This window comes from Ranitomeya variabilis, chromosome 6, assembly GCF_051348905.1.
Source record: "Ranitomeya variabilis isolate aRanVar5 chromosome 6, aRanVar5.hap1, whole genome shotgun sequence".
NCBI classification, from domain to species: Eukaryota; Metazoa; Chordata; class Amphibia; order Anura; family Dendrobatidae; genus Ranitomeya; species Ranitomeya variabilis.
This window is the reverse complement of record NC_135237.1, coordinates 337,939,738-338,011,826: the sequence shown is the minus strand read 5'-3', so window position 1 is coordinate 338,011,826 and position 72,089 is coordinate 337,939,738. Positions and strand designations below refer to the sequence as shown.

The following is a 72,089-nucleotide window of genomic DNA, read 5'->3' as shown; positions in this document are numbered from 1 at the left end:
GGTTGCTCTAGTGGACTGAGGTTCTCCCCATGTGCCATGAGTTGGCACATGGGTTCTTGTAATCTCAGGATGGTTTTTTTTTTATTAGGGTTTTTTGCTGACCGCTCAGTCCCCTTTTGTGTCATTCTGCTTTCTAGTTTTCAGCGGGCCTCTATTTGCTAAAGCTATATACATCATCTCTATGTGTGTGCCTTCCTCTCATTTCACCGTCAATACATGTGGGGGGCATATATACCTTTGGGGTTAATTCCTCTGGAGGCAAGTGAGGTCTTTGTTTTCTCTGCAGTACTAGTTAGCTCTTAGGCTGGTGCGTGGCGTCTAGAACCAACGTAGGCACGCTCCCTGGCTATCTCTAGTTGCGTTTGTCAGGCGTAGGGCAGCGGTCAGCCCAGGTTCCATCACCCTAGAGCTCGTCCGATATTTATTATTACTTTGCTTATCCTGTGCTATCCCTAGCCATTGGGGATTCATGACAGTATAGCCGGCCCACAAAGTGTTAATTGTTTGGGCTGAAGCAGGAGAAAAAGAAGTGTTCAAGGAAAATTTTTTTTTTTTTTCCTTCAGAGTTTTGCTGCCTAGCCCTTAATTGCTGTCTAGCTGCTTCTTACCTCCTCTTAACCCTTGAATGGCTCTGATCTTAGCTGTTTATCATGGATGTCCAGAGTTTGGCTTCCAGCCTGAGTAATCTCGCGGCAAAGGTTCAAAACATACAGGATTTCGTTGTTCACACTCCCATGTCTGAACCTAGAATTCCTATTCCAGAGTTTTTTTCTGGAGATAGATCTACCTTCCTGAATTTCAGGAACAATTGTAAATTGTTTCTCTCTTTGAAATCTCGCTCCTCTGGAGACCCTGCTCAACAGGTCAAGATTGTTATATCGTTCCTACGGGGCGACCCTCAGAATTGGGCATTTGCATTGGCACCAGGGGATCCTGCATTGCTCAGTGTGGATGCGTTTTTTCTGGCATTGGGATTGCTCTATGAGGAACCTAACCTAGAGATTCAGGCTGAAAAGGCTTTATTAGCCCTCTCTCAGGGGCATGATGAAGCGGAAATATATTGTCAGAAATTTCGGAAATGGTCGGTGCTTACTCAGTGGAATGAGTGCGCCCTGGCTGCAAACTTCAGAAATGGTCTTTCTGAGGCCATTAAGGATATTATGGTGGGGTTCCCTGCGCCTACAGGTCTGAATGAGTCTATGGCTATGGCCATTCAGATTGATCGGCGTTTACGGGAGCGCAAACCCGTGCACCAGTTGGCGGTGTCTTCTGAACAGGCACCTGAGACTATGCAATGTGATAGAATTCAGTCCAGAAGTGAACGGCAAAATTATAGGCGGAAAAGTGGTTTGTGTTTTTATTGTGGTGATTCAGCTCATGTTATATCAGCATGCTCTAAACGCACAAAAAGGGTTGATAAATCTTTTGCCATTGATACTCTGCAGTCTAAGTTCATTTTGTCTGTGACTCTGATTTTTTCACTGTCTTCCATTTCCATCGATGCCTATGTGGATTCAGGCGCTGCCATGAGTCTTATGGATTGGTCATTTGCTAAACGCTGCGGTTTTAGTCTAGAGCCTCTGGAAGTTCCTATTCCTCTGAAGGGAATTGATTCTACACCATTGGCTATGAATAAACCGCAGTATTGGACACAAGTGACCATGCGCATGACTCCCGTTCATCAGGAGGTGATTCGCTTCCTTGTACTGTATAATTTACATGATGTACTAGTGCTTGGTCTGCCATGGTTACAAACTCATAATCCTGTCCTGGACTGGAAAACAATGTCTGTGCTAAGCTGGGGATGTCAGGGGGTTCATGATGATGCACCTCCGATTTCTATCGCTTCATCTACTCCTTCGGAGATCCCTGCGTTTTTGTCAGATTATAGGGATGTTTTTGAGGAGCCTAAGCTCAATTCGCTCCCTCCTCATAGAGAGTGTGACTGTGCTATAGAATTGATTCCTGGCAGTAAGTTCCCAAAGGGTCGTTTATTTAATCTGTCACTGCCAGAGCATACTGCTATGCGGAATTATATTAAGGAGTCCTTGGAAAAGGGACATATTCGTCCATCTTCGTCCCCTCTGGGAGCAGGTTTTTTTTTCGTGGCAAAAAAAGATGGTTCCCTGAGGCCTTGTATAGATTATCGCCTTCTGAATAAGATTACAGTCAAATACCAGTATCCATTGCCATTATTTACTGATTTGTTTGCTCGCATTAAGGGGGCTAGGTGGTTCACTAAAATAGATCTTCGTGGTGCGTATAATCTGGTGCGGATAAAACAGGGTGATGAGTGGAAAACCGCATTTAATACGCCTGAGGGCCATTTTGAGTATTTGGTAATGCCTTTTGGACTCTCCAATGCTCCGTCAGTCTTTCAGTCCTTTATGCACAATATTTTCCGTGAATATCTGGATAAGTTTATGATTGTGTATTTGGATGATATTTTGGTGTTTTCTGATGACTGGGAGTCTCATGTTCTACAGGTCAGGAAGGTGTTTCAGGTTTTGCGGGCCAATTCTCTGTTTGTGAAGGGCTCAAAGTGTCTCTTCGGAGTCCAGAAGATTTCTTTTTTGGGGTACATTTTTTCTCCTTCTACTATTGAGATGGATCCCGTTAAGGTTCAGGCTATTTGTGACTGGACACAACCTACATCTGTTAAGAGCCTTCAGAAGTTCTTGGTTTTTGCTAATTTTTATCGTCGGTTCATTGCTAATTTTTCCAGTATTGTTAAACCTTTGACTGATTTGACTAAAAAGGGTGCTGATGTTGCTGATTGGTCTCCTGCGGCCGTGGAGGCCTTTCGGGAACTTAAGCGCTGGTTTTCTTCTGCTCCTGTGTTGTGTCAACCAGATGTTTCACTTCCTTTTCAGGTGGAGGTTGATGCTTCCGAGATTGGAGCGGGGGCGGTTTTGTCACAGAGAAGTTCTAATGGCTCGGTGATGAAGCCATGTGCTTTCTTCTCTAGAAAATTCTCGCCCGCCGAGCGCAATTATGATGTGGGTAATCGGGAGCTTTTGGCCATGAAGTGGGCATTTGAGGAGTGGCGTCATTGGCTTGAGGGTGCTAAACATCGCGTGGTGGTCTTGACTGATCACAAGAATCTCATTTACCTTGAGTCTGCCAGGCGTTTGAATCCTAGACAGGCTCGTTGGTCGTTATTTTTTTCTCGTTTCAATTTCGTGGTTTCATACCTGCCAGGTTCAAAGAATGTGAAGGCAGATGCTCTTTCCAGGAGTTTTGTGCCTGACTCTCCTGGAGACACTGGGCCTGCTGGTATCCTTAGGGATGGGGTAATATTGTCCGCCGTATCCCCAGACTTGCGACGCGCATTGCAGGAGTTTCAGGTGGATAAACCGGATCGATGTCCACCAGAAAGACTATTTGTTCCGGATGATTGGACCAGTAGAGTCATCTCCGAGGTCCATTCTTCTGTGTTGGATGGTCATCCTGGAATATTTGGTACAAGAGACTTGGTGGCCAGGTCTTTTTGGTGGCCTTCCTTGTCTAGGGATGTGCGTACCTTTGTGCAGTCTTGTGAAGTGTGTGCTCGAGCTAAGCCTTGCTGTTCACGGGCTAGTGGGTTGTTGTTATCCTTGCCCATCCCGAAGAGGCCTTGGACGCACATTTCCATGGATTTTATTTCTAATCTCCCGGTTTCACAGAAAATGTCCGTTATCTGGGTTGTGTGTGACCGCTTTTCTAAGATGGTTCATTTGGTGCCCTTGCCTAAGTTGCCCTCCTCCTCTGAGTTGGTTCCTTTGTTTTTTCAGAACGTGGTTCGTTTGCATGGGATTCCGGAGAATATCGTTTCTGACAGGGGATCCCAGTTTGTGTCTAGATTTTGGCGGACGTTTTGTGCCAAGATGGGCATTGATTTGTCTTTCTCGTCTGCATTCCATCCTCAGACGAATGGCCAGACGGAGCGAACTAATCAGACCTTGGAAACTTATTTGAGGTGTTTTGTTTCTGCTGATCAGGATGACTGGGTTGCTTTTTTGCCACTGGCCGAATTTGCTCTTAATAATCGGGCTAGTTCAGCCACGTTGGTCTCTCCTTTTTTTTGTAATTCGGGGTTTCATCCTCGTTTTTCCTCTGGTCAGGTGGAGTCTTCGGATTGTCCTGGAGTGGACGTGGTGGTGGACAGGCTACATCACATTTGGAATCAGGTGGTGGACAATTTGAAGTTATCTCAGGAGAAGACTCAGCAGTTTGCTAATCGCCATCGCCGCGTGGGTCCCCGACTTCTTGTTGGGGACTTGGTGTGGTTGTCTTCTCGTTTTGTCCCTATGAAGGTCTCTTCTCCTAAGTTCAAGCCTCGGTTCATCGGTCCTTATAGGATCTCGGAGATTCTTAACCCTGTATCTTTCCGTTTGGATCTCCCAGCATCGTTCGCTATTCATAATGTGTTCCATCGGTCGTTGTTGCGGAGGTATGAGGTGCCTGTTGTTCCTTCGGTCGAGCCTCCTGCTCCGGTGCTGGTGGAGGGAGAATTGGAGTATGTTGTTGAAAAGATCTTGGATTCTCGTGTTTCCAGACGCAAACTCCAGTATTTGGTTAAGTGGAAGGGTTATGGTCAGGAGGACAATTCCTGGGTGGTCGCCTCCGATGTTCATGCGACTGATTTGGTCCGCGCCTTCCATAGAGCTCACCCTGATCGCCCTGGGGGTTCTCGTGAGGGTTCGGTGACCCCTCCTCAAGGGGGGGTACTGTTGTGGATTCTGTTTGCGGGCTCCCTCTGGTGGTTACTGCTGGTACTGGGTGACTTTGGTGGGTTGCGGCCTTTGGTTTCCATCTGTCCATCAGAGGCTGGGTGTTTCTTATTTTACCTGGCCTTTCTGTCATTTCCCTTGCCGGCTATCAATGTGTTCAGATGTGCTCTGTTTGGTTCCTGCCTACCTGCTCCCAGATCTTTCAGGATAAGCTAAGTGCTGATTTTCAGTTGTTTGGTTTTTTGTCCAGCTTGCTTAGAATGTCTCTTTGTTAGCTGGTTGCTCTAGTGGACTGAGGTTCTCCCCATGTGCCATGAGTTGGCACATGGGTTCTTGTAATCTCAGGATGTTTTTTTTTTTATTAGGGTTTTTTGCTGACCGCTCAGTCCCCTTTTGTGTCATTCTGCTTTCTAGTTTTCAGCGGGCCTCTATTTGCTAAAGCTATATACATCATCTCTATGTGTGTGCCTTCCTCTCATTTCACCGTCAATACATGTGGGGGGCATCTATACCTTTGGGGTTAATTCCTCTGGAGGCAAGTGAGGTCTTTGTTTTCTCTGCAGTACTAGTTAGCTCTTAGGCTGGTGCGTGGCGTCTAGAACCAACGTAGGCACGCTCCCTGGCTATCTCTAGTTGCGTTTGTCAGGCGTAGGGCAGCGGTCAGCCCAGGTTCCATCACCCTAGAGCTCGTCCGATATTTATTATTACTTTGCTTATCCTGTGCTATCCCTAGCCATTGGGGATTCATGACATATCACCCATTCATTTGCTTTAGTACAATTGAGTGCAGCCATTTATCTATTTACTATGTAAGTTGTTTTTGGTTATGCACCTGTTCAGACTAGTTCTCTGTTCCATCAGTTTATCATTACTTGCTATCTACTATTTCTTCTGACTTGAACACCCCGCCCTTCACCATTTTGCGATTTTAATTACATCCAAACACATTTGGTTCCGACCTTCCTATAAATACAGGCTTCACCATGACATTAGCCAGAGGTAAGTGTTCACACTAGGCAGTTAGGTCAGGGACTTGTGATGAGCAAGTGTACTCGTTGCTCTGGTTTTCCCCAGCATGCTCGGGTGAACTCCGAGTATTTGTTAGTGTTCAGAGATTAAGTTTTCATCGCCTCAGCTGAATTATTTGCAGCTACTAGACAGCTTGATTACATGTGAGGATTCCCTAGCAACCAGGCAACCCCCACATGTATATAGAAAAATAAGGCTAAAAGCCACCGCCAGCTCACCGACAGACCGAAGGAGCACAGAGATCTCGTCCTGACCAAGACGTGCAGCAATGGAAGATGAGGAAAAAGGTGTGTACTCCAGCTTCTAAAATCTTGAAATTCTTTATTATTGCATATAAATATAGCGTGATTAAAATCCTTGCTCAAAAGTGGATGCAGTCATGAGGATAGACAATGTGTTTTGATCTATGCGATCTTAATCATCTCTTACAGCATATGAACATTGCCACTATTCATAGTACTAAGAAACCAATCACTGTGAATACCCCCACATGTACTCAGCCTGGCTAATAGCTGTAAATCATTCAGCTCAGACGATGAAAACTTAATCTCCGAACACTAACAAATACTCGGAGATCAACCGAGCGTGCTCGGGAAAACCCGAGCAATGAGTACACTCGCTCATCACTATCAGGGACACATCCAATTCATGAGATTACCTTGATGTTGGTGAATGGGCTCACATTTTTTGGCCAAATTTTGTGCTAAGCATCTCATGTGTTTTTTCATAGATTTCACAAGCCATTACGCTATTCACATTTCATGTATCACACATTCATTTGCTTTAGTATAACTGAGTGAAGCCATTTATCTATTTGCTATGTAAGTTGTTTTTGGTTATGCACCAGTTCAGACTAGTTCTCTTACCATAGAAGAGAAGCAGGACAAAGGCACAGCTGTATGACCTCGGGTTGATGAAGCTGCACATACACCAGGGAACTTCAGACTAGTTCTATGTTCAGTCAGTTTATCATTATATTGTACTTCATGTTAGTGGAAAATTTCTTCGATATGGATTGCGTTTATTTATGAAAAAAATGGAAATTTGGCAAAAATTTAGAAAATTTATAAATTTTCAAACTTTTAATTTTTGTGCCCTTAAATCAGAGAGTCATAATGCACAAAAAAGTTAATACATAACATTTCCCACATGTCTACTTTGCATCAGCATAATTTTGGAAATATATATATATTTTTTTTAGGACGTTATAAGGGTTAAAAGTTGACCAGCGATTTCTCATTTTTACAACATTTACAAAATTATTTTTTTAGGGACCACCTCACATTTGAAGTGAGCTTGGGAGGTCAATATAACAGAAAATACCCCAATGTGACACCATTCTAAAAACTGCACCCCACAAGGTGCGTAAAACCACTTTCAAGAAGTTTATTAACCCTTCAGGTGCTTCACGAGAACTAAAGCAATGTGTAAGGAAAAAATGAACATTTTACTTTTTTCACAAAAAATTTACTTTGGAACAAAACTTTTTTATTTTCACAAGGGTATATGTAGAAAATGGACAACACAATTTATTGTGCAATTTGTGCTGAGTACACGAACACCCCATATGTGGGGAAAGCTACTGTTTGAGCTCATGGCAGGGCTCAGAAGAGAGGGAACACTGTTTGACTTTTTGAACGCAAAATTGGCTGGAATCAATGACTGGCACCATGTCGCGTTTGGAGACCCCCTGATGTAACTAACCCGTAGAAACCCCACAATTCTAACATGGCCCTAATTCTAATCCCAACAGTAACCATAGCCCTAACCACAACCCTGACCTCAAAACCACAACCACAACCCTAACCCCAACTCAAACCAAACCCCAACTCTAGCCCCAACCCTAACCCTAGCCCAACCCTAACCGTAGCTCTTACCCCAACCCTAACCCTAGCCTCAACCCTAACCCTAGCCACAAACCTAACCCTAACCCAACCCTAGCCCAACCCTAACCCTAGCTCTAACCTTAGCCCAAATCCTAACCCTAGCCCAACCCTAACCCTAGTTCTGTCCTCAACCCTAACCCTAAGGGAAAAATGGAAATACATTTTTTTTATTTCATTATTTTTTACCTAACTAAGGGGGTGATAAAGGGGCATGTGCCTGCCATTTTCTTCCCAGAAGTGGATGCCGAGGGCCAAGGGACAGAGCCGGAGGGACCAGGGATGCTGCAGGTAGCCATGGGGCTTGTGGACCCCATTTCTCTCTCCTCTGATGTGCTATATCATAATAATGGTGATCACAACACTGGGGATGGTAAAAACCAACCCAAATCATCTTCCCTGGGGTCTCCGGGGTAGCCAAGACCCCGGAGATTTTTCGATGCAGGGGGGCGCTATAATCTTATTTCTCAGCATGGGTAAAAAGAGGCGCTAAGGAATAAGTACCCTTAACTGCCGCCGTTAAAAGGCATATCGGCAGTCGTTAAGGGGTTAATAACATATACAGTATATCAATATCTAAGACATATCCCATAAAAACATATAATCATAGTTACTGTACATAGTTAAAAGAGTTTAAAAAAAGACAAATGTCCGTCAAGTTCAACCAAAAAGAACAAAAGGAAGAAGCACAACCACAATGATGATCCAATATATCAAAAAATAGATAATCTTGTGGTAATTAGAAGTTGAAATAAAGGAAACATGTTCTTCAACATTCTCTCTGTTTTTCTGTATGGAGCAATAGAGTCGTATATAAGCATTTCACCTATTGTTGTTTTGTTTCACAATAAAATCAGGGTACCCCGTATCTCCAAATGTTTTCACAATCATATAAAGTCATTTCTTCCAATTTTTCCTACTTAGTGAATACCCTTCTTGCACTTATGAATTGGCTGAAGGGAAGTGACTAGTGATGAGCGAATTTGTTTGAAAAACGATCGGCAAAAATAAATTTGGCATGGATATGGCGTATTCGGATTCGTGATCAGAAACACAAACAAAATTTTATAAAATCGGGAAAAATCTGTAACATTCAGTAAAAAGTGCAGAAAATTTTATTTATTTAGTATTTTCAGCACTTTTTCAGTGATAAAGGTGGTGCATCATGAGTATTTGGCACGTGTTTGATGAGGGGAGGGGGTTTTCAGAGCTCAGAGGAGCGGCGTTCTTGTAAACAGTTTTTTAGTTTTTTTTTTTACTAACTTTATGTGTGCACAATGCGGCTAGCCAATCAAGGAAACATCCACAATGTCCTGACACAACAGCTTGTGGCATTCCCTGCTTAAATCACGTGTCCCTCTCCAATTAAAGAGTGGACATCTTGTTTTAGCGCCATTTTGATACTGTAATAGCGCATATAGGCTGCTCCTGAATGCGGACAGTGTTAAAAGCTATATTTTAGCTAGTAGGTTCCCGGTTGTTTCTTACTCAAACAGTTTAGCTAGGTAGTATCCTGTGTGGCTGTGAAATCAACTTTCCAGCAATTTTTTTTTTTGCCATTACTGAGGTTCAAAGACAAAGTCAGCAGTGCACATGTCATACAAGTGTGTTGTGCACTGCTTCTAATGTGCTCCATGCTCGAGTATAGCGTTCTAAATCTCATTTTTTCAGAAGCTAAATGTGAAACAGCATGACATATTCCACTTTCTCATTTAGTGCTGTGGTGACATAGTTCTGTGATTTGAGCTGTTGCGCATGAAGAAATATATTTTGGCGGCAGTTGCTAGTGTGATTCACTATGCCATATCTCCCTCCGTTATTTAGTGGCGGTGAAATTACACAGTGTGCCTAGGTCATGCACATAAAAAAAATCCATTCATTTTTTATGTTGCTAAATGTGATACAGCTCATCATATTTCATGTTGTCATTTTGTGGTGGTGATATCAAACTGTCTGCAGACTAAACACACATTAAAAAAATTATAATTTTTCTGTTGCCAAGCGTGTTACAGCCCATCGTATCCCATGTTGTCATCTTGTTGGGTTGAAATTAAGCTGTCTGCAGACCTCATGCATATAACAAAAAAAATTCTGTTGCTAAACATGATACAGGCTGCCATATCCCATATTGTAATTTTGTGGCAGTTAAATTGCTGTGTGTGCATAGCTGTTGTAAAAAACAACATTTTGAGTGCTTTACAAATGTGATACAGCAGACTAAATCCGAATTTGAAATTGTTTGGAGCATATCTTGTATTTTATACTGTGCAGGTGTCACCAACGCAAAAAAAAATTCTTCTGTTACTAACACCGTACAGTAGGGGACATCTCACTTTGAAATTGTTTGTAGCATCTAGTCTTTTATAGAAGCCTAATCCACAGGCACCAAAAAAATTCTTCTGCTACTAACGTCATACAGTAGGGGACATCTGGATTTCAAATTGTTTGTACCGTCTAGTCCGTTATAGAGGCCTGATCCACAGGCCCCCCAAAATTCTTCTGTTACTAACATCATTCAGTAGCAGACATCTCACTTTCAAATTGTTTGTAGCATCTATTATGTTAAAGAATATTAATCCACAGGCACCAAAACAATTATTCTGTTACTAATGTCGTACAGTAGGGAACATCTCACTTTCAAATTGTTTGCAGCATATAGTCTGTTATAGAGGCCTCATCCACAGGCCCAAAACAATTCTTCTGTTACTAACGTAATACAGTAGGGGACATCTGACTTTTAAATTGTACTAGAGTCTGAAGAGCTGTTCGCACATTCTATGCCATGGTCATCAGAAGTGCACTCAAAAGCTTCACAAAGTCAAGAGGAAGAAATCTGAACCGATGCCCAAAATATTTTTAGCTTGGATCCGGAGCAGGACGAAGTAGGGTCCTAGCAGCATCCTGACCCTTATCACCAGACATTACCCCCCAGGGGAAGGTGATCCTGATGAGTCTTAGATATCTGAGGCTCACACAGACTGTACTGTGTAGTCAGGGCAGGAAGAGGAAGAGGGCGACTCCAAGGGTGAGGAATGTGATGCGCACAGCTGAGTAGGACATCTGTTGAGGAAGACGAGGAGGTTAGGTTGTGCCATATGTTGCAGACACATAGTAATCCAGCCACAACAAGCAATATATCCTCAGCCACAACTGTGGCTGTGACCAGCAGCGTCCGTGGATCTGCAACTCGCAGGAGTGACGGTTGAGCCAAGTCACGTAATCTGCCAACCTTGCAAAAAGAGCTGAGTAGATTTAAAAAGTGCAATAATTTGACTACTACATGTATGAACCTTCACAAGTGCAATCAGCATTTATTACTCTGGGAATCCCACTGCACTAAAATGTGGACCAGCGGACCTCAACAACCATTAGCCACCCCATCAATCGCATCTGCTGTTTCTTCCTCCTCCTTCTGTTACCGTTCCAACTATTGAGATGCAGGTCTTCCACCGCAGGACCTCAGAATATGCTGGCCATGGAAATGCTGCCTTTCTGCCTAGTAGATACAGATGGTTTCTGAAAGTTTATGGCCATCGCAGTCCCCCAGTACCTATTGCCCAGTCGCCATTACTTTTCTAAGAAAGCTGTGCCTGCGCTACATGTTGCAGTCAACATCACCCGTTCCTTGACAAAATCTCTGTCTGCCAGGGTGCATTTCACCACAGACACTTGGACGACTAAGCATGACCAAGGGCATTACATCTTGCTGACTGGGCACTGGGTGACTCTGGTGGCTGTGGGGACAGGCACTGCTCCACAAGTCTTGGAATTCCCAAGGCTTGCAGGACAAACCTCTACATTTTACATTTCCTCCACTGCTTCTGCCTCCCCCTCCATCTCCTCTAGGGCCTCCACCTGCACCCTCAACCTCTGCCTTAATGAGTCATATGTTCCAACAGTGCAGAGTGAATCCCCACCACCTCCATTCTGCACAGCCAGGGCTCACCACAATTAGGCAGTATTAAAATTGATATGCCTTGGAGATTCAATACAAAACTCACAAAAATTAATACATATGCGTGGCCGAGAGACAAGGATTGTTATATCTCTCCCAATATTTCTGTCCGAAACAATAGGACAGTCTAGGAAACTCCCCAATAAATACAAAACAACAGAACGGAGTATACAAGTCCCAATACGCATTTTATTTAAAAATTGTATAATTTTATTTATATTATCAAAATATATAATTCAAACTGAGTAATCAAATATAAATACAATACATATAAATAACAGGATTAGTGGAGGAGGAAACACTATAATAGTGGCGGAGCGGATGACAACACCTATCACATCATATCACAAGGACTGCTATTGTGGGAGCCATAGTATGAAAACAGTCTGTGGCAATAGCCCTAATCATCATAGCTATATTGCTCAAAAAGAAAAGAAAAAAAAAAAAAGTTGCAACAGTGCAGGTTATATCACTAGCTAAAGTGCCATAGTGCCTACAGGACTCATCACCTCATATCATATAAAGCAGCTTACCCATTAGGTCTGAGATGTCTCACCACGCTCCACACACCACCCCCTTGACGCACGTTTCGCGGTCGCTTTCTCAAAAAGGGGTTTTTTTACCCTGGTTACCAGCGTAAAAGTAAAAAAAACAAACAGTACATAATCACCTGCGCGTCCCCCGGCGTCCGCTTCCTGACAATGACTGAGCTCCGGCCCTAACAGCACAGCGGTGACGTCACCGCTGTGCTTTCACTTTCACTTTCACTTTAGGGCCGGCGCTCAGTCAGTGTCAGCAAGCAGACGCTGGGGGACGCGCAGGTGAGTATGTACTGTTTGTTTTTTTTACTTTTACGCTGGTAACCAGGGTAAACATCGAGTTACTAAGCGCGGCCCTGCGCTTGGTAACCCGATGTTTACCCTGGTTACCAGTGTAAAACATCGCTGGTATCGTTGCTTTTGCTGTCAAACACAACGATACACAGCGATCGGATGACCAAATAAAGTTCTGGACTTTATTCAGCGACCAGCGACATCACAGCAGGATCCTGATCGCTGCTGCGTGTCAAACTAAACGATATCGCTAGCCAGGATGCTGCAACGTCACGGATCGCTAGCGATATCGTTACAAAGTCGTTTCGTGTGAAGGTACCTTTAGTTCCAGACTGTGGTTACATAGGCGGGTGGCAAGGGAGGGTGGATTACTGCAATCGAAGGGGCTGGTGATAACATACAAACTGTTATCAAAGGTGCAAGATCCAAGGAACAAATGGAGGAGGAAGAGGTGATCAGCGGTCAGATGAAGAGGAAAATCCTCCCCTCTCTTTTGTTCATGGTTGGCGGGAGGGGATGGGGGAAACAAGTCTCATTGTTACCCAGCCACCAACACAGCATGGGCTAGGACCTCATGGTAGAGCCCAACATATGTGTGCCTTCTTCCTGCACTATCTGCAACTATCTGCAGTTATGATTAGGAATGACTTCTGGGTTGCCACTCTGTTAGATCCACGTTATTAAACCACATAATGCCAGATGTGTTGTGAATTAGACTTTTTGGCTCCCTCTTGTGGTTACTAGTGATATGACTCTGGGATTGTCTTTCCTCAGTTTGGCACCCACCTGGGTCGTTAGTCCAGGGGAGTTGCTATATAAGCTTCCTGGATCCTTAGTCCAGTGCCTGGCATCGTTGTAATCAGATCCTTTCTGTTTGCTCCTGTCTGCTGGTCCGGGTTCGTGCAAAATTAAGCTAAGTCCTGCTTCTTTGTTTTTTGGTTATTTGCTTGCTCTCATTTTTGTCCAGCTTGTACTAAATGTGATTCCTTACCTTGCTGGAAGCTCTAGGGGGCTGGTGTTCTCCCCCCGGGCCGTTAGACAGTTCGGGGGTTCTTGAATATCCAGCGTGGATATTTTGATAGGGTTTTTGCTGACCATATAAGTCATCTTACTATATTCTGCTATTAGCTAGTGGGCCTCTCTTTGCTAAATACCTAGCTCATTCTTACGTTTGTCTTTTCCTCTTACCTCACCGTTATTATTTGTTGGGGGCTTGTATCCAACTTTTGGGGTCTTTTCTCTGGAGGCAAGAAAGGTCTTTCTTTTCCCTTCTAGGGTTAGTTAGTTCTCTGGCTGGCGCGAGACGTCTAGAACCAACGTAGGCACGTTCCCCGGCTGCTGCTATTTGTGGTGCTAGGATTAGATATATGGTCAGCTCAGTTACCACTGCCCTATGAGCTGGTTTTTTGTGTTTGCAGACTTAGTAATTATTTCTGAGACCCTCTGCCATTGGGGTCATAACACAGATGCTTCCCACCCTGAAAAGAGACCCACAAATGCTGCAGTATTGAAACAGGGAAGATATATATCTTGTTACACAACCTTAAGAGAGCTTTTTCAAAAGACAACAGTGAAGTACACAGTTCGCATCGCAGCTCTAAACTTCCAACCTCCGGCAAGTCATTAGCAGCAGTGGTGTAAGTGAAAGAAGTAATTTCTGTGAGTCATTTGACACTTTTTAGACCAGCTCATGCACCAGCACAATAAAGTCCAAGTCTTGCACATGGTGAACAAATGGAGAGGGTGGTGCAGGAGTATCTAGAACTGAATATCAATACCATCAGGGAGGGTTTGGACCCTTTTACATTTTGGTCTTCCAAAAGGATGAGTGGCCTGAGCTTGCCTCACACGCCTTGGAGATTTTTTCGTGCCCAGCAGCCAGCGTTCTCTCAGAACGTGTCTTCAGCGCTGGTGCTGGTGTCCTGATGGATAAGCACAGCCGAACTTCCCCTGAAAGTGTAGACCGCCTAACTTTCATCAAGATGAACAAGTCATCGATCTCCAAGGACTTTTTCACCCCAATCGCAGACTGTACAAACTAGGTGATATTGCATTTTTCAGTGTGATGCATTAATGTCACGTAACTGCACTCTGTGATATCTTTAGTGTGGCATCTGTGCCTGATGTGGCTGCTGCTGATGTTAATACAAATTTGTGGAAATGTGAACAGATATGGTTGGTCTACAGCTGCTGGGTTAGCTGTAGTGGAAGATGTGTCGGTCCCAATCATACTATTTCTATTCTCGTGACAGTTATTCCACTTCGGTGATGTCAGGCCCTCATTTTTTTAAATGTGCAAACTACACGCTGGGTGTCCATCTGCTGGATTGGGCATAGTGCAACAACTGTCAGTCCCTATTATGCTATTTCTACTGTGGTGAAATTGATGCCACTTTTGTGGTGTCTGCCAGTAATTTTTGGAAACGTTTGGAAACACTCCTGGTTGGGTGTCTATCTGCTGGATTTAGTGTAGTGGAAGATCTGTCAGTCCCTATTATACTATCTATACTGTGGTGAAATTGATGCCACTTCTGTGGTGTAAAGGTACCTTCACACTAAACGATATCGCTAGCGATCCGTGACGTTGCAGCGTCCTGGCTAGCGATATCGATTAGTTTGACACGCAGCAGCGATCAGGATCCTGCTGTGATATCGCTGGTCGTTGAACAAAGTTCAGAACTTTATTTGGTCGTCAGACCAGCGTGTATCGTCGTGTTTGACACCAAAAGCAACGATACCAGCGATGTTTTACACTGGTAACCAGGGTAAACATCGGGTTACTAAGCGCAGGGCCGCGCTTAGTAACCCGATGTTTACCCTGGTTACCAGCGTAAAATGTAAAAAAAACAAACAGTACATACTCACCTTCGCGTCCCCCGGCGTCCGCTTCCCACACTGACTGAGCGCCGTAAAGTGAAAGTGAAAGTACAGCACAGCGGTGATGTCACCGCTCTGCTGTTAGGACCGGCGCTCAGTTAGTGCAGGAAGCGGATGCCGGGGGACACGAATGTAAGTATGTACTGTTTGTTTTTTTTACATTTTACGCTGGTAACCAGGGTAAACATCGGGTTACTAAGCGCGGCCCTGCGCTTAGTAACCCGATGTTTACCCTGGTTACCCAGGGACCTCGGCATCGTTGGTCGCTGGAGAGTTGTCTGTGTGACAGCTCTCCAGCGATCAAACAGCGACGCTGCAGCGATCGGCATCGTTGTCGCTATCGCTGCAGCGTCGCTTAATGTGAAGGTACCTTAAGGCCCTTATTTGTTTAAATGTGAACACTCCTGGTTGGGTGTCCATCTGCTGAATTGGGTGTAGTGGAAGACATGCAGGTCCCTATTATACTATCTATACTGTGGTGAAATTGAGGCCACTTTGGTATTGTCTGCCATTCATTTTTGGAAATATGAACACTCCTGGATGGGTCTTCTTTATGCGTGTTGCCAGTAGCAGAAGGCCTCTGAAACTGTCAGGCCTCCACTCCCTTGGACTCAACTACCTGTGTTACTATCCTTAATTATAACCTAAAGATGGCTACTGAGTATCGATAAACCACTATCACAAAAAAAAATCAAGTAAGTTTATTGAAAAATATATTTTAAAAAACATATATCATAAACATTAAATGACATATGCCTGAAGTTGAATATAATGAGGATGTGCCAAGCAAAAGAAGCAGTGGTGATTAGGGTTGAGCGAAACGGATCTGTCATTTTCAGAAATCGCCGACTTTTAGGCAAAGTCGGGTTTCATGAAACCCGAACCGATCCTAGTGTGGGATCGGCCATGCGGTACACGATCAGAGCGCCAAAGTCGCGTTTCGTATGACGCTGTTACCGCCGTTTTTCATCCAATGAAGGAGGACGCAGAGTGTGGGCAGCGTGATGACATAGGTCTCTGTCCCCACCATCTTAGACAAGGGCATGGCAATGATTGGCTTGCTGTCTGCGGCGTCACAGGGGCTATAAAGGGGCATGCACTCCAACCGCCATCTTACTTCTGCCGATCTGAGCATAGGGAGAGGTTGCTGCAGTAGGCTGGTTTCACACTTGCGTTTTTGTCTGCAGCGTTTTTTGCACAAAAAACGCATGCGTTTTTTTCCCCTATATTTAACATTGAAAACGCATGCGTTTTTTTGCACATGCGTTTGGTCGCGTTTTCAAACGTATGCGTTTTTTGTCTGCATGCGTTCATTTTCAAAAATGCTACCTGCAGTATTTTCTTGCGCGTTTTTTTGCCGCGAAAAAACGCATGCGTTTTTTCGCGGCAAAAAAATGCATTGCTGTCTATGTAAACGCATGCGTTTTTAAGCACATGCGTTTGTTTGCGCTAAAAACGCATGCGTTTTACCGCGTTTACATGCGTTTTTCACACATGCGTTTTTTTTAAAAACGCATGCAGATAAAAACGCAAGTGTGAAACCAGCCTTAGTCAGAAGCAGGGACAGAGTTAGGGAGGAAATATAAACCCCCAAACCGCTTGTGCTGGAGCGATTTTCACTGTCCCACACCACCTTTTTGTGCAGGGACAGTGGAGGTCGTATTTTAGTGCAGCAGCTGCATAGCTGTGTGCACGGTGCTGTGCAAACCAACTGCTTTTTTCAAAGCAAAAATCCTGTTGCTCCTTTCTGCACAGTTAGGCCGCTTTCACATTTGCGGTTGTGTCCGCAGCGTTTCTTCCGCAAATATCTGCATGCGTTGTGTATTCCTATCTTTAACATTAACGACGCATGCGTTTTTCTATGTTCGCGTTTTGCCGCGTTTGACGACGCATGCGTCGTCTAGCCGTCTGCGTCTTGGCGCGGAAATGCAACATGTAGTAATTTTTAGAGGCGTCAATTTGCCGCCTGGAAACGTATGCGGCTGATTGCGCAAGGTTTGCGCCCAAAAAACGCATTGTAGTCTATGTAAACGCATGCGTTTTTCAGTACATGCGTTTGCTTGCGTTTACCGACGCATGCGTCTCAATTGAGAAAAACATGTCTAGACACTGATAAGCCACCCCCCACATACAAGGTGATAAAGGGAGGTAGTGGACATTTGCAGGTCACTAGTCAGCAGACTGCCTTGCAGACGAGACGCCCCACAGCCCCTTGGATCAGCAAACAAGCCTCAGAACTATGTGAGTATATCCTATCCAATGCATTTCTTTTCTATAATCTGTGTCTATGTGCCCTAATTTCTGTCATTCCTTTCTTTCTGCACACATCAGAATGTCTTCTTCTTCTTATGAGGAAACGCCTGGGCCTGCACAAGGGGAACATGTCAGCGAAGTGAGTATTCACCTCCTCAGATTGTATTCACTGTCACATCTACACATATGACAATGTATATTTTCCCTTTTTCAGACCACTTCTTCTACAGCGGAAGAGACTGGGCAGGAGACTGGGCAGGAGCAGCGTAGTCATGGCCGGGCAAGACGGCGGCATCGTGTAAGTATAGCTGGCTGAATGTGTATTGTATCCTCACTTTATAATTCTTGAATCTTCATTTCTTTCTACTTCTCTCTTTCTTTCCCTTTTGCTTCAGCACCAGTGTTTTTTTTTACTTCAATATTCATGCCATTCCTCTGATTCTGTTTTCTGTCTTCCGTATGTGAACGCCTCCTATATTAATGTACTTTTTGTTGTTAGGTTCCAGAGGAGGATGAGGACCTAATTGAGAATGAACACCTCATCTCCCTGGTTCACGAGCGAGTCGCATTGTGGGACACCCGGGATCCACTGCACGCCAACAATGTGACGATCCGGAGGCTTTGGAATGAGGTGGCCGCAGCGTTGTGGGATGGCTGGGCCAATGCCCCGGCTCGGGTCCGTTCTGCATTTGGTAAGTATCGCAATGCAGTGTGATGTAGTCAATACCTTGGCCATGCTCACACAACTGTGTATGATGTGAGAAAGTCATTACTTTTTCACAGCACATACAGTTGTGTGACCATGGTCAAAAGACCATTGTCCTAACTATTATGTTTTGTTTTGCCAACAGTGTCAAAAGTGAAAACACGTTGGAGATCGATGAAGGACCGCTTCAACAAGGACCTGCGCCAAGAGAGCCGGCTTCCAAGTGGTTCTGCAGCAAGGATACGCAAATACAAGTACCACCGCATCCTTGCGTTTTTGAGACCAGTCCTTGCACGAAGAACGTAAGTATATTGGTTAAAAAAGAAAAAAAAAATGGTGTATAATGCAATTTGTTGCTGGTCATTATTTCCCATCAGTATTTGTAATCCGAAACCTTGATTGATTGATAGATGCAGCAGTGGGGTACGTGTTCTTTGAATACTTTCCCTCACATAGTTCCTCTCCAGGTTTTGGCATACCAATACTGATTTGAAATACTGATCAAATACTGAGAGTGTGACGGCAGCCTGCACAACAGATCTATACTCAGCAAGTTAGGTGTCAGAAATAATGAATTCAGGATGCCAATGGCTCCTCAATTCATTTTTCCTGACACTTGTCCTGGTGAGTATACAGGAGGCTTGTATGTCCTCTGTCGTCAATTCGTATTTCCCATCAGTATTTGTAATCCGAAACCTTGATTGATTGATAGATGCAGCAGTGGGGTACGTGTTCTTTGAATACTTTCCCTCACATAGTTCCTCTCCAGGTTTTGGCATACCAATACCTTGTATAGAGATATGGCTTGTATTGTCTCCATCATCTCTTCATAGTTTACATCAGTTTTTTTAATCCCCAAGGACTGGTCGATGCATGCAGAAGTATAGCATGTTGTTTTATGAAACTTTTATTCCTACTGTTGAACTCCTGGCTTGCAAATTCTGATGTAAAATTCACTACGAATAGTAGTGTGACCTTTCCCTATCTGAATGTGTATCTAACTGTTCAGTTATCTTTTTGTAAATGTTTTGTAATATTTTTTTTTTTTTCCGCAGCACTTGGAGCTCCACTGTTGGCCCAGGTTCTGGAGCGGTCCTTCATCAGTCAGCCACGGACCCGTCCCAGCCATCCTCCAGCGCTGCAGCAAGTGGGCCTGCCACACAACCTGGAGACCAGGAAGCTGGTCCATTAGGTGTTCCCCTTCCCCAGTCCTCTGCCTCTAGCCAATTTTTTATGGGCTCCTCCCGGCAGCGGCAGAGGGCCGCGGACAGGTCACTCATGCCCGAGTTTTTGCACTTGAGCTCGGTCTTCCATGAGGGACTCAAGGCGATGGGTGACCGACTGGATACTGCCATTAGTCATATGAGCACACGTATCCAGGAGGTAACCACAGCCCTTGCCCAAGTGAAAGCCGACCTCCAGAGGCCAGCACATCATTTTTTTAATCAGATAGAACAGGGCATGTCGGAACACCTTAGTCCTGAGCTCCAGATTACTGTTATGCAGGCCTGCAATGCTGCTTACGTGCAGGCTATGCAGCAGAGTCGGTATTTTCAGCAGACAGTGGGGACATTTCCAACAGTGCCCACACTGTCACGCTTTACATCAATGCCGACATCTGCTGCATACCACTGCACGGCCACCTCCATTCCAAACACTTCCGGACCGTATTATAGCACCACCACCATGCCCAGTGCAGTGGGTCAGCCCACCGCCACCACCATGACAACTGCTGCTCCTGCTTGGGCCTCCTCCACTGCCACCAGCATGCTGCCGCCGCCGGACCCTGCCCTGGTGTTTCCTGGCACCACCACTACCAGACTGCCGCCGCCGGACCCTGCCCTGGCGTTCTCTGGCACCACCACTACCAGACTGCCGTTGCCGGACCCTGCCCTGGCGTTCTCTGGCACCACCACTACCAGACTGCCGTTGCCGGACCCTGCCCTGGCGTTCTCTGGCACCACCACTACCAGACTGCCGTTGCCGGACCCTGCCCTGGCGTTCTCTGGCACCACCACTACCAGACTGCCGTTGCCGGACCCTGCCCTGGCGTTCTCTGGCACCACCACTACCAGACTGCCGTTGCCGGATCCTGCCCTGGCGTTCTCTGGCACCACCACTACCAGACTGCCGTTGCCGGACCCTGCCCTGGCGTTCTCTGGCACCACCACTACCAGACTGCCGTTGCCGGACCCTGCCCTGGCGTTCTCTGGCACCACCACTACCAGACTGCCGTTGCAGGACCCTGCCCTGGCGTTCCCTGCCACCACGACAACGTGCCCGCGCAAAACAAGGAAGGGGAAAGGCAAAAAAAAAAAAAAAACCATAGCTATCTGTCATGATTCTCAATGGCGAGAGAACATAGCCCAGCATATATGAGAACTAGCTCTTGGAAGATGGAAACTATACTGACCATGAACTAAACCTGCCGCACAACTAGAAGTGGCCGGGTAGCATGCCTACGTTTTTTTATCCCTAGATGCCCAGCGCCAGCCGGAGAACTACCTAATCCTAGCAGAGGAAAAGACAGTCCTGGCTCACCTCTAGAGAAATTTTCCCAAAAGGCAGACAGAGGCCCCCACATATATTGGCGGTGATTTAAGATGAAATGACAAACGTAGTATGAAAATAGGTTTAGCAAAATCGAGGTCCGCTTACTAGATAGCATGAAGACAGAAAGGGCACTTTCATGGTCAGCAGAAAACCCTATCAAAACACCATCCAGAAATTACTTTAAGACTCTAGCATTAACTCATAACACCAGAGTGGCAATTTCCGCTCACAAGAGCTTTCCAGACACAGTAACGAAACAGCAGCTGTGAACAGGAACAAAATGCAAAAACACACAAGGACAAAAGTCCAACTTAGCTGGGAGTTGTCTAGTAGCAGGAACATGCACAGAAAGGCTACTGATTACATTGTTGACCGGCATGAAACTGACAGAGGAGCAAGGTTATATAGCGACTCCCACATCCTGATAGGAGCAGGTGAACAGAGGGGATGATGCACACAAGTTAAATTCCACAAGAGGCCACCGGGGGAGCCCAGAATCCAATTTCACAACAGTACCCCCCCCTCAAGGAGGGGGCACCGAACCCTCACCAGAACCACCAGGGCGATCAGGATGAGCCCTATGAAAGGCACGGACAAGATCGGAGGCATGAACATCAGAGGCAGTGACCCAAGAATTATCCTCCTGACCGTATCCCTTCCATTTGACCAGATACTGGAGTTTCCGTCTGGAAACACGAGAGTCCAAGATCTTTTCCACAACGTACTCCAACTCACCCTCAACCAACACCGGAGCAGGAGGCTCAACGGAAGGCACAGCTGGTACCTCATACCTGCGCAACAATGACCGATGAAAAACATTATGAATCGAAAAGGATGCAGGGAGGTCCAAACAGAAAGACACAGGGTTAAGAATCTCCAATATCTTGTACGGGCCGATGAACCGAGGCTTAAACTTAGGAGAAGAAACCCTCATAGGGACAAAACGAGAAGACAACCACACCAAGTCCCCAACACAAAGCCGAGGACCAACACGACGACGGCGGTTGGCAAAAAGCTGAGTCTTCTCCTGGGACAACTTCAAATTGTCCACCACCTGCCCCCAAATCTGATGCAACCTCTCCACCACAGCATCCACTCCAGGACAATCCGAAGATTCCACTTGACCGGAGGAAAATCGAGGATGAAACCCCGAATTACAGAAAAACGGGGACACCAAGGTGGCAGAGCTGGCCCGATTATTGAGGGCGAACTCCGCCAAAGGCAAAAAAGCAACCCAATCATCCTGATCCGCAGACACAAAACACCTCAAATATGTCTCCAAGGTCTGATTAGTCCGCTCGGTCTGGCCATTAGTCTGAGGATGGAAAGCAGACGAAAAAGACAAATCTATGCCCATCCTAGCACAGAATGCCCGCCAAAATCTAGACACGAATTGGGTCCCTCTGTCAGAAACGATATTCTCCGGAATACCATGCAAACGAACAACATTTTGAAAAAACAGAGGAACCAACTCGGAAGAAGAAGGCAACTTAGGCAAGGGAACCAGATGGACCATCTTAGAGAAACGGTCACACACCACCCAGATGACAGACATCTTCTGAGAAACAGGCAGATCCGAAATAAAATCCATCAAGATGTGCGTCCAAGGCCTCTTCGGGATAGGCAAGGGTAACAACAATCCACTAGCCCGAGAACAACAAGGCTTGGCCCGAGCACAAACGTCACAAGACTGCACAAAGCCTCGCACATCTCGTGACAGGGAAGGCCACCAGAAGGACCTTGCCACCAAATCCCTGGTACCAAAGATTCCAGGATGACCTGCCAACGCAGAAGAATGAACCTCAGAGATGACTCTACTGGTCCAATCATCAGGAACAAACAGTCTACCAGGTGGGCAACGATCAGGTCTATCCGCCTGAAACTCCTGCAAGGCCCGCCGCAGGTCTGGAGAAACGGCAGACAATATCACTCCATCTTTAAGGATACCTGTGGGCTCAGAATTACCAGGGGAGTCAGGCTCAAAACTCCTAGAAAGGGCATCCGCCTTAACATTCTTAGAACCCGGTAGGTAAGACACCACAAAATTAAACCGAGAGAAAAACAACGACCAGCGCGCTTGTCTAGGATTCAGGCGCCTGGCAGACTCAAGGTAAATTAAATTTTTGTGGTCAGTCAATACCACCACCTGATGTCTGGCCCCCTCAAGCCAGTGACGCCACTCCTCAAAAGCCCACTTCATGGCCAAAAGCTCCCGATTCCCAATATCATAATTCCGCTCGGCGGGCGAAAATTTACGGGAAAAAAAAGCACAAGGTCTCATCACGGAGCAGTCGGAACTTCTCTGCGACAACACCGCCCCAGCTCCGATTTCAGAAGCGTCGACCTCAACCTGAAAAGGAAGAGCAACATCAGGCTGACGCAACACTGGGGCGGAAGAAAAGCGGCGCTTGAGCTCCCGAAAGGCCTCCACAGCATCAGGGGACCAATCAGCAACATCAGCACCCTTCTTAGTCAAATCAGTCAATGGTTTTACAACATCAGAAAAACCAGCAATAAATCGACGATAAAAGTTAGCAAAGCCCAAAAATTTCTGAAGACTCTTAAGAGAAGAGGGTTGCGTCCAATCACCAATAGCCTGAACCTTGACAGGATCCATCTCGATGGAAGAGGGGGAAAAAATGTATCCCAAGAAGGAAATCTTCTGAACCCCAAAAACACACTTAGAACCCTTCACACACAAGGAATTAGACCGCAAAACCTGAAAAACCCTCCTGACCAGCTGGACATGAGAGTCCCAGTCATCCGAAAAAATCAGAATATCATCCAGATACACAATCATAAATTTATCCAAATAATCGCGGAAAATGTCATGCATAAAGGACTGGAAGACTGAAGGGGCATTTGAAAGACCAAAAGGCATCACCAAATACTCAAAATGGCCCTCGGGCGTATTAAATGCGGTTTTCCACTCATCCCCCTGCTTGATTCGCACCAAATTATACGCCCCACGGAGATCAATCTTAGAGAACCACTTGGCCCCCTTTATACGAGCAAACAAATCAGTAAGCAGTGGTAACGGATATTGATATTTAACCGTGATTTTATTCAAAAGTCGATAATCAATACACGGCCTCAAAGAGCCGTCTTTCTTAGACACAAAGAAAAAACCGGCTCCTAAGGGAGATGACGAAGGACGAATATGTCCCTTTTCCAAGGACTCCTTTATATATTCTCGCATAGCAGCGTGTTCAGGCACAGACAGATTAAATAAACGACCCTTAGGGTATTTACTACCCGGGATCAAGTCTATGGCACAATCGCACTCCCGGTGCGGAGGTAGTGAACCAACCTTGGGTTCTTCAAAAACGTCACGAAAGTCAGACAAGAATTCAGGAATCTCAGAGGGAATAGATGATGAAATGGAAACCAAAGGTACGTCCCCATGAGTTCCTTTACATCCCCAGCTTAACACAGACATAGCTCTCCAGTCGAGGACTGGGTTATGAGATTGCAGCCATGGCAATCCCAGCACCAAAACATCATGTAGATTATACAGCACCAGAAAGCGAATAACCTCCTGGTGATCCGGATTAACACGCATAGTCACTTGTGTCCAGTATTGTGGTTTATTACTAGCCAATGGGGTGGAGTCAATCCCTTTCAGAGGTATCGGAGCCTCCAATGGCTCCAAATCATACCCACAGCGTTTGGCAAAGGACCAATCCATAAGACTCAAAGCAGCGCCAGAGTCGACATAGGCGTCCGCGGTAATAGATGACAAAGAACAAATCAGGGTCACAGATAGAATAAACTTAGACTGTAAAGTGCTAATTGAAACAGACTTGTCAGGCTTCTTAGTACGCTTAAAGCATGCTGATATAACATGAGTTGAATCACCACAATAGAAGCACAACCCATTTTTTCGTCTAAAATTCTGCCGCTCGCTTCTGGACAGAATTCTATCACATTGCATATTTTCTTGCATTTTCTCAGTAGACACCGCCAAATGGTGCACAGGTTTGCGCTCCCGCAGACGCCTATCGATCTGAATAGCCATCGTCATGGACTCATTCAGACTCGCAGGCACAGGGAACCCCACCATAACATCCTTAATGGCATCAGAGAGACCTTCTCTGAAAATCGCCGCCAGGGCGCACTCATTCCACTGAGTAAGCACAGACCATTTGCGGAATTTTTGGCAGTATATTTCAGCTTCATCTTGCCCCTGAGACAAGGACATCAAGGCCTTTTCCGCCTGAAGCTCTAAATGAGGTTCCTCATAAAGCAACCCCAAGGCCAGAAAAAACGCATCCACATTGAGCAACGCAGGATCCCCTGGTGCCAATGCAAAAGCCCAGTCTTGAGGGTCGCCCCGGAGCAAGGAAATTACAATCCTGACCTGCTGTGCAGGGTCTCCGGCAGAGCGAGACTTCAGGGACAAAAACAATTTGCAATTATTTTTAAAATTTTGAAAGTGAGATCTATTCCCCGAGAAGAATTCAGGCAAAGGAATTCTAGGCTCAGACATAGGTGCATGAACAACAAAATCTTGCAAATTTTGTACCTTTGTGGCGAGATTATTCAAACCTGTAGCTACACTCTGAAGATCCATTTGAAACAGGTGAACACAGAGCCATTCAAGGATTAGAAGGAGAGGAAGAGAGGAAGGCTGCAGTATAGGCAGACTAGCAAGTGATTCAATTAAGAGCACACTCAGAACTAGAGGGAAAAAAAAAAAAAAAAAAAAATTGTAGCAGACTTCTTTTTTCTCTCCTTTCTCAGCCAGTAATTTAACCCTTTTTTGGGCCGGTCAAACAGTCATGATTCTCAATGGCGAGAGAACATAGCCCAGCATATATGAGAACTAGCTCTTGGAAGATGGAAACTATACTGACCATGAACTAAACCTGCCGCACAACTAGAAGTGGCCGGGTAGCATGCCTACGTTTTTTTATCCCTAGATGCCCAGCGCCAGCCGGAGAACTACCTAATCCTAGCAGAGGAAAAGACAGTCCTGGCTCACCTCTAGAGAAATTTTCCCAAAAGGCAGACAGAGGCCCCCACATATATTGGCGGTGATTTAAGATGAAATGACAAACGTAGTATGAAAATAGGTTTAGCAAAATCGAGGTCCGCTTACTAGATAGCATGAAGACAGAAAGGGCACTTTCATGGTCAGCAGAAAACCCTATCAAAACACCATCCAGAAATTACTTTAAGACTCTAGCATTAACTCATAACACCAGAGTGGCAATTTCCGCTCACAAGAGCTTTCCAGACACAGTAACGAAACAGCAGCTGTGAACAGGAACAAAATGCAAAAACACACAAGGACAAAAGTCCAACTTAGCTGGGAGTTGTCTAGTAGCAGGAACATGCACAGAAAGGCTACTGATTACATTGTTGACCGGCATGAAACTGACAGAGGAGCAAGGTTATATAGCGACTCCCACATCCTGATAGGAGCAGGTGAACAGAGGGGATGATGCACACAAGTTAAATTCCACAAGAGGCCACCGGGGGAGCCCAGAATCCAATTTCACAACAGCTATCCCTCCCCCCTCACCTCCCAATGTGTCTGTAATGTCTGGTTTGTCTCACCCTTCCAGTGTGTCTCAACCCTCTCATGTGTCTAGCCCTATCCCTGAATATCCTGACCCCAGTAGTTTCATAGCGCCTTCTCCTGCCACCCCTATGTCGGCTACAGTAAGCCAGACCTCACTACTCAACACCCCACAATATCGGCACTCAACCCCAAGCAGGCGCAGTTAATTTTTTGGTTTGTGTGTGTTTAATAAACCTGTGTTTTTTGCCCCAATAAGGTTTGGTTAATTGTGTATTTCGCCACCGTCACCACACAGCATGCGCCAATAACAAATTATGCGTCAAACACATTTTTGGGGGCCACCTCCAACCTCCAGTACCTACTTAGCAGAACACTGAAGCTTGGTGTGTTTGGTTGAGAGATATGAGGTTGCCCCCAAAAATAACACTTGTATTTTCTCCAAAAACAGTTCTTTCTGTTTACTCCGTGACTTTTGGTCGCACACAGAAGACAAAATGGTGGTAATACACAGCACAACTATACTCAACAGGTCCTTTCTTATCCGAAACATTATTTATGACCCCTGACCTGCTGATTTTAGAAATGCATTGTATTACCTCCATTTTATCTTATTGGTACATATACATATATTTCACACAAAGTGAAGGAACAATGTACATGGCATATCTATACTCACCCGGACAAGTGTCAGGAAAAATGAATTCAAGAGCAAATAGCATCATGAATTCATTAGTTCAGACACCTGACTTGATGACTATAGATCTCTGGTGTAGGCTGCCATCACACTGTCAGTATTCGCTCTGTATTTTACAGCACTATTTGTAAGCCTAAACCTGGAGTGGAACTATGTGAGGAAAAGTACATTAAACAGATATGCACCACTAAAAGAATTTAACTACCGCTCCTGGTTTAGGCTTACAAATACTGATGTTAAGTACTGGACAAATACTGCGACAATAACGGACATCGTCTATACAGTCTGCGGCAAAAAGCTAATGGTGAACCAAGACAGGACTCACGTCAACAACCTAAGCCCAAAAACCCAAAGTGGTTTGTTAAGGAAATAGATAGGAGACATGGTGAAGAAAGTAAATCACAATTATTTTATTTGAAAAAACATTAACATTCCAAACATAAATTTGCAGACCCGAAACCAGCAGTACATTTTACACCATATTGTCCTGCCATGGCACACGTCCAATGTCAGAATCAAAAAACGCTGCAAATTGGTCCCGCATGTGGCCTACTTCAACTGTTGACCGCAGCGGGTGATGACGGTAATCAGGCAAAGGGTTGGCAACAGGTTCATCAAGTTCTATGGTGGGTCGCTCCTTAGCCAGAATGAAATTGTGGAGAACCACACAGGCTTTAACTACCTCATCCACTGTCTCCATTTTTAGATTTATTGCAGTTGCTAGAATGCGCCATTTGGACACCATAATCCCAAAGGCACACTCTACTGTTCTGCGTGCCCTGGTTAGTCTGTAGTTGTAGATCCATTTTGTGCGGTTCAAGTCCCGACTTGAATAGGGCTTCAGGAGATTTTCACTCATCTGAAAGGCCTCATCCCCAACCATTACAAATGGCAGCGGTGGGCCTTGAGTGTAGGGGAGTGGTCGTGGCTGTGGGAAATTAAAATTTTTGCCATAAACACGTCGGTCCATATCAGAGGTTTTAAAAGTCTGTGAATCGTTGCCACGGCCAAAAGCACCAATGTCCACAGCAATGAAGCGACAGTCCGCATCGGCTATTGCCATAAGAACTACTGAAAAATATTTTTTGTAGTTGAAGAACTGTGATCCCGTTCTGGCTGGTTTGGTAATCCGGATGTGCTTCCCATCCACCGCACCCAAACAGTTGGGAAAATCACAAACAGTCCAAAATTTGTCAGCAATTTCTTTCCACATGTCCTCCGTGGGTATGGGTATAAATTCCTCACGGAGAATGGTCCATAAAGCCCGGCAGGTTTCAAAAACAATTCCGGACAGCGTGGAAATCCCAAGGCGGTACTGGAAATGAAGGGATGACAAGCTCTCTCCAGTTGCAAGAAATCTGTAGTAAGAATAAATAATTTACAAAATAGGCAAAAAAACATCAGACCTGCAAAAAATTTTGGTTAGCTTTTGTTTAGAATTATTACGTACCTTAAGGTAACCAGGAGACGTTCCGCTGGTGGAATGGCTCTACGGAGCTGTGTGTCCTGTCTCCGGATGGCTCCTTGGACACGATCAAGCAAATCCCGGAAAGAGTCTTGTGACATCCTGGTATATTCTGGGAATTTTTCTGGGTTCTCATTGAGCTCGCCATACAGGGTGTGATATGTACCACGGCTCTCCCGCAGTTCTACAATGGGGTGTTGCCAAAACCGCCTACGCCTTGTCCTTCTCTGTCTTTCCCGGTTTCGGTGTTGCTCCCAAGCAAACGCACATGCCAGAAAAATCTTGATGCTCAGATCTAGTTTAAAGTAATAGCTATCCATGTGAAGATCCATCTTCTCACAGGACACAGGAGCAAAATCTGAAGATTTCAGCTGTCCTAGGGTCTATATATAGATTTCACATAATACACGCCCTCTGTAGTCCCATTGGCTGGTTCTTGCATCTAGAATTTTTCTCTGGTAAAATTTTGCGACATGCGCACAAAAAACTCAAACGCATAGAAAACGCAAGCAAAAGCATGTAAACGCTGCGTTTTAATGACGCATGCGGTAACCGTAAGCGTTTTAAAAACGCTGCGTTTACACGCGTTTTCATGCGTTTTTCGTGTCCTTGCGTTTGCGGATTAAACGCTGCAGATTCAAACGCTAATGTGAAAGTAGCCTTACCTGTCTTGTTTATTTGTCCACACTTTTTTGTTCTGAAGTCCTTTTTATTGCTGCCATATTTGTCCTGAGATCATTGTAGGGACTAGGGAGCGTGTTATTGCAGTAATTTTTTTTTTTTATAATAATTACAGCCACTTTCGGCCACGTTCATAGTGTTGTGTTATACCACTGTGCCAGAGTTGTGGTTCAGATTCTCCCCCCAAAAGTGAGATAGTAATTCTCACACAGTTTATATTCTGCTGTACTGCTAGTGTGTCGTATATCAGGCAGCCACTTTCTGCCAGGTTCATAGTGTTGTGTTATACCACTGGGCCAGAGCTGTGGTTCAGTGTATTCCCCCAAAAGTGAGATAGTAATTCTCACACAGTTTATATTCTGCTGTACTGCTAGTGTGTCATATATCAGGCAGCCACTTTCTGCCACGTTCATAGTGTTGTGTTATACCACTGGGCCAGAGTTGTGGTTCAGTGTCTCCCCCCAAAAGTGAGATAGTATTTCTCACACAGTTTATATTCTGCAGTACTGCTAGTGTGTCATATATCAGGCAGCCACTTTCTGCCACGTTCATAGTGTTGTGTTATACCACTGGGCCAGAGTTGTGGTTCAGTGTCTCCCCCCAAAAGTGAGATAGTAATTCTCACACAGTTTATATTCTGCTGTACTGCTAGTGTGTCATATATCAGGCAGCCACTTTCTGCCACGTTCATAGTGTTGTGTTATACCACTGGGACAGAGTTGTGGTTCAGTGTCTCCCCCCAAAAAATGAGGAAGTCTGGTGGAAGAGGCCGTGGGCGGGGGTTGCCAGCTAGTACTGATGGTGGTGGTGCTGCTGCATCTGGTGGTAGTGGCAAAAGCACAGTAGCACCTAAGGCTGGAGGTGTTGAGCCTGCGTCATCGTCTGGCTACACAAGGCCTCGAAGGCTCCCTTACCTGGGAGTAGGAAAACAGCTTTTAAATCCGGAGCAGCAGGAAAAAGTTTTGTCTTTCCTTGCTGACTCAGCCTCTAGCTCTTTCGCCTCCTCTTCCCAAAGTTCAAAATCTAAGAGCAGCCAGTCGTCAGTGGATGCTTCCGGTCCGGAAAAGGACGTTTCCTTGTGTCCTTCTCCCAAACCAAAAGTGAAGGATGCGTCAGGCGACACTACAGGTTACTCCATGGAGCTCTTTACACATACCATGCCAGGGTTAGAAAGGGAAATTGTACACTGCCCATTACAAGAAGAATCGGACATGGAGTGCACTGATGCACAACCACAGCTAGATTATGATGCTGTTCCATTGACTCAGATCACTACATTGACCTCGCAGTTTCCTGAGCCAGAATCTGACCCTGATGAGACTATGGTGCCCTGTCCCGAACGCTATAGCACCGGCTTACACGGTGACACTGAGGAAGGTGCACATGACATTGTGGAGGAGGAGGTGATAGATGACCCAGTTCTTGACCCAGATTGGCAGCCATTGGGGGTAGAGGGTGCCGCTGGCACTAGCTCACAAGCGGAGGAGGGTTATCCGCAGCAACACCAATCTACATCGCAACAGCTGTCTTCAGCCAGGCCCGTATCAGGACCAAAACGTGTGACAAAAACATTTTTAGGACAGCGTGGCCAACCACTGAAAGTTGCACAGCGTGCAATGCCTGAAAAGGAATTCCATAGTAGGAAGAGTGCAGTGTGGCATTTTTTTTACCAAGATCCCAATGATCAGTCTAAAGCGATCTGTAAGAAATGCTCAAAGACCTTTAGCAGAGGGAAGATTCTTCAAAATTTAATTACAACGTGCATGCGTAGACATTTAACCAGCATGCACTTGCAAGCCTGGACTAATTACCAAATGTCCTGTACTGTTGGTGCACCTGGTCAGAATGAAGGTAGTCAGCAACACTACATTGCTTCCCTCACTGTAAGCCCACCGGTTTGGACACCACCAGCAGCAAATGTGGAGGGATTGTCGCAAGGCCAAAGCAGGCAGGGAATCAGAAGGTTATTGGTAGGAAGCACTGTATGTAGGCCAACATCACCAACTGTCTCTCAATCCGCCATGTCCACCACCACCGCTAGTTCCACCATCTGCAGGTCTCTTGTCCAGCTCACCCTAGAAGAGACTCTCGTGAGGAAAAGAAAGTACTCATCCTCTCATCCGCGTACACAGGGTTTGAACGCCCACATTGCCAGATTAATCTCGTTAGAGATGATGCCCTACCGTTTGGTCGAAAGCAAAGCTTTCAAAGACCTGATGGCCTACGCAGTACCACGCTATGACCTACCCAGTTGCCACTTCTTTGCGAGTAAAGCCATCCCAGCCCTCCACCAGCATGTCAAAGACCGCATTGTCCGTGCACTGAGGCAGTCTGTCAGTGGAAAGGTGCACCTCACCACAGATGTATGGACCAGTAGGCATGGCCAGGGACGTTACGTGTCCATCACGGCGCACTGGGTTAATGTGGTGGATGCAGGGTCCACAGGGGACAGCCATAGTGGGACAGTTCTGCCTAGCCCACGGTCTAGGAAACAGTTGGCAGTAGGCGTTCGACAACCCTCCTCCTCCTCCTCCAGAAGCGACAGCTTGTCCACAGAGCGCAGTCGCCTGGCAACTCCATCCGCAGCTACCAGTGTTGCACACGAGGTGTCTCATTATGGAACAGCTAGTGGTAAGCGTCAGCAGGCTGTGTTGGAAATTAAGTGTTTGGGCAACAACAGACACACCGCGGAAGTACTGGCCTAGTTCTTGCAGCAAGAAAGTGAGTCATGGCTGGGCAGTGTACATCTTGAGGCAGGCAAGGTAGTCAGTGATAACGGAAGGAATTTTATGGCTGCCATAGCCCTTTCACAACTTAAACACATACCTTGCTTGGCTCACACTTTGAACCTGGTGGTGCAGTGCTTCCTGAAAAATTATCGGGAGTTACCAGCCCTGCTCCTGAATGTGCGAAAACTTTGTTCGCACATCCGCCGGTCACCCGTACACTCCAGCCGTATGCTGAACCATCAGCGATCGCTAAATCTTCCACAGCAACGCCTAATTATAGATGTTGCAACAAGGTGGAACTCCACACTGCACATGGTTCAGAGGCTGTGTGAACAGAGGCGTGCTGTCATTTATTTGTGGGGGGATACGCATACACGGGTAGGCAGTTCGATGGCAGACATGCAGTTGTCTGGTGTGCAGTGGTCGAAGCTACAAGACCTCTGTCAAGTCCTTCAGTGTTTTGAGGAATGCACATGGCTGATAAGTGCAGACGACGCCATCATTAGCTTGAGCATCCCACTTATGCGTCTGCTGATGCAAAGTTTGACGCACATTAAGGAGCAGGCGTCTGCAGCCGAGGAGGAGGGAAGCCTTGATGACAGTCAGCCAATGTCTGGTCAGAGAGCTGTCCAGGACGAGTTGGCGGACGAAGAGGATGAGGAGGAGGATGATGGGGCTGAATATGTATGGGAGGAGGAAGCTTCTCAGGGGGCAATAGAAACTGGTGCCGTTGCAACGTCTGGTACAGGTTTCTTCTGGGACACTTGTGATGTAGATTTGCAGGAAAGTGCTCCTCAACCCAGCAGAAGTAGTGAATTGACACCTGGAACATTGGCACACATGGCTGAGTATGCCTTGCGTATCCTAAAAAGGGACCCCCGCATTGTCAAAATGATGACCGATGACGATTACTGGTTGGCCTGCCTACTGGATCCACGCTACAAAGGGAAATTGCAAAATATCATGCCACATGAGAACCTAGAGCAAATATTGGCTACCAAACAAGCAACTCTTGTAGACCGCTTGGTTCTGGCATTCCCAGCACACAGCGGCGGTGATGGTTCTCACACGAGCCGTAGGGGGCAACACGGCAGAGGTGCTAGCGGTGCAGAAATCCGAAGTGGCATTGGACAGAGGGGTTTTATGACAAGGTTGTGGAGTGATTTTTCAATGACCGCTGACACGACAGGGACAGCTGCATCGATTCAAAGTGACAGGAGACAGCATTTGTCCAGTATGGTTACAAACTACTTTTCCTCCCTTATCGATGTTCTCCCTCACAGGTCATTCCCCTTTGATTACTGGGCATCTAAACTAGACACCTGGCCTGAATTGGCAGAATATGCATTACAGGAGCTCGCTTGCCCTGCTGCCAGTGTGCTATCAGAAAGAGTCTTCAGTGCTGCTGGTTCAATACTGACCGGAAAAAGGACACGTCTGGCTACCCAAAATGTTGAAGATCTACCCTTCATTAAAATGAACCAATCATGGATTTCAAATTCTTTTGCCCCACCTTCCCCTGCTGACACGTAGCATTCCTTTAAAAAGGTCTTGCTTTTGGAGTCCTCTTACTGACTGCTCCAATTCCTCCATTTGCTGCTGCTGAATGTCCACCATAGGCCATTTTTAACACCTCCCTAAATGGGCTGACTCCCCCCACGGGCCCGTGGTCACCACTTGGCGCAAGCACCCGTGCGAGTGCCGTTTGCCTGGACAGGTGGGTGTGCCCACTTTTGGCTGACGGCACTGGCACAGGGTCCCTCATCGCACAATTAAGTGTCTCTGGTGGTGGGGGTGCACACCCAACGTCAGACACACCGTCGTAATATGAGGGGCCCTGGGCCAGTACCGCCGCCCACGAGAGAGTGTTCCCCCCCACCTCAAACAGTGCTCCACCGCTGTTTAGTCGGTGCTGTTAAATCCTTCAATGGCACTGCCAATACAAATTGAGAGATGATAGTAAATATATACAGGGACCATGCCCTCCATTTTGACCCGTGAATACTGTGCGCGAACTACCACTATCTGGTACTTAGCAGAGGAACCCACCCCTGTACGTTGCTTTGCCACCTGTTTATTTAAGAACATTTTTTTGCAGACATTTAGCCCGCTTTACTATTTAGGCCAACGTACTGTGTCAGCCACTTATTCCAGTTGTCCTCCACCGAACAAAGCAGTGCCACCAGTTTACTCCTGTTACCAGTTTAGAACTGCATTGAGCCAACTTTTTTATTTTAGGAATAGTAAGTCTGTCTGCGCCACTCCTAGCAATCGTCCTCCGCTGACCAAACCAGTGCTGCCTGTGTACCCCTGTTACCCATTTTAAACTGCATTGAGCCAACTTTTTTATTTTAGGCCTAGTAAGTCTGTCTGCGCCACTCCTAGCAATCGTCCTCTGCTGACCAAACCAGTGCTGCCTGTGTACCCCTGTTACCCATTTTAAACTGCATTGAGCCAACTTTTTATTTTAGGCCTAGTAAGTCTGTCTGCGCCAGTCCTACTAATCGTCCTCCGCTGACCAAAACAATGCTGCCTGTGTACCCGTTACCCATTTTGAACTGCATTGAGCCTACTTTTTTATTTTAGGCCTAGTAAGTCTGTCTGCGCCACTCCTAACAATCATCCTCCGCTGACCAAACCAGTGCTGCCTGTGTACCCCTGTTACCCATTTTAAACTGCATTGAGCCAACTTTTTTATTTTAGGAATAGAAAGTCTGTCTGCGCCACTCCTAGCAATCGTCCTCCGCTGACCAAACCAGTGCTGCCTGTGTACCCCTGTTACCCATTTTAAACTGCATTGAGCCAACTTATTTATTTTAGGCCTAGTAAGTCTGTCTGCGCCAGTCCTATTAATCATCCTCTGCTGACCAAAACAATGCTGCCTGTGTACCCGTTACCCATTTTGAACTGCATTGAGCCTACTTTTTTATTTTAGGCCTAGTAAGTCTGTCTGCGCCAGTCCTACTAATCATCCTCCGCTGACCAAAACAATGCTGCCTGTGTACCCGTTACCCATTTTGAACTGCATTGAGCCTACTTTTTTATTTTAGGCCTAGTAAGTCTGTCTGCGCCACTCCTAGCAATCGTCCTCCGCTGACCAAACCAGTGCTGCCTGTGTACCCTGTTATGATCCTAGTGGCAAGGATCGCAGGTCAGACTAGCTAAGTAACTGAACAGACTACTAGCTCTGGGGAAGTGGTAACTAGATTGACCGCAACCTGATCCTATCCGCAAACAACTATAGGCAGCCGTGGAACGTTACCTAAAAATCCTAGACGTCTCGTCACGGCCTGAGAAACTGACTATTCCTGGAGGGAAAGTAAGTCCTCACTTGCCTCAGTGGAATGACCCCAAAGATATAGAATAGCCCCCCACAAATATTAACGGTGAGTTAAGAGGAAAGCACAAACGCAGAGATGAAATCAGATTTAGCAAATGAGGCCCGCTAATACTAGATAGCAGAAAATAGGAAGGAAACTGTGCGGTCAATAAAAAACCCTATTCAAAATATCCACGCAGAGATTGCTCGAGCCCCCGCACCAACTAACGGTGCGGGGGAAGCAACTCCGTACCCCAGAGCTTACCAGCAAAAAGAAATCACATGTTAGCAAACTGGACTAGACTCATCATACACAGAAATCATATTGCAGGCAGATGAGCAAAAAATACTCAAACAGAACTTAGCTTATCCTGAAGAGGCAGAAAACGAGATAATCAGGAGTAATCAGAATAGCACTGAATACATTGACAGCCGGCAACAAGTGGAAGTGAAGCAGAGCTAAATAGGAGCCTCCCTGGTGAATAACGAGGCAGCTGATCCAGCAGACCCACAGGATAATAAACCAAACCACCAGGGGGAGCCAAAAAAACAAAGTAACACAATACCATCTGTGACCACAAGAGGGAGCCTGAAAACGGAGTTCACAACAGTACCCCCCCCTTGAGGAGGGGTCACCGAACCCTCATCAAAACCCCCAGGGCGATCAGGGTGAGCCACATGGAAGGCACGAACCAAATCGGCCGCATGAACATCAGAGGCGACAACCCAGGAATTATCCTCCTGACCATAGCCTTTCTACTTAACCAAATACTGAAGCCTCCGTCCAGAAATACGAGAATCCAAGATCTTCTCCACCACGTATTCCAATTCTCCCTCAACCAGCACAGGGGCAGGAGGCTCAACCGAAGGAACCACAGGCACCACATACCTCCGCAACAACGACCGATGGAACACATTATGAATAGCAAACGATGCCGGGAGGTCCAAACGAAATGACACAGGGTTAAGGACTTCCAAAATCTTATAAGGACCGATAAACCGAGGCTTAAACTTAGGAGAGGAGACCTTCATAGGAACAAAGCGAGAAGACAACCACACCAAATCCCCAACGCGAAGTCGGGGACCCACACAGCGACGGCGGTTGGCAAAGCGCTGAGCCTTCTCTTGTGACAGCTTCAAATTGTCCACCACATGATTCCAAATCTGATGCAACCTATCCACCACAACATCCACTCCAGGACAGTCAGAAGACTCCACCTGACCCGAGGAAAAACGAGGATGAAACCCTGAATTACAAAAAAAAGGCGAAACCAAAGTAGCAGAACTAGCCCGATTATTAAGGGCAAACTCGGCCAATGGCAAAAAAGTCACCCAGTCGTCCTGATCAGCAGAAACAAAACATCTTAAATAGGTTTCCAAAGTCTGATTAGTGCGCTCGGTTTGGCCACTCGTCTGAGGATGGAAGGCCGACGAAAAAGACAAATTAATGCCCATCTTAGCACAAAAGGTCCGCCAAAATCTAGACACAAACTGGGATCCTCTGTCGGAAACAATATTTTCAGGGATCCCGTGCAAACTAACCACATTTTGAAAAAACAGAGGAACCAACTCGGAGGAGGAAGGCAACTTAGGCAAGGGCACCAAATGGACCATTTTAGAAAAACGATCACACACCACCCAAATGACCGACATTCTCTGAGAGACAGGGAGATCTGAAATAAAATCCATGGAAATGTGCATCCAAGGCCTCTTCGGGACAGGCAAAGGCAACAACAAGCCACTGGCACGAGAACAGCAAGGCTTAGCCCGTGCACAATTCCACAAGACTGCACAAAGGAACGCACATCCCGCGACAAGGAAGGCCACCAGAAGGACCTAGCCACCAAATCTCTGGTACCAAAAATCCCAGGATGGCCTGCCAACACCAAAGAATGAACCTCGGAAATAACTCTGCTGGTCCATCTATCCGGGACAAACAGTCTCTCCTGTGGACAACGGTCAGGTCTATCCACCTGAAACTCCTGCAGCACTCGTCGCAAATCTGGGGAGATGGCAGACAAAATCACCCCTTCTCTGAGGATACCAGCTGGCTCTGAATCACCAGGAGAGTCAGGCACAAAACTCCTAGAAAGAGCATCAGCCTTCACATTCTTCGAACCAGGCAGGTATGAGACCACGAAATCAAAACGAGAGAAAAACAACGACCAACGAGCCTGTCTAGGATTCAGCCGCTTGGCCGACTCGAGATAAATCAAATTCTTGTGATCAGTCAAGACCACCACACGATGCTTAGCTCCCTCGAGCCAATGTCGCCACTCCTCAAATGCCCACTTCATAGCCAACAACTCCCGATTACCAACATCATAATTCCGCTCGGCAGGCGAAAACTTTCTTGAAAAGAAAGCACATGGCTTCATCACAGAGCCATCAGAGCTTCTCTGCGACAAAACAGCCCCCGCTCCAATCTCAGAAGCATCAACCTCGACCTGAAAAGGAAGGGAGACGTCTGGCTGACATAAGACCGGAGCCGAAGAAAACCGGTGCTTCAGCTCCCGAAAGGCCTCCACAGCCGCAGGAGACCAATTAGTAACATCAGAACCCTTCTTGGTCAAATCCGTCAATGGCTTAACAACACCAGAAAAATTAGCGATGAAGCGACGGTAAAAATTAGCAAAACCCAAGAACTTCTGAAGACTCTTAACAGATGTAGGCTGAGTCCAGTCATGAATAGCCTGAACCTTGACTGGGTCCATCTCAATAGCAGAAGGAGAAAAAATGAAACCCAAAAAAGAGACCTTCTGGACTCCAAAAAGACATTTTGAGCCCTTCACAAATAAAGCATTGGCACGCAGGATCTGAAACACCATCCTGACCTGCTTAACATGGGACTCCCAATCATCCGAAAAAACCAGAATATCATCCAGATACACAATCATAAATTTATCCAGATATTCGCGGAAGATGTCGTGCATAAAGGACTGAAAGACAGAAGGAGCGTTAGAAAGTCCAAAAGGCATCACCAAGTACTCAAAATGGCCTTCGGGCGTATTAAATGCAGTTTTCCATTCATCACCCTGCTTAATACGCACAAGGTTATACGCACCACGAAGATCTATCTTGGTGAACCAACTAGACCCCCTAATGCGAGCAAACAGATCAGATAACAATGGCAAAGGATACTGAAATTTGACCGTGATTTTGTTTAGAAGGCGATAATCAATACAAGGTCTCAAGGAACCATCCTTCTTAGCCACAAAAAAGAACCCCACACCAAGAGGGGAGGAGGAGGGGCGAATAAGTCCTTTCTCCAAAGACTCCTTTATATAACTCCGCATAGCAGCATGCTCCGGCACTGACAAATTGAAAAGTCGTCCCTTAGGAAACTTACTACCAGGAATCAAATTTATAGCACAATCACAATCCCTATGAGGAGGTAGAAAACTGAGTTTGGGCTCATCAAATACATCCTGGTAATCTGACAAAAACGCAGGGACCTAAGAAGGAGTGGATGAAGCAATTGACACCACAGGAGCGTCGCCATGAATTCCCTGACAACCCCAACTTGACACAGACATTGCTTTCCAATCCAGGACTGGATTATGAGTCTGCAACCATGGCAGGCCCAACACGACAACATCATGCAAATTATGCAATACAAGAAAGCGAATCACCTCCTGATGAACAGGAGTCATGCACATGGTCACTTGTGTCCAGTACTGAGGTTTATTCGTAGCCAATGGTGTAGCATCAATTCCCCTTAGTGGAATAGGGAATTTTTAAGGCTCCAAAACAAAACCACAGCGCCTGGCAAATGACAAATCCATCAGACTCAGGGCAGCACCTGAATCCACAAAAGCCATAACCGGGTAAGATGACAGGGAACAAATCAGGGTAACAGACAAAATAAACTTAGACTGTAAAGTACCGATGGTGACAGATTTATCAATCCTTTTTGTGCGCTTAGAGCATGCTGAGATAACATGAGCTGAGTCACCACAGTAAAAGCACAACCCATTTTGCCGTCTATAATTTTGCCGTTCACTTCTGGTCAGAATTCTATCACATTGCATAGACTCAGGTGTCTGTTCAGAAGACACTGCCAAATGGTGCGCAGGTTTGCGCTCCCGCAAACGCCAATCAATCTGAATGGCCAGAGTCATTGACTCATTCAGACCTGCAGGCGTAGGGAACCCCACCATGACATTCTTAATGGCTTCAGAAAGACCTTTTCTGAAATTTGCAGCCAGGGCACACTCATTCCATTGAGTAAGCACCGACCATTTCCGAAATTTCTGGCAGTACACCTCTGCATCATCTTGCCCCTGAGAGAGGGCCAACAACGCTTTTTCAGCCTGGTTCTCAAGATTAGGTTCCTCATAGAGCTATCCAAGGGCCAGAAAAAATGCATCCACACTGAGCAATGCAGGATCCCCTGGAGCTAATGCGAAAGCCCAATCTTGAGGATCGCCACGCAAGAAAGAAATAATAATCTTAACTTGCTGAACAGAATCCCCAGAGGAACGAGGTTTCAAAGAAAGAAACAACTTGCAATTGTTCTTAAAATTCAGGAACCTAGATCTATCTCCAGAAAACAACTCCGGAATAGGTATTCTAGGCTCTGACATAGGACTGTGCACAACAAAATCCTGAATACTTTGTACCCTTGCAGCAAGATGATCCACACTGGAGGCTAAACTCTGGATATCCATATCAGCAGCTGAACTCAGAGCCACACCAAGATTAAGAGGAGGAGAGAAGCCAGACACACAGCAGCTAGACACACGGCAGCAAAAAAAAAAATATATATCTCCAAGCTTCTTTTCTCCTGCTTCTGCCATGCAATTAACACTTTATAGGCCGGCTGTACTGTTATGATCCTAGTGGCAAGGATCGCAGGTCGGACTAGCTGAGTAACTGAACAGACTACTAGCTCTGGGGAAGTGGTAACTAGATTGACCGCAACCTGATCCTATCCGCAAACAACTATAGGCAGCCGTGGAGCGTTATCTAAAAATCCTAGACGTCTCGTCACGGCCTGAGAAACTGACTATTCCTGGAGGGAAAGTAAGTCCTCACTTGCCTCAGTGGAATGACCCCAAAGATATAGAATAGCCCCCCACAAATATTAACGGTGAGTTAAGGGGAAAGCACAAACGCAGAGATGAAATCAGATTTAGCAAATGAGGCCCGCTAATACTAGATAGCAGAAAATAGGAAGGAAACTGTGCGGTCAATAAAAAACCCTATTCAAAATATCCACGCAGAGATTGCTCGAGCCCCCGCACCAACTAACGGTGCGGGGGAAGCAACTCCATACCCCAGAGCTTACCAGCAAAAAGAAATCACATGTTAGCAAGCTGGACTAGACTCATCATACACAGAAATCATATTGCAGGCAGATGAGCAAAAAATATTCAAACAGAACTTAGCTTATCCTGAAGAGGCAGAAAACGAGATAATCAGGAGTAATCAGAATAGCACTGAATACATTGACAGCCGGCAACAAGTGGAAGTGAAGCAGAGCTAAATAGGAGCCTCCCTGGTGAATAACGAGGCAGCTGATCCAGCAGACTCGCAGGATAATAAACCAAACCACCAGGGGGAGCCAAAAAACCAAAGTCACACAATACCATCTGTGACCACAAGAGGGAGCCTGAAAACGGAGTTCACAACAGTACCCCTGTTACCCATTTTAAACTGCATTGAGCCAACTTTTTTATTTTAGGCCTAGTAAGTCTGTCTGCGCCAGTCCTATTAATCGTCCTCCGCTGACCAAAACAATGCTGCCTGTGTACCCATTACCCATTTTGAAATGCATTGAGCCTACTTTTTTATTTTAGGCCTAGTAAGTCTGTCTGCGCCAGTCCTACTAATCGTCCTCCGCTGACCAAAACAATGCTGCCTGTGTACCCGTTACCCATTTTGAACTGCATTGAGCCTACTTTTTTATTTTAGGCCTAGTAAGTCTGTCTGCGCCACTCCTAGCAATCGTCCTCCGCTGACCAAACCAGTGCTGCTTGTGTACCCCTGTTACCCATTTTAAACTGCATTGAGCCAACTTTTTTATTTTAGGCCTAGTAAGTCTGTCTGCGCCAGTCCTACTAATCGTCCTCCGCTGACCAAAACAATGCTGCCTGTGTACCCATTACCCATTTTGAACTGCATTGAGCCTACTTTTTTATTTTAGGCCTAGTAAGTCTGTCTGCGCCAGTCCTACTAATCGTCCTCCGCTAACCAAAACAATGCTGCCTGTGTACCCGTTACCCATTTTGAACTGCATTGAGCCTACTTTTTTTATTTTAGGCCTAGTAAGTCTGTCTGCGCCACTCCTAGCAATCGTCCTCCGCTGACCAAAACAGTGCTGCCTGTGTACCCGTTACCCATTTTAAACTGCATTGAGCCAACTTTTTTATTTTAGGCCTAGTAAGTCTGTCTGCGCCACTCCTAGCAATCGTCCTCCGCTGACCAAACCAGTGCTGCCTGTGTACCCCTGTTACCCATTTTAAACTGCATTGAGCCAACTTTTTTATTTTAGGCCTACTAAGTCTGTCTGGTCCACTCCAGTCCTGACAATCGTCCTCCGCTTAACAATGCTCTGCCACCTGTGTACCCCTGTAACCAATTTTAAACTGCATTGAGCCAACTTTTTTAATTTAGGCCTACTACCTGTGTCTGTCTGCGCCACTCAATACAGCTGTCCTTCACTGCACAAAGCAGAGCCTCAATTTGCAGCCGATATCACATATTAAAGTGCATTTGGCCTACTAGTTTGGTTGGGCCTACTAACAGTGTCTGCCGCTCCTTGGTATTCTCCTGTGTTTTTCTCCTGAGCTTCAATCTTCAGGCTTTCGGCCTATAGGAATTTTAAAACTGCATTTGGCCTACTGGTTTGGTTGGGCCTACTAACGATGTCTGCCGCTCCTTGCTGTTCTCCTCCACTGAACAAAGCAGTGCTGCCTGTTTACTCCGGTTACCAATTTTGAACTGCATTTAGCCTACTTTATTCTTTGGGCCTATATCTGTGTTTCCTCCTCATCCTGCCCATTGCCCAGCCACTGCTAGATGAGTCTGCCGGTACATTGACCCAGACCACTACATTCCCCTTGCACTCTACATAGCCAGTATCTGACCCTGCAGAAAGTCTGGTTCCCCTTCCCACATACTATACCACCTTACACGGGGACAAAGAGGAAGGTGCAGATGAAAGTGCAGGTTCCTTCAACAGGTGGGGGGCATACTCATTGGCGACATCACTGGCACAGGGCCCCTCATAGTACGCAAAAGTGTCTCTGCCGGTGGGAGGCGCCCCCACCGTCAATCACAACGCCGTACTTTGAGGGGCCCTGTGCCAGTGGCAATGCGAACGAGTGTGCCCCCCCTGCTTGCTCAGGATCACAGCACTTGCAAAGTTGAAATACTTACCTCTCCCTGATCCACCGCCATGACGTAGTCCGCGTTTCCTGGGCCCACAAAAACTTGAGCCAGCCCTACTCCCCCCACAACTGTTGCCAAATGACCCCCAAATTTTCAATGGCTAACTATTATTATAAGGTAAATTAAGATTGACAAGCTTAAGTAACAAGAATTGATGTTTTTGGCATTAAAATGGGCTCTGTTGGTGTTTTCCTGTCCTCCACTCACTGCCGACTTTGATTCTCCATTGACTTGCATTGGGTTTCGTGTTTCGGTCGGATCCCCGACTTTTCGCAATAATTGGCCGATTTCGCCCGACCCGACTTTTGACAAAGTCGGGTTTCGCGAAACCCGACTCGATCCTGAAAAAGTAAAAGTCGCTCAACCCTAGTGGTGAAAAGTCATAAGAAGTCATATAGGGTAAAAGAGGATCACATGGGACCTTAGTATATTTCACTTAGTAAACCTGTAGATACAACCATTTCTGAATTCTGTTCACTCTCAATGTAAACAATGGAGTCTGTCCCTCAGGTCACAACATGCACCGCTAATGACAGCTCAAATGCTTACCCGTAGTATGTTATGCCAAGTCACAAACACCACGGCAACAAACTCCCCATTTCTGACAATGGTAGTCTACGAAACTGATATTTGTACCAACTGAGTGTGGCTCAGCATGAATGCAGGTAAAAGTGTTGCATGTGGCAGCAGGGCTCCTAGCAAAGGAGGCCTACATCGATCCTTCACCCACCTCGTCTTACTGTGACGATCAATTGAAAGCTGTAAATGCTGTCCCAGACCCGATACCTCATTCCTGGCTGATTGCTGCAGTGCCATGCTACAATTTGTACTGTGGATGAATTGTGGCCACTTTCCTGTTGTTTGTCCCTTATTTGATGTGTTTTGGCAGCATTTGGGGCCGTTTAAGGTGTTGTGCATGCGTTTGTTTTTGCTTCCCATTGACATGAATGGCATTCGGTTATGTTCGGCGAATATTTGACAAATTAATCATTGAATATTGCAAATTCGGCGATCCTAATCCGAAACGAAAATTGAAACATTCGCTCATCACTAGCCTGCACCTGCCACTGCTCATCTGTTTTAACTGCTGGTCCAGATTGCACCTGCCAATGTACATCTTTCTAACAACCCGTCCAGCTCTCACCTGACAGTGCTTATCTATTTAACTGCTGGTTCAGATTGCACCTGCTTGTTCCGATCTGTCTAACACCCAGTCCAGCCTGCACCTGCAAGTGCCCATCTGTGTAACACCTGATGCAGTCCGCACCTTCCAGTGCCCATCTTTGTAATACCCGGTCCAGCCCGCACCTGCCAGTGTTTATCTGTTTAACTGCCAGTCCACATCCCACCTGCCAATGCCTATTTTTCTAACACCTGGTCCAGCTTGCACCTACCAGAGCCAATCTGTGTAACATCCCATTCAACCTGCACCTGCAAGTGTCATTCTGTGTAACACCAGTTCAGTCCACCCCGCCAGTGCCCATCTGTCTAACATCCAATCCAGTCTGCACCTGCCATTGCTGTCCCGTTCCTCAGCCAGTGCACATCTATTTAACTACCAGTCCAGCCTGCTGCAACTGCCAGTGCACATCTGTGTAACACCTGGTCCAGCCCACACCTGCCAGGGTTCATATGTTTAACTGCTGATCCAAATCGCACCTGCCAATGCCAATCTTCCAAACACCCAGTCTAGTCCGCACCTGCCAGTGCCATCTGTGTAACATTCGGTACAGCCAATACCTGCCAGTGTCCATCTTTGTAACACTGGTTCAGTCCTCCCCTGCCATACCCATCTGTTTAACACTCAGTCCAGTCTGTACCTGCCATTGCTCTCCTGCTTCTCAGCCAGTCCAGACTGCACCTGCCTGGGCACATCTGCATAACATCTGGTCCAATCCGAACGTGCCAGTGCCCATCTGTGCAACACCCATTCCAGCCAGCACCTGCCAGTGCTCAACTGTTTAACTTCTAGTCCAGCCTGCATCTGCCAGTGCACATCTGTGTAGCACCTGGTCCTGCCTGTACCTGCCAGTGCTCATCTGCTAAATTGCCAGTCCAGATCGCATCTACCAATGCCCATCTTTCACCTGGTCCAGCCTGATCCTGTATGTGCGCATCTGTGTAACACTAGATCCAGTCCATACCTGCCAGTGTCCATCTGTGTAAAACCAGTCCATTCCACACCTGTCATTGCCCATCTGTGTAATATGAGGTCCAGCCCATACCTGTCAGTTCTCATCTGTTTAACTGCCGGTCCAGATTGCATCTGCCAATGCCCATCTTTCCAACATCCTGTCCAGCCCGCAACTGCCAGAGCCCATCTGTGTAACACCAGGTCCAGTCTGCACCTGCCAGTGCCCATCTGTGTAACATCCAATCCAGCCCCCACCTGCCAGTGCCCATCTGTGTAACACCAGTTCAGTCAGCCCCTCCCAGTACCCATCTGTCTAACACTCGGTCTAGTCCACACCTGCCATTGTTCTCTGTTCCTCAGCCAGTATAGCCCGCACCTGCCGGTGCTCACCTGTTTAACTACTGGTCCAGTCCGCACCTGCCAGTGCTCATCTGTTTAACTGTTGGTCCAGATCGCACCATCCAGTTCCCATCTGTCTAACACCCAGTCCAGTCAGCACCTGCCAGTGCTTTCCTGTTCCTCAGGTGGTCCATCCCGCACACGCCAGTGCTCTTCTGCTTAACTGCTGGTCCAGATCTCACATGCCAGGGCCCATCTGTCTAACACCTGGTCCAGCCCGCACTTGCCAGTGCCAATCTATGTAACACTCACTCCAGTCCGCACTTGCCAGCCCCCATCCGTGTAACACCCGGTCCAGCCCGCACTTGCCAGTGCCAATCTGTGTAACACTCAGTCCAGTCCGTACTTGCCAGCCCCAATCTGTGTAACATCTGGTCCAGTCCGCACTTGCCAGTGCTTTTCTGTTCCTCAGCTGGTCCCATCTTAACCCGTGGTTCCAGTGTCCCTACAGTGTCTGCATTCTTCATCCCTCCTTCGGGCCATACCATCTTTCCCGCTCTAGCGATTCAGCTGCCACCCTCGGTAGGTCAGCCCTGGAGTAGCACCTGGTGCCACCTTCTTAGGTCATGGTTTTTGCCTATTGCAGCTTATCCGAATTCGAATTTGGTAGGCCACCTAGTTATGTCCTTCAAGGCTTTCCGAGGGCTACAGCACAGTGGTTTCACAAACCTTGCTCGTTATAGTCTCCATCTGCTGAGTTGGCTATAGTGGAAGAGGTGTTGGTCCCCATTATACTAGTTCTAATCTGGTGAAATTTATACTACTTTGGTAGTGTCTGCCACTAATTTTTGGAAATGTGTAGACTCCTGGTAGGGTCTTCTTTGTGTGTGTTGCCTGTAGCACTAGCCCTCTGAGACTGGCAGGCCTCCGCTTACTTTGAGTCAACTACCTGTGTTACTGTCCTTACATTTTTCGGCCAATAGTAGTCTATAAAACTGATATTTGTGCCACCTGAGTGTGGCTGAGCATAAAAGCAGTTTCAGCTGTTGCATGCGATAGCAGGGCTCCCAGCACAGCAGGCCTACACCGATGCATCACCAACCTCATCTTAATTTGAAGTTCAATTCAAAGCTATAAATGCTGGCCCAGATCCTGATACGTCATGTATGGTTGATTGCTGCCGTGTCATTCTAAAGTTTGTACCGTAAGTCAATTGAGACCCCTTTCCTAATATCTGCCCCTAGTTTGATGTGTTATGGCAGCTTTTGGGCCCGTTTTGAAGTGTTTTGTATGCATTTGTTTTTGTCTCCCATTAACTCCAATGGCGTTCACCTAGGTTCAGCGAATATTCGCCTTGCTACACTCAGCAGAAGTGCTTTAAACTAGATCAATATGGGCTAATAAATAAAAGGCCTGGAAAAAATATGCAGCTAATGAATTATTTTGAGATCCCTACTATTAGAAGTGTAAAGAAAGAACAAAAACAACAAAATAAAAAAGAGGAGCAAGAGTAACTGACTACAAACTAAAATGTGTCTATACAAATGCACAGAGCATGGGAAACAAATAAGGAGAATTGGAACCGTTAACACAAGAAGAGAGATGTGAAGTCATAGGCATCATAGGCATCACTGAAACTGGCCCTGGGTGTCTTGACTGTGTGCAAGGCATCAGGAAATGTAAAGATTCCCAGAGGATTTTGGGTCGCAATGTTGTGCCCGGGGTCAAAAAGCTGGGTTTGTATCATAGGTTACCGGTTTCCCAGCTGGACAATAGCCCAAACATACTTCAAGAAGCACCCAGACATAGATGGAAACAAAGCACTGGAGAGTTCAGAAGTGGTAATTCCAGCTCCAGTAGTGTAAAATCTAGGACCATTACCCCTTACAAAAAGATGCTAGAGAGAAACTGTGAATAAACACAGTACTCAATTTTTAAGCACAGAACACAGTAAAAAACAAGAAACAGGCAATGAGTGTATGGGAAAAAAACAGCAGCCAGTCTTAGACTTTATAAGGTAATAATCCTTGGCTAGATGCTTGTCATATGCTATACCTACTGCCACACATCACCCTACACGTACAGTACAGACCAAATGTTTGGACACACTTTCTCATTTAAAGATTTTTCTGTATTTTCATGACTATGAAAATTGTACATTCACACTGAAGGCATCAAAAGAATGCCAGGAGTGTGCAAAGCAGTCATCAAAGCAAAAGGTAGCTACTTTGAAGAACCTAGAATATAAGACATAATTTCAGTTGTTTCCCACTTTTTTGTTAAGTATATAATTCCACATGTGTTAATTCATAGTTTTGATGCCTTCAGTGTGAATGTACAATTTTCACAGTCATGAAAATACAGAAAAATCTTTAAATAAGAAGGTGTGTCCAAACTTTTGGTCTGTGCTGTAGGTGAATTGTAGATAAGAGCAGTATTATTGTAGAATATAGAAGGGATTTGAATCGGCTCTGAAAAGATTTTTTCATGTACATGGCAGCATCAAAATTGAAGGAGCACAAGTAACACTGTCAGCTTTGATGTATTTCTGAGTACAGATTACCATAAAAGACATGAATCTTTCAATGAGTCCAAAGAAAAAAACAGCTGCAAGGTTTAGAAATTATAAGGCAATAATCTCTAGCTAGTTGCCTGTCATATGCTATTCTTACTGCCACACCCCATTGTACTGTAGACAGATTGCAGATAAGAGAGGTATTATTGTAAATTATAGAAGAGATTTGAATCGGCCCTGAAAAGTTTTTTTCTTGTTTTTCTGGCAGCAACAAACTCTGGAGTAAAGCAAGTAACACTGCCAGCTTTGATGAATTTCTGGGTATAGTTCATCAGAAAAAAACATGAATCGGTCAATGAGTTTATGGAAAAAAACAGCATCAAGTGTTAGAATTTATAAGGCAATAATCCTTGACTAGCTGCTTGTCATATGCTATACCTACTGCCACACATCACCCTACACGAATTGCAGGTAAGAGTGGTTTTAATGTACAATATAGAAGGTATTTTAAACATCCCCGAAAAGATTTTTTTCTTGTATGTGATAGTAACAAAGTCTGGAGGAACTAATGTAACTCTGGCAGCTCTGATGAATTTCAGAGCACAGATTACCATAAAAGACATTAATTGGTCAATGAGTCCATGGTAAAAAATGGTGGTAAAGTTTAGAATTTATAAGACAATAATCCCTCACTAGAAAACTTCCATACACTATGCCTACTGCCACAGCTCACCCTAGATGAAATGCAAATAAGAGCTGTATTATTGTAGAATGTGGAAGGTATTTTAACTGACTCTGAAAAGGTTTTTTCTTGTATGTGGCAGCAACAAAATTTGGAGGACTGCAAGAAGCATTGGCAGATTTGATGTACAGTGGGTACAGAAAGTATTCAGACCCCTTTGAATTTTTCACTCTTTGCTTCATTGCAGCCATTTGGTAAATTCAAAAAAGTTCATTTTTTCACATTAATATACAGTCTGCACCCCATCTTGGCTGAAAAAAAGAAATGTAGAAATTTTTGCAAATTTAGTAAAAAAGAAAAACCGAAATATCACATTTTCATAAGTATTCAGACCCTTTGCTCAGACACTAGTATTTAAGTCACATGCTGTCCATTTCCTTGTGATCCTCCTTGAGATAGTTCTACTCCTTCATTGGAATCCAGCTGTGCTTAATTAAACTGATAGGACTTGATTTGGAAAGACACACACCGGTCCATATAAGACCTCACAGCTCACAGTGCATGTCAGACGGAATGAGAATCATGAGGTTAAAGGAGCTGGCTAAGGAGCTCAGAGATAGAATTGTGGCAAGGCACAGATCTGGCCAAGTGTTGTGAATTCCGTTCTGGAGCTCCCTCCTGTGGTTGCTAATGGTATTTTTGTGAGCTCTGCCCTTGGGCTCCCTCTGGTGGTTTCGAGTGGAACTGCTGCTCCTTTAGGTAGCTGTAGCAGCTGCCTCCACTGAACGCCTTGCTTGGGTTTGTTATTTAAACCTGCTCTGGGCTTCATGCCAGCTGTCAATGTTCTTGGTTGGATTTGCTTCTCTCCTTGGATTTCTCACATGGCCTGTCCTTGTCAGCAAAAGATAAGTTTTTGCTAGTTTTTGTTTGTCCATTTGTTTGGACTCTATTGCTCTGCAAATATGTCTTTTTGTCCAGCTTGTCACTATGTCATATTCAGGCTAGCTGGAAGCTCTGGGAAAGCAGATTTGCCCCTCCACACCGTGAGTCGGTGTGGAGTTCATTTTTGTAAACTCTGCGTGGATTTTGTAGTTTTTAATACTGACCGCACAGTATCCTTTTCTCTCTGTCTATCAAGTTTAGTATTGGCCTCCTTTGCTGAAATCTGATTTCATTTCTGTGTACGTCATTTCCCTCTTCACTCACAGTCAATATTTGTGGGGGGCTGTCTTTCCTTTGGGGGTTTTCTCTGAGGCAAGATAGCTTTCTATTTCCTACTTTAGGGGTAGTTAGCTCTTAGGCTGTGACGAGGTGTCTAGGCAGGAACATCCCACGGCTATTACTAGTATTGTTGTTAGGACTAGGAACTGCGGTCAGTAGAGATACCACCTCCTCAGAGCTCGTCCCATGTTGCGTTTTAGCCACCAGGTCATATCAGTGTGGCCTCTTAACCACCAGGTCATAACAATACAGCTGTCCCACAATGTGTTAAATGCATCTCAAAAGAGGGAAAAGAAAGTTCTGAGTCTTTTTTTTTCCTTTGTAGCCTGTTTTGTCTTTTTTTTCCCCTTAATCTCTGGGTGGTTCAGGATTTTGGTGCTGATATGGAGGTTCAGGGTTTGTCCTTGCGTGTGGATCAACTCGCTGCAAGGGTACAGAGTATCCAAGATTATGTTGTCCAGACTCCGATATTAGAGCCTAGAATTCCTATTCCTGATTTGTTTTCTGGGGATAGATCTAAATTTTTGAACTTCAAAAATAATTGCAGATTGTTTTTTGCTCTTAGACCCCGTTCCTCTGGTGACCCCATTCAGCAGGTGAAGATTGTTATTTCTTTGCTGCGTGGCGACCCGCAGGACTGGGCATTCTCCCTTGAGCCAGGAAATCCTGCATTGCTCAATATTGACGCATTTTTTCAAGCGCTCGGATTGCTGTATGACAAGCCTAATTCTGTGGATCAGGCAGAAAAGACTTTGCTGGCTCTGTGTCATGGTCAGGAAGCAGCAGAAGTATACTGCCAGAAATTTAGAAAGTGGTCTGTGCTCACAAAATGGAATGAGTATGCCCTGGCAGCAATTTTCAGAAAGGGTCTTTCTGAAGCCCTTAAAGATGTTATGGTGGGGTTTCCCACGCCTGCCGGTCTGAATGAGTCAATGTCTTTGGCCATTCAGATCGATCGGCGTCTGCGCGAGCGCAAGGTGGTGCACCATATGGCAGTGTCCTCTGAGCGGAGTCCTGAGCCTATGCAATGTGATAGGATTTTGACTAGAGCAGAAAGGCAGAAATTCAGACCTCAGAATTGCCTGTGTTTTTACTGTGGTGATTCTGCTCATGCTATTTCTGATTGCCCAAGGCGTACTAAGAGGGTTCCTAGGTCTGTTACTATTAGTACTGTACAGCCTAAATTTCTCTTGTCTGTTACCCTGATTTGCTCATTGTCGTCCTTTTCTGTTATGGCATTTGTGGATTCTGGCGCTGCCCTGAACTTAATGGACTTAGAATTTGCCAAGCGCTGTGGTTTTTCCTTGGAGCCTTTGCAGAGCCCTATTCCCTTAAGGGGGAATGATGCTACGCCATTGGCCAAGAATAAACCTCAGTACTGGACACAGTTAACCATGTACATGGCTTCAGCACATCAGGAAAATATTCGCTTTTTGGTGTTGCATAATTTGCATGATGTTGTTGTGCTAGGTTTTCCATGGTTACAGGTACATAATCCAGTGCTGGATTGGAGATCTATGTCTGTAACTGGCTGGGGTTGTCAGGGGATACATAGTGATATTCCTTTGATGTCAATTTCCTCGCCCCCTTCTTCTGAAGTTCCTGAGTTTTTGTCGGATTTCCAGGATATATTTGATGAGCCCAAGTCCAGTTCCCTGCCTCCTCATAGGGACTGCGATTGTGCCATTAATTTGATTCCTGGCTGTAAGTTCCCTAAGGGCCGACTTTTCAATCTGTCGGTGCCAGAGCATGCCGCTATGCGGAGTTATGTAAAGGAGTCCTTGGAGAAGGGGCATATTCACCCATCTTCATCACCGTTGGGGGCTGGATTCTTCTTTGTTGCCAAGAAGGATGGCTCCTTGAGACCCTGTATAGATTATCGCCTTCTCAATAAGATCACGGTCAAATTCCAGTACCCTTTACCTTTACTTTCTGATTTGTTTGCTCGGATTAAGGGTGCCAGTTGGTTTACTAAAATTGACCTTCGAGGGGCGTATAATCTCATACGTATTAAACAAGGTGATGAATGGAAAACAGCATTTAATACGCCCGAAGGCCATTTTGAATATCTTGTGATGCCATTCGGGCTCTTTAATGCTCCATCGGTATTTCAGTCCTGTATGAATGATATCTTCCGGAATTATCTGGATAAATTCATGATTGTGTATTTGGATGATATTTTGGTTTTTTCCGATGATTGGGAGTCTCATGTGAAGCAGGTTAGGATGGTGTTTCAGGTCCTTCGTGCTAATGCGTTGTTTGTGAAGGGGTCTAAGTGCCTCTTTGGAGTTCAGAAGGTTTCTTTTTTGGGTTTCATTTTTTCTCCCTCGGCTATTGAGATGGACCCTATTAAAGTCCAGGCCATTCATGATTGGACTCAACCCACATCTGTAAAGAGCCTTCAGAAATTTTTGGGCTTTACTAATTTTTATCGCCGCTTTATTGCTAATTTTTCTAGTGTGGTGAAGCCTCTGACCGATTTGACGAAGAAGGGTGCTGATGTGATGAATTGGTCCTCTGCGGCTGTTGAGGCCTTTCAGGAGCTTAAACGTCGTTTTACTTCTGCCCCTGTGTTGCGTCAGCCAGATGTTTCGCTCCCTTTTCAGGTTGAGGTTGATGCTTCTGAGATTGGGGCAGGGGCTGTTTTGTCTCAGAGAAATTCTGATGGCTCTTTGATGAAACCATGTGCTTTCTTCTCCAGAAAGTTTTCGCCTGCTGAGCGTAATTATTATGTCGGCAATCGGGAGTTGTTGGCTATGAAGTGGGCATTTGAGGAGTGGCGACATTGGCTTGAGGGAGCCAAGCATCGCGTGGTGGTCTTGACTGATCATAAGAATCTGATTTACCTCGAGTCTGCTAAGCGGTTGAATCCTAGACAAGCTCGGTGGTCTCTGTTTTTCTCCCGTTTTGATTTTGTGGTCTCGTATATTCCAGGATCTAAGAATGTCAAGGCTGATGCCCTTTCTTGGAGTTTTTTGCCTGGCTCTCCGGGAATTCTTGAGCCGGCTGGGATCCTCAAGGAGGGGGTGATTCTTTCTGCCATCTCCCCTGATTTGCGGAGGGTACTTCAGGAGTTTCAGGCTGATAAACCTGACCGCTGTCCAGTAGGGAGACTGTTTGTTCCTGATAGATGGACTAGCAGGGTAATTTCTGAGGTTCATTGTTTGGTGTTGGCTGGTCACCCTGGGATTTTCGGTACCAGAGATTTGGTGGCTAGGTCCTTTTGGTGGCCTTCCTTGTCGCGGGATGTGCGTTCGTTTGTGCAGTCCTGTGGGACCTGTGCTCGGGCTAAGCCTTGCTGTTCCCGTGCCAGTGGGTTGCTTTTGCCTTTGCCTATTCCTGAGAGGCCCTGGACGCATATTTCCATGGATTTTATTTCTGATCTTCCTGTTTCTCAGAGGATGTCTGTCATCTGGGTGGTTTGTGACCGTTTTTCTAAGATGGTCCATTTGGTACCGTTGCCTAAGTTGCCTTCCTCCTCTGATTTGGTTCCATTATTTTTTCAGCATGTGGTTCGTTTACATGGTATTCCGGAGAATACTGTGTCTGACAGAGGTTCCCAGTTCGTTTCTAGGTTTTGGCGGTCCTTTTGTGATAGAATGGGCATTGATTTGTCTTTTTCTTCAGCATTCCATCCTCAGACAAATGGCCAAACGGAGCGAACCAATCAGACCTTGGAAACCTATTTGAGATGCTTCGTGCCTGCTGATCAGGATGATTGGGTGACCTTTTTGCCGTTGGCCGAGTTTGCCCTTAATAATCGGGCTAGTTCGGCTACCTTGGTTTCTCCTTTTTTTTGTAACTTTGGTTTTCATCCTTGTTTTTCTTCGAGGGCAGCTTGAGCCTTCTGACTGTCCTGGTGTGGATTCTGTGGTGGTCAGGTTGCAGCAAATTTGGACTCATGTGGTGGACAATTTGACGTCTCAGGAAAAGGCTCAACGTTTTGCTAACCGTCGTCGGTGTGTTGGTCCCCGGCTTCGTGTTGGGGATTTGGTCTGGTTGTCTTCTCGTCATGTTCCTATGAAGGTTTCTTCCCCTAAGTTCAAGCCTCGCTTCATTGGGCCTTATAAGATTTCTGAAATTATCAATCCGGTGTCTTTTCGTTTGGCCCTTCCAGCTTCTTTTTTCATTCATAATGTGTTCTATAGATCCTTGTTGCGGAGATATGTGGTACCTATGGTTCCCTCCGTTGATCCTCCTGCTCCGGTGTTGGTTGAGGGGGAATTGGAATATGTGGTGGAGAAGATTTTGGATTCTCGTTTTTCGAGGCGGAAGCTCCAATATCTGGTCAAGTGTAAGGGGTATGGCCAGGAGGATAATTCTTGGGTTGTTGCCTCCGATGTTCATGCTGCCGATTTGGTTCGTGCTTTCCATTTGGCTCGTCCTGATCAGCCTGGGAGCTCTGGTGGGGGTTCGGTGACCCCTCCTCAAGGGGGGGGGGTACTGTTGTGAATTCCGTTCTGGAGCTCCCTCCTGTGGTTGCTAATGGTATTTTTGTGAGTTCTGCCCTTGGGCTCCCTCTGGTGGTTTCGAGTGGAACTGCTGCTCCTTTAGGTAGCTGTAGCAGCTGCCTCCACTGATCGCCTTGCCTGGGTTTGTTATTTAAACCTGCTCTGGGCTTTAGTTCATGCCAGCTGTCAATGTTCTTGGTTGGATTTGGTTCTCTCCTTGGATTTCTCACATGGCCTGTCCTTGTCAGCAAAAGATAAGTTTTTGCTAGTTTTTGTTTGTCCATTTGTTTGGACTATATTGCTCTGCAAATATGTCTCTTTTTGTCCAGCTTGTCACTATGTCATATTCAGGCTAGCTGGAAGCTCTGGGAAAGCAGATTTGCCCCTCCACACCGTGAGTCGGTGTGGAGTTCATTTTTGTAAACTCTGCGTGGATTTTGTAGTTTTTAATACTGACCGCACAGTATCCTTTTCTCTCTGTCTATCAAGTTTAGTATTGGCCTCCTTTGCTGAAATCTGATTTCATTTCTGTGTACGTCATTTCCCTCTCCACTCACAGTCAATATTTGTGGGGGGCTGTCTTTCCTTTGGGGGTTTTCTCTGAGGCAAGATAGCTTTCTATTTCCTACTTTAGGGGTAGTTAGCTCTTAGGCTGTGAAGAGGTGTCTAGGGAGAGTCAGGAACATCCCACGGCTATTACTAGTGTTGTTGTTAGGACTAGGAACTGCGGTCAGTAGAGATACCACCTCCTCAGAGCTCGTCCCATGTTGCGTTTTAGCCACCATGTCATATCAGTGTGGCCTCTTAACCACCAGGTCATAACAGCCAAGGTTACAACTGAATTTCTGCAGTACTCAAGGTTCATAAGAGCACAGTGGCCTCCATAATCCTTAAATGGAAGAAGTTTGGGACCATCAGAAGTCTTCCTAGACCTGGCCATCCAGCCAAACTTAACAATCGTGGGAGAAGAGCCTTGGTGAGAGAGGTAAAGAAGAACCCCAAGATCACTGTGGCTGAGCTCCAGAGGTGCAGTAGGGAGATGGGAGAAAGTTCCACAAATTCAACTATCACTGCAGCCCTCCACCAGTCAGGCCTTTATGGCAGAGTGGCCTCTTCTCAGTGCAAGACATATGAAAGCCCTCATAGAGTTTGCTAAAAAACACATGAAGGACTCCCAAACTATGAGAAATAAGATTCTCTGGTCTGATTGGAAGATGGTAGACCTTTTTGGTGATAATTCTAAGCAGTATGTGTGGAGAAAAGTAGGCACTGCTCATCACCTGCCCAATACAATCCCAACAGTGAAACATGGTGGTGGCAGCATCATGCTATGAGGCTGTTTTCAGCTGCAGGGACAGGACAACTGGTTATCATTGAAGGAAACATGAATGCGGCCAAGTACAGAGATATCCTGGATGAAAACCTCTTCCAGAATGCTTTGGACCTCAGACTTGGCCGCAGGTTCACTTTTCAACAGGACAACGACCCTAAGCACACAGCTAAAATAACAAAGGAGTGGCTTCAGAATAACTCTGTGACCATTCTTGACTGGCCCAGCCAGAGCCCTGACCTACACCCAATTGACCATGTCTCATATCTGGAGAGAACTGAAAATGTCTGTCCACCAACATTCACATGTATCCTGATGGAACTGGAGAGAATTTGCAAGGAAAAATGGCAGAGGATCCTCAAATCCAGGTGTGAAAAACTTGTTGCATCATTCCCAAGAAGACTCATGACTGTACTAGCTCAAAAGGGTGCTTCTACTCAATACTGAGCAAAGGGTCTGAATACTTATGACTAGACAGTTTCTCTTTTTTAATAAGTTTGCAAAAATTACTACATTTCAGTTTTTTTCAGTCAAAATGGGGTGCAGAGTGTACATTAATGAGAAAAAATGAACTTTTTTGAATTTACCAAATGGCTGCAATGGAAAAAAGAGTGAAAAATTTAAATGGGTATAAATATTTTCCATACCCACTGTATTTCTGAGTACAGATTACCATAAAAAATATGAATCAGTCAATGAGTCCATAGAAAAAACAGCAGCAAGGCTTAGAATTTACAAGGCAGTAATCCCTGACTAGATGCCTGTCATACGTTATACCTACTGCACACCTCACTGTAGACAAAGTGCAGATAAGAGCAGTATTTTTTATAACATAATAGAATCTATTTGAATTAGCCCTGAAAAAAGTGATTAGCTTAAGGTAGCAGCATCAAGGATTGTTATTTTATCAACCCTACTGGGGAATACATTAGAGCATTTTGCATCTACTCAGCCTGATATGGAGGATACCAGGATCTTTTGTGCAAACTCTCCTGTCCCAGCTGTGAAATCCTGTATGCAGTTTGAGAACCCCAAATGTAACGACACTTGACAGCCCCCAACAAGGCACTAGATCATACTAATAGAACCCACCGGCTCTTTTGGTTTCCAAAAACGGTCCCTCAACTAGAAGGTAGAGCCAGAGAAAAGCATTTTTCCCATTACTTAGGAGTGGGTCTCCTACACTGGTAAAGCATATGCACTAAGTGCTAAGGGTGCCAAAAAATAGAAGGAGGCACTCCAATATCCCTTCAAAGAGACGTAGTGGAGGGTATATAATATATATATTGTGATGCAGTGACAATTGTTACAGCTAGGGGGCACTGTATGTGCTCCTCGAGATGTGCATGGAGGCATATCTGTGATTATGATGGTGAAACATTGACCGGCAGGATTGTAAATGGCCGGTATGTGTCACAGAGGGAGTCTGCGCTGTAAGCCAGTAATGTTGTTGTTCTGGGACCTGTAGTCCCACAAGTATTTGTATAAGTGTAAAGGGAGGCTTGTAGGGTTAGCTGGAGAGCTGGGCGGGTCTGTCTAACCACACACACACACCTCCAACCTATAGGGGTGGTTACAGCTGCATAATGTGGCCAGGGTTTGGGTCACATGTTCAGAGTGTATGGACCGGAATGGTCAGTGTGTAAAGTCCTAGAATGGTCTGTGTTGGAATGTCCTGGAGTGGATTGGATTCCTGATAACTCCAGATAAAGGGGGATACGGGCAGAGAAGTATCTGCCATTGAAAACAGACTGTCAGTGCTTATGGTGTTCCGTCAATGTAAAAAATGAACTGTTTGTGACACGGTTTATGAGTCTAATATACCGATATGACCTGTTTAAGTGGAAAATGTGCCTGAGTGCTTTAAACCCATCGCCAAGCGAGTATTTCCCAACACACTCAGGTAGCGCTATCTCTCTCTCTCTCTCTCTCTCTCTCTCTCTCTCTATATATATATATATATATATATATATATATATATATGTATATATATATATATATATATATATATATATATATATATAAATAAATATATTGTAGCGTTTCACCTACTACGTGTCTTGGGGGACACTCGCTCGGCACGGGATTAACGCACTCAGACACGGTTTTCTTATAAAACACAGTCTCTTAGGTTTATTTCACACCAGCATAAACCACATCCTCAGAACTTGATAACAGCTTGAACACCATCTGCACATATTCAACTTTACCACAGACCATCACTAACCCCAGTTAGCATAATACACGGACCCCTGTCCGTTACCTGTTGGCGACCTTCACAGGTTCCTGGACACCTTTTGGCCTCAGAGGTGCCCCATACACAATGTCTCTCTCTGACCCTGGTCAGTGTCACACGGATCCCTTTCCGTTACCTGTTGGTGCCGCACAGGTTATCGGATACCTTTCCTCCACAGAGTTATCCTTTAGACGTTCTCACTGACCACGGTCAGCATTACCTACGGTTATCACTACAATAGACAAGACTCCAGTAGCGCTTCTAACTAAACCGCAGCAGGTAATGATACAAACCACCCTATATCTTGTATCGTAGTCTATAGAAATATAATAAATAACAAGATACCCGCGCTGAGTGAAAAACCTCCACTGAAACTTATACAAAAAATCAAGACGTTGTCTTTTTAAGAAAAAAAGAAAAAAAAAAAGAAAAAAAGAATGCAGAGCTATGCTCCTTAAAACCAATGTATATAAACCGAGGAGGATAAAGACTTTACCTCACTATTGCCCAGCGGTGATGTAGAATCTTCCGAGCAGCTTTTATAGCAGGTGAGCTGTAGCCAAGTATACGATATGAATCTGCAGGTAGGGAGACTGTGGGCGCTGCCCCGGCCGGTAGCAGAACGCTCCAAGCTCTCCTACCACGTGGAATGAACGCTAGTGTAGCCGTTAGGACCATCCCTGAGGAAGGAACACGTTAGTTCCGAAACGCGTTGGAATTGGTCCACTTCGCTTTCCCTAGCCTAGTCACATGTTCATTCACGTGACCGTGACGTCACGGAAGGTCCTGCTTCGGCAGAGAACCTAACGGCTACACTAGCAATCATTCCACGTGGTAGGAGAGCTTGGAGCGTTCTGCTACCGGCCGGGGCAGCGCCGGGGCCAGGGTTTTAAGGAGCATAGCTCTGCATTCTTTTTTTTTTTCTTTTTTTCTTAAAAAGACAACGTCTTGATTTTTTGTATAAGTTTCAGTGGAGGTTTTTCACTCAGCGCGGGTATCTTGTTATTTATTATATTCCTACGGTTATCAGACCATTTCACACACTGGCATGTGCCAGGTCCAGAGCCCCACCATGTGCTTTTCAGGAATCCTATTCTCCAGGACTTCCCACACAGGCTTCCAGGGCCTTGCAGTTGAACCAGATCCAAACACCGGAACATGTGACCCACACCCTGGTCACATTACATACCTGTAATCACTCCCCTGGGTGGGAGTGTGGGTGTGTGTGGCTAGTCTTACCCGCCTATCTCTCATAACTAGCCCTGCCAGTCTCCCATTAGAACTACATTTACATGTGGGACTACAGGTCCAAGACCACAACATAACTTCAGACTAACAGCGCAGAGTATCCTCCTCTGCGACACACATACCGGCCATCTACAATTCTGCCGGACTTTGTCTCATCACAATTATGCCTCCAAGTGCATTTTGCAGCACACACACAGTGGCCCCTGGCTGTAACATTGGTCACTGCACCACTATCTATATATATATATATATATATATATATATATATATATATATATATATACACATATACACTATGGTTCCAAAGATTAGTGTCACCCAGACAATTTTGTGTTTTCCATAAAAACTCATACTTTTCATTAATCAAATGAGTTGCCAAATGAATTGAAAATCTAGTCCAGACATTGACAAGGTTCGAAAAAAAGATTATATTTGAAATAATAATTTTCTCCTTCAAACTTTGCTTTTGTCAAAGAATGCTCCCTTTAAAGGAATTACAGCATTGCAGACCTTTGGCATTCTAGCAGTTAATTTGCTGAGGTAATGTGAAGAACTTTCACCCCATGCTTCCAGAGGCCCCTCCCATAAGTTGATTTGGAATGATGGGCACTTTTTGCATACCATATGGTCAAGTTGCTCCCGCAACAGCTCAATGGGGTTGAGATCTGGTGGCTGCGCTGGCCACTCCATTACAGATAGAGTACCAGCTGCCTGCTTCTTCCCTAAATAGTTCTTGCATAATTTAGAGGTGTGATTTGGTTTGTTGCCCTGTTGTAGGATGAAATTGGCTCCAATCAAGCGCTGTCCACAGGGTATGGCATGGCATTGCAAAATGGATTGATAGCCTTCCTTATTCAAAATCCCTTTTACCTTGTACAAATCTCCTACTTTACCAGCACCAAAGCAACCCCAGACCATCACATTACCTCCACCATGCTTGACAGATGGTGTCAGGCACTCTTTCAGCATCTTTTCAGTTGTTCTCAGTCTCACAAATGTTCGTCTGTATGATCCAAACACCTCAAACTTGGATTTGTCTGTCAATAACACTTTTTTCCAATCTTCCTCTGTCCAATGTCTGTGTTCTTTTGCCCATATTAATATTTTCCTTTTTTTTAGCCAGTCTCAGATATGGCTTTTTCTTTGCCACTCTGCCCTGAAGGCTAGCATCCCAGAATCGCCTCTTCACTGTAGATGTTGACACTGGCGTTTTGCGTGTACTATTTAATGAAGCTGCCAGCTGAGGTCCTGTGAGGCGTCAATTTCTCAAACTACAGACTCTAATGTACTTGTCTTGTTGCTGAGTTGTGCATGGGGGGCCTCCTACTTCTCTTTCTACTTTGACTAGAGCCTGTTTGTGCTCTCTTCAGAAGTGAGTAGTACACACCGTTGTAGGAAATCTTCAGTTTCTTGGCAACGTCTCGTATGGAATAGCCTTCATTTCTAAGAACAAGAATAGACTCAAGTTTCACATGAAAGTTCTTTTTTTCTGGCCATTTTGAGAGTTTAATGGAACCAACAAATTTAATGCTCCAGATTCTCAACTAGCTCAAAGGAGGGTCAGGTTTATAGGTTCTCTAATCAGCCAAACTGTTTTCAGCTGTGCTAACATACTTGCACAAGGGTTTTCAAGGGTATTTTAACCATCCATTAGCCTTCTTACACAGTTAGCAAACATAAAGTACCATAAGAACACTGGAGTGATGGTTGTTGGAAATGGGCCTCTATACACCTATGAAGATATTGCATTACAAACCAGACGTTTGCAGCTAGAATAGTCATTTACCACATTAACAATGTATAGAGTATATTTTTGAATCATATAATGTTAGCTTCATTGGAAAAAACTGTGCTTTTCTTTCAAAAATAAGGAAAATTCTAAGTTACCCTAAACTTTGGAACGGTAGTGTATATATATATATGTACAGTGGGGAAAAAAGTGTTTAGTCAGCCACCAATTGTGCAAGTTCTCCCACTTAAAAAGATGAGAGAGGCCTGTAATTGACATCATAGAATCATAGGTAGACCACAACCATGGGAGTCAAAATGAGAAAACAAATCCAGAAAATCACCTTGTCTGATTTGGCAAGATTTATTTTGCAAATTATGATGGAAAATAAGTATTTGGTCACTAACAAAAGTTCATCTCAATATTTTGTTATATACCTTTTGTTCACAATAACATAGGTCAAATGTTTTCTGTAAGTTTTCACAAGGTTGGACACACTGTTGGTGGTATGTTGGCCCTTTCCTCCATGCAGATCTCCTCTAGAGCAGTGATGTTTTGGGCCTGTCGCTGGGACTTTTAACTCCCTCCAAAAGGTTTTCTATGGGGTTGAGATCTGGAGACTGGCTAGACCACTGCAGGACCTTCATATGCTTCTTATGAAGCCACTCCTTCGTTGCCCTGGTGGTGTGCTTGGGATCATTATCATGCTGAAAGACTCATCCACGTTTCATGTTCAATGCCCTTGCTGATGGAAGGAGGTTTGCACTCAAAATCTCAAGATACATGGCCCCATTCATTCTCTCATGTACACGGATCAGTCATCCTGGTCCCTTTGCAGAGAAACATCCCCAAAGCATGATGTTGCCACCCCGATGCATCACAGTAGGTATGGTGTTCTTTGGATGCAACTCAACATTCTGTCTCCTCCAAACATGACGAGTTTTGTTTTTACCAAACAGTTCTACTTTGGTTTCATCAGACCATATGACATTCTCCCAATACTCTTCTGGATAATCCAAATGCTCTCTAGCAAACTTCAGATGGGTTCAGACATGTACTGGCCTAAGCAGGAGGACACATCTGGCACTGCAGAATCTGAGTCCCTGGCGGCTTAGTGTGTTACTGATGGTAGCCTTTGTGACTGTGGTCCCAGCTCTATGCAGGTCATTCACTAGGTTCTCCCATGTGGTTCTGGGATTTTTGCTCACCGTTCTTGTGATCATTTTGACACCACAGGTTGAGATCGTGCATGGAGCCCCAGATCGAAGGAGATTATCAGTGGTCTTGTACGTCTTCCATTTTCTTATTATTGCTCTCACAGTTGATTTCATCACACTAAGCTGCTTGCCTATAGCAGATTCAGTCTTCCCAGCCTGGTGCAGTTCTACAATTTTGTTTCTGGTGTCATTCAACATCTCTTTGGTCTTCACCATAGTGGAGTTTGGAGTGTGACTGTTTGAGGTTGTGAACAGGTGTCTTTTATACTGATAAGTTCAAACAGATGCCATTACTATAGGTAATGAGTGGAGGACAAAGGAGCCTCTTAAAGAAGAAGTTACAGGTCTGTGAGAGCCAGAAATCTTGTATGTTTTTAGGTGACCAAATATTTATTTCCCACCATAATTTGTAAAATAAATCTTGCCAAATCAGGCAAGGTGATTTTCTGGATTTGTTTTCTCATTTCGACGCTCATAGCTGTGGTCTACCTTTGATGTCAACTATAGGACTCTCTCATCTTTTTAAGTGGGAGAACTTGCACAATTGGTGGCTGACTAAATACTTTTTTCCTCACAGTATATATATATATATATATATATATATATATATATATATATATTCGAAGTAGGCCTCTAAAAATTGTCAATATTTAAAAAATAAACATGCGCACAACTATATGGTGGTGCCGGGGTAGGTTCCCAAACCGTGGCAATATGTTAAAAAGAAGAACCTGGCACTCAACCTATGTTAATGTGAAACAGATAGTTTATTTGATCCCAGACAGTGGTATGTCAAAACGTTTCGGTCTCAAACATAGACCTTCATCAGTTGCGTACTCCAGAATTAGTGGGATGAAAAATAGTTGGCTTGGTCCAAAAGGGTTACTGGATATGGTAGAGTTAATGCCTGTACAGAAATACACTAAAGCTAGTTCAGTCTGGGAAAGAGGCTTTAGACAGCTGAAGCCTGAGACATAGCGGTGATGAGGACAATAATGGGGGTGGAGAGGGGCTGCATTATACTTTATGAGGGGGCTACATTATATTTAGTGGGGGGACTGCATTATTCTCAGGGGACTACATTATATTCTGGGGGCTACATCATACTATATGAGGGGGCTACAGTATACTCTATGGGGGGCTGCATTATATTCTGTGGTGGGGCTGCATTATTCTCTCAGGGGACTACATTATATTCTGGGGGCTACATATTACTATATGAGGGTGCTACAGTATACTCTATGGGGGGCTGCATTATATTCTGTGGTGGGGCTGCATTATTCTCTCAGGGGATTACATTATATTCTGGGGGGCTGCATCATACTATATGAGGGGGCTGCATTATGCCCTATAAGGGGGCTACAGTATACTGTATGGGGTAGCTGCATTATATTCTGTGGTGGGCTGCATTATATTATATGAGGGGGGTTGCATTATACCCTATGAGGGTGCTACATTATATTCTATGGTGGGGACTGTGTTATACCTGAGGGGGTTGCATTATATTCTATGAGAGGGGGCTGCATTATATTCTATGAGGGGGCGACATTATATTCTATGAGGGGGCTACCCCTCAATGATTCTACCCCAACCCCTGCTACATAATTAAGACATGTACTACTTTATATTATACCCTTATATTAGCATGCTTTACCACACAATTGGTGGTCTTGTATTTATTTCTATGTAGCTACATAGTGGGCCCCAAGAATGATTTTCTCTGGTGGGCCCAAGGTGCTCCAGTCTGACACTGTACCTCATGCATGGCTCCTGGCTGACTGCTTCTGTGCAATATAAAATGTTCTACTGTGGGTCAATTTTTGCCATTTTTCATGGTGTCTGCCCTTTATTTTAGCTGTTCGGGAAGATTTCTGATATCATGTAAGATATTGAGAAAAACATGCATGTGTGTCTTTTTATATAGTGTGTGTAAACTTCTGGTTTCAACTGTATATACATATGCAAATGTGAATATATATATATATATATATATATATATATATATATATATATATATATATATACATATGTACACACCTTAATGCAGCAACAAAACATTTGTCTCAAGATTCTGTCACTCCTCCCTTTAGTCTGTCTCTGTCACCTTCAGCACAGATATATAGAAGAACACAAAAATAAATTCATGTCCATCGAGACCAATTGTAGCAAATATCACTTAAGAAAATGTTTTCTTTGTACCTCGACATATATTTTGTGCTGCTTATATCACTTACCCAATCGACTTTAATTCCTTTACATGCTTCTTTGGAATATGAGTCTGTATTGGCCTAAGGCAAGAGAAACCTTCATTGTGAAATAAAGTTCTTACATTCTCAATGAGGCCTTTGCATGTTTACGAAGTGGTTGTGCATGTAAAGCTTGCATCGTAAGTAAGAAGATTATATGCATTTTTAAAAATGATTTCAAAAGGCAAAACAACTTCTTGAACTGCGTATATCCTTATGGTTCCCGCTTTATAAAGAAAATTACATTTGTCACCGAGCTATACATCATTTTCACTGCAGCGTATAGTCCCTTCTGTGTGTCAAGTATAAAACAAAAGCATTTTGTGAAAAATTGCTAAAGAAGTAATGATTTTTGTCCTCAACTCTTTGTTTTGCCTTTCAATAAAGAAGGCGACGTGTGCCTCGAATGATATATTATTGTTTTGGTGCATCCCTAGGAACACAGTGCATAACCAAAACCATGTTTCACTGCTGAGAAGCTATAGTTTATTGGCCCTATGGCTCTGATGAGAATATAATGTTCCACAGTTTATAAATGCTTTGAGGTCAATACATGATTTGCTCTGGCTTGTTCATCCAATGAGCAAAAGGTCCAAAAATATATCAAGTCATTAGACAGCCCGGGATATAGGTTGCACAGTATAATCTCCCTGGTGTTTTTAAACAATTTAAAACATTGGAAGCCTGGGTAAGGTTCCCGGTGATGGAAAGCGCTCTATGGAAACTCTCTGTCAACTGGAGATGAGATAATTAGATCCAGGTAATACATAGAAGCCCCATCAGGGAGCTGGAGAGCAAACATGTCATCTTTATGAGTCTTTCTTGTCCTCCCCAGCAACCGTGGACTGTAGATAGTAAAAAAAAGAGAGTGAAGGATTCATCAGTGCCCTGAAACAACCACAACACAATGATAATCAAGCTTTCATCGTTTCATCATGTCCTTTACCTAGAGACATGCCAGCCCTGCTGACAAAATACCGGACCAAATAAAGCAGCCGGTCCAATTTGTGCCTCACCTTTTGCAGGTTTACAGCATTTCTTTTTTAGGGAAAGTTCCATATTTTTTTATGAATATTTAACATAAATAATAGAAATATTGAGCTACTCCTTTATGACATTCTGAAAATGTAAGAGTTATAAATACTTTGCATATTTTTGTTTCTGATATTTGAAAAATTGAGAGGGGCTTGGAATAAAATTTAAGGCATTTTACCCAACATCCTTACAGCTCCCCGCAAGCAATAATCTGGTTATTCATTCCTGCTTGGTTACTTTTTTCTGCAATTACATCTGCATTTGTATTGGAACGGTAATGTAAAAGTGTACATGATGCTGTGTATGGGTGCTGTAAGAATGTGTTCATATAGATTTGTTTTCCATGTGGATTTTGGTGCACATATTGCACCAAAAATTGTGTGAAAACCGATAAATGAAAAAAACTCCTCCCACTATTTGCATTGGGAAATTCATGTTACGGGGGTAATTAGTGTATTTATTAAAATGTGCGGTTTTAAAAATTGCTTAAAAAACTGACATATCACCCATTGAAGCGGATTCAACACAAAAAAACACAGTGAATAACCACAAATATTTTAGCACCATTGAAGGGGGTTAATACATTTGCGGACCTATGGCAGATCAAACTGCAACTATACAAGAGAAACCAAAGGATCAGCTGCAAATACACTTCAGATTTTTGCAACTTAAAAATCCTTTTGAATAAGCATATTTTAGTAAGGTAAGAAAAGAGTCTCTTTAAAAGCAGTAAATACGGTAAGTTTTCAAATTGCGGTATAGCTTCAGCAGTAACTAATATTGTACTCTGCTATTGTATGTAAAACACGTTATTTGGAAATGATAAAATCCATTACTAATTTACAATAATTTAGCGGTAATTATACATATATTCTGTCAAATTCACTAATTCTTACAAACCTTCTGGATAATCATATGCATGTATATTATCAAGTTGTAGAGTACAGACATAAAGGGGTGTAACTGCAGCTGTAGAGGACAGACATGGGATGCAGGGTATGTAATATGTCACCATAGTTCTTTAAAATAGTAATAAATGTATAAACTAGATTAGACTAAAAATGAGTGAAATAATTTGGAAAAAATTGAATATCTTTTATTCCTTTCAAATGAGCTGAAAAATTTGCATTAGAATAATAAGGAAATGGTTAAGAAATAATAAAAATGTATACTTACCTGTCCTGGCACTTCAGATCCTCGCCTGGTTCTTTGCTAGATTCCTACAGTCTTCTGTATACTTTTCAACTTGGGACACAAAGAAAAAATTTTGATGCAAATCTTTAAACCATTGGAAACCATTGACATGGTTGCCACCGTGGTGTTAAAGACAACTGCTGCACATCTATGGATGCAAATTCAAGAGCGATACCTATGTCATCTGCAGATCTTAGAGGTTTAACGGTTTTGATGCTGTGGTTAATGCTGTCACCCCATTGAGCCCACCTCTATATGGCAGATAAAAAGGGACAGTTAGTTGTCCAAGTTGCTATTGCCCTAACAATGGCCCCAAGTATGTAAATAAGAAATGTAAAAAAAAATAATTAATGATTATATATAGTATAAGGAAAAGCGAAGAAAAAATAACTCAAAAATATTTTTTGTTTTCCTATGCAAAACCTCAATATGTGATGTGATGAGATGTTTGGATGTATTTTTTTCTATAAATTGCTTATCTGTACCTTGTATTCATTCTGTGTACTCTCAGTACAATGAAGGGCATATTGTCCCTGAAACATGTGTAAGAAAGAGAGCCAGGGGGAAAGTTTAGTGCCCCGAACAGACCTTTGAACTTGAGATTGGGGGTGTGAAGAGGGGAATAGCGCGTGGGAATGAGAGCTCAGTTGGCGGAAAGCTGTAATATGCGGAAGCAGAGTGAGAGCCCTCCCACACTGTACAATCAGGACAGAGTAGGTTCAAGTCAGAGAGGCCTACAAACCTCAAAAATAGACAAAGGCTGACAGCACTCACTTGGATATTCCAAAACCATCCAATGCAAAAATGAACAGCGCTCCAACCAGGTGTAGAAATCTCAAAAAAGTGCTTTATTCAAGCCATGGTATAGCAGCAACGTTTCGACCAACACTTGGTCTTTGTCAAGCATGCTTGTTCATTTTTGCATTGAATAGAGAGGCCTACAAAGACTTACCTGTACCTAGGGCTGTAGGACTCCTGGAGTGTCACTGAGCGTGAATAAGCCCTCCCCACAACCGGACCACAGGGGGTGCAGTTCGAGACTCGACATCCCAGCCGTGAACCAAGTGCGGCTGTGAAACGTATACTCTCCCGCCTGTATTAGCAATGTGCCAATGCTTAAAAAGAAAGGACTGTCCTTTCTCCAACGTGACCCATCGTGGAACCAGGACCCGCGAAAGGACATTCCAGGACCCCCGATGACACCGGAACCCAGGATCCATCTCAGACCAGGGCGACGTCGGATTCTTCAAGCGTTCAGGCCGGAACGTCACCGCTATCTTCACAGAGACTGATCCTCAACACCGCCGGACTGACAAGTTTGATACCTTTGTACACTCTTCAACCCTTCACTGCCTCTGTTATACCTATGCCCACCAGACACAGTTTGCTTATCCTTATCTCCCTCATTTACCCTCTCCCTGCATGGAGTAACGCTGTTTCATTAAATCCCCCTGTTAACCCTTGTTCTGCCTCCAACCATTACTGCATCCTGGTACCTGCTCACACTTGGTGTAGTCAGCAGGATGCAGTCTTCAGGTTCGGAGGGGGCAGACCAAGCATCTGAAGCACTCCCCAGGTCCAACATTACCCTAGGGGCTATGCTGACTAACTTGCCAAAGTTTAATGGGAACAATATTATGTTGTGGAGCTGTACTGAATGCATTAGGGGGATGATGAGAATGCACCCCATGGTGCCCACGTTGCAGGCAGAGGTTGTCATAATGGCACTATAGGGGAAGGGAAAAGATTCAGTGATGTTGAGACCTCCCTGACAGTGTGACAAGTTCCTACATAAACTGGAGGAGATGCATGGAGACCTCACAGATGTAGGGGAGCTGAGGTCATGCTTGTTTAGTCACATGCGAAGGGAGGGGGAGACAGTGAACCAGTATATGTACGTGTTGCAAGACATCTCGCCCGTGGAATGGCGAGCAAAAAGGAAGGGGTAATGTAAGGAAAAGAGCCAGCCTTGGCGTGCCTTGTCCGGGACAAGTCCAGAACCATTGGTGCTGTCACCCAAGTTGCAGGGGGAGAGTTTAGTACCCCGGACAGACCTTTGAACTTGAGATCAGGCGGTGTGATGTGTATAAGAGGGGAACAGCGTATGGGAACGAGAGCTCAGTTGGCGGGAAACTGTAGTGTGTGTAGGCAGAGTGAGAGCCCTCCCGTGCTGTACAGTCAGGACAGAGTAGGCTCAAGTCAAAGAGGCTTACAGAGACTTACTGGAGACTGTAGGAAAAGACGTCTCCTAAGATCCCTGACATCCTTTCCCGCAGTGTCACTGAGCGTGAGTGAGCCCTCCCCACAACCACACCACAGGGGGTGCAGTTGGAGACTCGACATCCCGTTCATGGAACGTATACTCTCCCGCCTGTATTAGCATTGTGCCGATGTTTAAAAAGAAAAGACTGTCCTCTCTCCAGCATGACCCATGGTGGAGGCAGGACCCATGAAAGGACATTCCAGAACCCCCAACAACACCGGAACCTAGGATCAGACCAGGACAACGCCAGATTCTTCAAGTGTTCAGGCCGGAAGGCCACCGCTATCTTCACAGAGACTGATCCTCAACACCTGATAAGCTTGATACCTTTGTACTTTCTTCAACCCTTGTCCCTGTTATACTTACACCCATCAGACACAGTTTTATTACCCTTATCTCCCTCATTTACCCACTCCCTGCATGGAGTAACACTGTTTCATTAAATCCCACTGTTAACCCTTGTTCTGTCTCCAACAGTTACTGCATCCTGGTACCTGCTCACACTTGTAAATGATTTTACATTAAAGAAACAACTTTTCCTGATTAAACTTTTTCTCATAGGTGAAGTCATTCCAGTAGGATTTGCAGCTCCTGTAAAGTGTAATCTTCTTCATGTACCCACCTGTTCCTTAGATTGGGAGAATAGTCTGAGTAAACTACAGCTTATTTAATAAACCATATCATCTCGCCAATGTTAATGGAATGGCGACTTCTTGAACTGCAGCCTGGGAACGTTTTCCCACACTCGACTTCATATAAGGACATCCAGCAGAGGGCGCATCACCGCGACTGAAGGTAACTATAGGTCATTGACCTACATTTCCTTCATTCCCTGGGGTTTACAGGCACGAGCACAGCTGCATTAGCAGAGCTCCTGCCTGTAAAATATTTTAACCCTTTCAGATGGATTTACATCGTGGGACGTTACAGATCTACAGATGGTATGTATATTGTTGGTTTATTATGTTTCCTTTGTTACAGAGCGAGGGTCTTCAGGTGGATTGAGAGAGCAATAAAATATTACAATAACCTGTGTGTTTATTTCATTAAAATACTTTGCAATATTGTGTGTGTGTTTTTTTTAACCATTTCATACAATTGGATTAATAATGGATAGGTGTCATAATTGACGCCTCTCCATTATTAATCTGGCTTAATGTCACCTTACAATAGCAAGGTGGCATTAACCCTTCATTATCCCATATCCCACCGCTACACGGGAGTGGGAAGAGAGTGGCCAAGTGCCAGAATAGGCGCATCTTCCAGATGTGCCTTTTCTGGGGCGGTTGGGGGCAGATGTTTGTAGCCAGGGGGGGCCAATAACCATGGACCCTCTCTAGGCTATTAATATCTGCCCTCAGTCACTGGCTTTACCACTCTGGCGGAGAAAATTGCGCGGGAGCCCACGCCAATTGTTTTCGCGATTTAACCCTTAAATTTAATAGCTACAGCGCCAAAATTTTGCACATACACACTACTAACATTAGTAGTGTGGAATATGCAAAAAAAAGGGGGATATGACATGGTTTACTGTATGTAAACCATGTCTCATATCATGTCGGGTTTAGGCAGGAGAAATGAGAAGCCGGCAATTGAATTACCGGCTTTTCACATATATCGCGCTGAAGTAAATATAAATATAAATCTAATATATAAAGCTGAATGTGTGTATGTATGTATGTCCGGGATTGGCATCTGAACCGTCGCAGCTACAGCCACAAAATTTTGCACAGTCACACGTCTGGACCCCGAGAGCGTCATAGGCTATGTTGTGAGGTGAAATTTTAACCCCGCGCTTTCCAGTTCACCAAACAATTTTGCCCCTATCTACATAATGGGGAAAAAGTGAAAGGAAAAGTGTTGGAGGTGTCGCAGCTACAGGCACAAAATTTTGCACAGTCACACGTCTGGACCCCGAGAGCGTCAAAGCTATGTTGTGAGGTGAAATTTTAACCCCGCGCTTTCCAATTCACCAAACAATTTTGCCCCTATCTACATAATGGGGAAAAAATGAAAGGAAAAGTGTTGGAGGCAAATTAACAGCTGCCAGATGTGAACAAGGGAGACTTAAAGAATGAGAGCGATGGCGCCAAAGAGTATATACTGTACAGTTGCTAAGGTGGGGCCCTGACATGGGATAATCACCACACCACCACGGGGATATGAACACACACACAAAATGCACCACACACTACCACGTGCTCGAACACATATACCACCCTCAGCGCACATTTCACCACACATACACCAACCTCGCCACATAAAAGTTGAAACACAAAAGTCGCCGCTCAAAACTCGCCACGCGCAAAACTCTCCACATGCAAAACTCGCCACACGTGAAAAACTCACCTCATGGAAAACTCGCCACACGCAAAACTTGCACACGCGGAAAAATTGCCACATGCACAAAAGTTGCAACACATGCAAAAGTTGCCTCACACAAAACTTGCACATACTCAAAAGGCACCACACATAAAACTCGCCACGCGCAAAACTCGCCATGCGCAAAACTTGCTGCACACAACTTGCTACACTAACCTGTCACATGCAACTCGACACACAAAAAATTGCTATACGCATGTCGCCACACAAAACTCATCTCACAAAAGTTGCTACATGCATGTCGCCACACGCAACTCAACACACACAACTTGACACACGAAACTCGCCCTAAAACACACACAAGTGGTATTATCCTTCAAAAATAAAAATCTGATTAATAAGCTGACAAACTACAAGAGCAACAAATGTACCATATAGGAATCCGGCAGCTGTCAGTCACATGACCAGTCTATTATGTGTATGTGTGAGCTAATATATACTGCCAGGGGGTGGGCTTACTGTTGGCTGGGGATTTATCAGGCTGCCAATTTAGCTTACAAATACTGAGGTAAAAATACTGACCAAATAACGTGTGAACGAGGTCTAATACAGGAGGAGATGACATACAGATATATACTATATACAGGAGGAGATGACACACAGGTATATACTATTTACAGGGGAGATGACACACAGGTATATACTATATACAGGAGGAGATGACACACAGATATATACTATATACAGGAGAGATGACACACAGGTATATACTATACAGAGGAGGAGATGACATACAGGTACATACTACATACAGGAGGAGATGACATACAGGAATATACTAAATACAGGAGGAGATGACACACAGGTATATACTATATACAGGAGCAGATTACCTACAGGTATATAGTATATACAGGAGGAGATGACATACAGGTATATGCTATGTATAGGAGGAGATGACATACAGGTATATACTATATAAAGGAGGAGATGACATACAGATATATACTATATATAGGTGAGATGACACACAGGTATATACTATATACAGGGGGAGATGACATACAGGTATATACTATATATAGGAGGAGATGACATACAGGTATATACTATATACAGGGGAGATGACACACAGCAGGTATATACTATATACAGGGGAGATGACATACAGGTATATACTATATACAGGAGATGACATACAGGTGTATACTATATATAAGGGAGATGACAAACATGTATATACTGAGGTGAAAATGAGAGGTGTGAGGTGAAAATTAAAAGGTGTGAGTGCAAAATGAGAGGAGTGAGGGAAAATA

The 72,089-nt window shown here is 44.9% G+C and overlaps 1 protein-coding gene across 1 annotated transcript; it reads left to right on the top strand.

Annotated features, from left to right (window-relative positions):
• The first annotated feature begins 17,621 nt into the window (after window positions 1-17,621).
• Window positions 17,622-57,519, top strand: LOC143783274 (uncharacterized). The gene is made up of 6 exons (XM_077271686.1): window positions 17,622-17,681; window positions 17,757-17,840; window positions 18,042-18,234; window positions 18,394-18,550; window positions 19,304-20,154; window positions 57,449-57,519. The coding sequence occupies exons 1-6, from the start codon at window positions 17,622-17,624 to the stop codon at window positions 57,517-57,519; spliced, it is 1,416 nt and encodes a 471-aa protein (XP_077127801.1).
• Window positions 57,520-72,089: the final 14,570 nt, after the last annotated feature.

Bases quoted from the DNA above. Each gene is read 5' to 3' on its own strand.
- LOC143783274 (XM_077271686.1), top strand. From the start codon at position 17,622: ATGTCTTCTTCTTCTTATGAGGAAACGCCTGGGCCTGCACAAGGGGAA. The intron at 18,235-18,393 runs GTAAGTATCGCA...TTTTGCCAACAG, and splicing joins TCGGGTCCGTTCTGCATTTG to TGTCAAAAGTGAAAACACGT. The intron at 18,551-19,303 runs GTAAGTATATTG...TTTTTTCCGCAG, and splicing joins CCAGTCCTTGCACGAAGAAC to CACTTGGAGCTCCACTGTTG.